Consider the following 72,089-nt stretch of genomic DNA (forward strand, 5'->3'; position numbering starts at 1 on the left):
CGCCTTCGCAGCTTGCCTCCATTCAAACTCAAATCTCCGGAGCCGGGGATTAGCCCGCAATTTCGAGCCGAGTATACTAGCGCCTTAGCTACTCGGCTACCCCGAAGGGTGATAGAGTAAGGTTATACAGGCATATGAATGTGATGAATCCAGGTAGGTGTGCATCGATTCTCAAGCACTGCAAGTTGAAAGTGTATTTGACCCAGCTTGTCGAGCTAGTAGCTGGATATATAGGGGTCGTAATGATAGCGACGGTTTGACATCATTATGGCAGTTTGAGGACTTTGTCAACTTTCTCGCCTACATGTAACATCGGGTCGTCCACTATCCCCTCACTATATCAATGATGAAGGGCTGTTTTCATGGCGAAACGGCATTACTAGCCGATAGGAGGAACAGGTTGTGTCCTAGGTATGTGGCATTGCATGTGCAGCTCTCCTCAGCTGACCCATTTGACGCGAACCTGTTTTACTGGCTATATTTCTCTGATTACATGTGGACCTTTCGTAAAATCAATGTAACCGCACTTTAAATGCGTTGCCGAGGCTGGGTGTTTGCAACAATTCAATGAAAGTATATAACGGGAATCAGTGTAACGGAAAAGAAGACAGTTTTCATGTGGTTTTCTTCAACAAAACGGGTTCCGCCAGACTTGCATGACTGAATAGCTGAAAGCAGGCTAGTGCCAGATTCATTGTACATCTTTGACGTGAATGTCGGTCACATCATAGGTGCCACTGCCATGTGCTTTTCTTCAAACAACCTAACTCACTAAAACTTTAATAAGTGGGCATACCAAACTAGTTGTGTACCAATCTGCAAGGAACTTCCGTGACGAGCATTTGCGTCACTGGAGATGGGCCAAGAGGTATGCGGCCCTCTTCAATAAAGCTTGCTGGCCCCAACATGTACGGTTATGAGCGAGCCGCACGTCAATGTAGTGAAATTGGAAGATCAGTCAAGTAGTCAGTTATACAAAAAAGAAAGGCATTCGTGCAACCTTGACAATTTGACTATTCTGTCTGCTCTCACTGGTACGTAAGATAATTGTTAGCCACATGGGCCGATCGCTGTGGCAAAAAATCGGCGTCTTTTTAACAAGTTCGGGAAAGGAATTTTCTAGGAACAGACGCGGTAATGTAACGATAGTTTTATAGCCAATTGGGGGAGTGGGTTACGTCCCAAGGACGCCGTAGTGGAGGTCTACGGAGAATTTTGCCCAACTGGGGATCTTTAACGTGCGCTACGATGCAAACGGGCGCCTTCGCAGGTTGCCTCCATTCAAACTCAAATCTCCGGAGCCGGGGATTAGCCCGCAATTTCGAGCCGTGTATACTAGCGCCTTAGCTACTCGGCTACCCCGAAGGGTGATAAGAGTAAGGTTATACAGGCATATGAATGTGATGAGTCCAGGTAGGTGTGCTGCGATTCTCCAGCACTGCAGGTTGAAAGTGTATTTGACCCAGGTTGTCGAGCTAGTAGCTGGATATCTGGGGGTCGTAATGATAGCGACGGTTTGACATCATTATGGCAGTTTGAGGACTTTGTCAACTTTCTCGCCTACATGTACCATCGCGTCGTCCACTATCCCCTCACTATATCAATGATGAGGGGCTGTTTTTATGGCGAAACGGCATTACTAGCCGATAGGCTGAACAGGTTGTGTCCTAGGTATGTGGCATTACATGTACAGCTCTCCTCAGCTGACCCATTTGACGCGAACCTGTTTTACTGGCTATATTTCGCTGATTACATGTGGACCTTTCGTATAATCAATGTAACCGCACTTTAAATGCGTTGCCGAGGCTGGGTGTTTGCCACAATTCAATGAAAGTATATAACGGGAATCAGTGTAACTGAAACGGAGACAGTTTTCATGTGGTTTTCTTCAACAAAACGGGTTCCGCCAGACTTGCATGACTGAATAGCTGAAAGCAGGCTAGTGCGAGGTTCAATGTACATCTTTGACGTGAATGTCGGTCACATCATAGGTGCCACTGCCATGTGCTTTTCTTCAAACAACCTAACTCACTAAAACTTGCATAGGTGGGCATACCAAACTAGTTGTGTACCAATCTGCAAGGAACTTCCGTGACGAGCATTTGCGTCACTGGAGATGGGCCAAGAGGTATGTGGCCCTCTTCAATAAAGCTTGCTGGCCCCAACATGTACCGCTACGTACGAGCCGCACTTCAATGTAGTGAAATTGGAAGATCAGTCAAGTAGTCAGTTATACAAAAAAGAAAGGCATTCCTTCAAACTGGATAATTTGACTATTCTGTCTGCTCTCACTGATACGTAAGATAATTGTTAGCCACATGGGCCGATCGCTGTGGCAAAAAATAGGCGTCTTTTTAACAAGTTTGGGAAAAGAATTTTCTAGGAACAGACGCGGTAAAGTAACGATAGTTTTATAGCCAATTGGGGGGAGTGGGTTACGTCCCAAGGACGCCGTAGTGGAAGTCTACGGAGAATTTTGCCCAACTGGGGATCTTTAACGTGCGCTAGGATGCACACGGGCGCCTTCGCAGGTTGCCTCCATTCAAACTCAAATCTCCGGAGCCGCGGATTAGCCCGCAATTTCGAGCCGTGTATACTAGCGCCTTAGCTACTCGGCTACCCCGAAGGGTGATAAGAGTAAGGTTATACAGGCATATGAATGTGATGAGTCCAGGTAGGTGTGCTGCGATTCTCCAGCACTGCAGGTTGAAAGTGTATTTGACCCAGGTTGTCGAGCTAGTAGCTGGATATCTGGGGGTCGTAATGATAGCGACGGTTTGACATCATTATGGCAGTTTGAGGACTTTGTCAACTTTCTCGCCTACATGTACCATCGGGTCGTCCACTCTCCCCTCACTATATCAATGATGAGGGACTGTCTTTATGGCGACACGGCATTACTAGCCGATAGGCTGAACAGGTTGTGTCCTAGGTATGTGGCATTACATGTGCAGCTCTCCTCAGCTGACCCATATGACGCGAACCTGTTTTACTAGCTATATTTCGCTGATTACATGTGGACCTTTCGTAAAATCAATGCAACCGCACTTTAAATGCGTTGCCGAGGCTGGGTGTGCGCCACATTTCAATGAAAGTATATAACGGGAATCAGTGTAACTGAAAAGGAGACAGTTTTCATGTGGTTTTCTTCAACAAAACGGGTTCCGCCAGACTTGCATGACTGAATAGCTGAAAGCAGGCTAGTGCGAGATTCAATGTACATCTTTGACGTGAATGTCGGTCACATCATACGTACCACTGCCATGTGCTTTTCTTCAAACAACCTAACTCAATAAAACTTGCATAAGTGGGCATACCAAACTAGTTGTGTACCAATCTGCAAGGAACTTCCGTGACGAGCATTTGCGTCACTGGAGATGGGCCAAGAGGTATGTGGCCCTCTTCAATAAAGCTTGCTGGCCCCAACATGTACCGCTACGTACGAGCCGCACTTCAATGTAGTGAAATTGGAAGATCAGTCAAGTAGTCAGTTATACAAAAAAGAAAGGCATTCGTTCAAACTGGATAATTTGACTATTCTGTCTGCTCTCACTGGTACGTAAGATAATTGTTAGCCACATGGGCCGATCGCTGTGGCCAAAAATAGGCGTCTTTTTAACAAGTTCGGGAAAAGAATTTTCTAGGAACAGACGCGGTAATGTAACCATATTTTTACAGCCAATTGGGGGGAGTGGGTTACGTCCCAAGGACGCCGTAGTGAAGGTCTACGGAGAATTTTGCCCAACTGGGGATCTTTAACGTGCGCTACGATGCACACGGGCGCCTTCGCAGCTTGCCTCCATTCAAACTCGAATCTCCGGAGCCGGGGATTAGCCCTCAATTTCGAGCCGAGTATACTAGCGCCTTAGCTACTCCGCTACCCCGAAGGGTGATAAGAGTAAGGTTATACAGGCATATGAATGTGATGAGTCCAGGTAGGTGTGCATCGATTCTCCAGCACTGCAAGTTGAAAGTGTATTTGACCCAGGTTGTCGAGCTAGTAGCTGGATATATGGGGGTCGTAATGATAGCGACGGTTTGACATCATTATGGCAGTTTGAGGACTTTGTCAACTTTCTCGCCTACATGTAACATCGGGTCGTCCACTATCCCCTCACCATATCAATGATGAAGGGCTGTTTTTATGGCGAAACGGCATTACTAGCCGATAGGAGGAACAGGTTGTGACCTAGTTATGTGACATTGCATGTGCAGCTCTCCTCAGCTGACCCATTTGACGCGAACCTGTTTTACTGGCTATATTTCTCTGATTACATGTGGACCTTTCGTAAAATCAATGTAACCGCACTTTAAATGCGTTGCCGAGGCTGGGTGTTTGCCACAATTCAATGAAAGTATATAACGGGAATCAGTGTAACGGAAAAGAAGACAGTTTTCATGTGGTTTTCTTCAACAAAATGGGTTCCGCCAACTTGCATGACTCAATAGATGAAAGCAGGCTAGTGCCAGATTCAATGTACATCTTTGACGTGAATGTCGGTCACATCATAGGTGCCACTGCCATGTGCTTTTCTTCAAACAACCTAACTCACTAAAACTTTCATAAGTGGGCATACCAAACTAGTTGTGTACCAATCTGCAAGGAACTTCCGTGACGAGCATTTGCGTCACTGGAGATGGGCCAAGAGGTATGTGGCCCTCTTCAATAAAGCTTGCTGGCCCCAACATGTACGGTTATGAGCGAGCCGCACTTCAATGTAGTGAAATTCGAAGATCAGTCAAGTAGTCAGTTTTACAAAAAAGAAAGGCCTTCGTGCAACCTTGACAATTTGACTATTCTGTCTGCTCTCACTTGTACGTAAGATAATTGTTAGCCACAGGGGCCGATCGCTGTGGCCAAAAATAGGCGTCTTTTTAACAAGTTCGGGAAAAGAATTTTCTAGGAACAGACGCGGTAATGTAACGATATTTTTACAGCCAATTGGGGGGAGTGGGTTACGTCCCAAGGACGCCGTAGTGGAGGTCTACGGAGAATTTTGCCCAACTGGGGATCTTTAACGTGCGCTACGATGCACACGGGCGCCTTCGCAGCTTGCCTCCATTCAAACTCAAATCTCCGCAGCCGGGGATTATCCCGCAATTTCGAGCCGAGTATACTAGCGCCTTAGCTACTCGGCTACCCCGAAGGGTGATAAGAGTAAGGTTATACAGGCATATGAATGTGATGAGTCCAGGTAGGTGTGCATCGATTCTCCAGCACTGCAAGTTGAAAGTGTATTTGACCCAGGTTGTCGAGCTAGTAGCAGGATATATGGGGGTCGTAATGATAGCGACGGTTTGACATCATTATGGCAGTTTGAGGACTTTGTCAACTTTCTCGCCTACATGTAACATCGGGTCGTCCACTTTCCCCTCACTATATCAATGATGAAGGGCTGTTTTCATGGCGAAACGGCATTACTAGCCGATAGGAGGAACAGGTTGTGTCCTAGGTATGTGGCACTGCATGTGGAGCTCTCCTCAGCTGACCCATTTGACGCGAACCTGTTTTACTGGCTATATTTCTCTGATTACATGTGGCCCTTTGGTAAAATCAATGTAACCGCACTTTAAATGCGTTGCCGAGGCTGGGTGTTTGCCACAATTCAATGAAAGTATATAACGGGAATCAGTGTAACGGAAAAGAAGACAGTATTCATGTGGTTTTCTTCAACAAAACGGGTTCCGCCAGACTTGCATGACTGAATAGCTGAAAGCAGGCTAGTGCCAGATTCATTGTACATCTTTGACGTGAATGTCGGTCACATCATAGGTGCCACTGCCATGTGCTTTTCTTCAAACAACCTAAGTCACTAAAACTTGCACAAGTGGGCATACGAAACTAGTTGTGTACCAATCTGCAAGGAACTTCCGTGAGTGACGAGCATTTGCGTCACTGGAGATGGGCCAAGAGGTATGTGGCCCTCTTCAATAAAGCTTGCTGGCCCCAACATGTACCGCTACGTACGAGCCGCACTTCAATGTAGTGAAATTGGAAGATCAGTCAAGTAGTCAGTTATACAAAAAAGAAAGGCATTCCTTCAAACTGGATAATTTGACTATTCTGTCTGCTCTCACTGATACGTAAGATAATTGTTAGCCACATGGGCCGATCGCTGTGGCAAAAAATAGGCGTCTTTTTAACAAGTTTGGGAAAAGAATTTTCTAGGAACAGACGCGGTAAAGTAACGATAGTTTTATAGCCAATTGGGGGGAGTGGGTTACGTCCCAAGGACGCCGTAGTGGAGGTCTACGGAGAATTTTGCCCAACTGGGGATCTTTAACGTGCGCTACGATGCAAACGGGCGCCTTCGCAGGTTGCCTCCATTCAAACTCAAATCTCCGGAGCCGGGGATTAGCCCGCAATTTCGAGCCGTGTATACTAGCGCCTTAGCTACTCGGCTACCCCGAAGGGTGATAAGAGTAAGGTTATACAGGCATATGAATGTGATGAGTCCAGGTAGGTGTGCTGCGATTCTCCAGCACTGCAGGTTGAAAGTGTATTTGACCCAGGTTGTCGAGCTAGTAGCTGGATATCTGGGGGTCGTAATGATAGCGACGGTTTGACATCATTATGGCAGTTTGAGGACTTTGTCAACTTTCTCGCCTACATGTACCATCGCGTCGTCCACTATCCCCTCACTATATCAATGATGAGGGGCTGTTTTTATGGCGAAACGGCATTACTAGCCGATAGGCTGAACAGGTTGTGTCCTAGGTATGTGGCATTACATGTACAGCTCTCCTCAGCTGACCCATTTGACGCGAACCTGTTTTACTGGCTATATTTCGCTGATTACATGTGGACCTTTCGTAAAATCAATGTAACCGCACTTTAAATGCGTTGCCGAGGCTGGGTGTTTGCCACAATTCAATGAAAGTATATAACGGGAATCAGTGTAACTGAAACGGAGACAGTTTTCATGTGGTTTTCTTCAACAAAACGGGTTCCGCCAGACTTGCATGACTGAATAGCTGAAAGCAGGCTAGTGCGAGGTTCAATGTACATCTTTGACGTGAATGTCGGTCACATCATAGGTGCCACTGCCATGTGCTTTTCTTCAAACAACCTAACTCACTAAAACTTGCATAGGTGGGCATACCAAACTAGTTGTGTACCAATCTGCAAGGAACTTCCGTGACGAGCATTTGCGTCACTGGAGATGGGCCAAGAGGTATGTGGCCCTCTTCAATAAAGCTTGCTGGCCCCAACATGTACCGCTACGTACGAGCCGCACTTCAATGTAGTGAAATTGGAAGATCAGTCAAGTAGTCAGTTATACAAAAAAGAAAGGCATTCCTTCAAACTGGATAATTTGACTATTCTGTCTGCTCTCACTGATACGTAAGATAATTGTTAGCCACATGGGCCGATCGCTGTGGCAAAAAATAGGCGTCTTTTTAACAAGTTTGGGAAAAGAATTTTCTAGGAACAGACGCGGTAAAGTAACGATAGTTTTATAGCCAATTGGGGGGAGTGGGTTACGTCCCAAGGACGCCGTAGTGGAAGTCTACGGAGAATTTTGCCCAACTGGGGATCTTTAACGTGCGCTAGGATGCACACGGGCGCCTTCGCAGGTTGCCTCCATTCAAACTCAAATCTCCGGAGCCGCGGATTAGCCCGCAATTTCGAGCCGTGTATACTAGCGCCTTAGCTACTCGGCTACCCCGAAGGGTGATAAGAGTAAGGTTATACAGGCATATGAATGTGATGAGTCCAGGTAGGTGTGCTGCGATTCTCCAGCACTGCAGGTTGAAAGTGTATTTGACCCAGGTTGTCGAGCTAGTAGCTGGATATCTGGGGGTCGTAATGATAGCGACGGTTTGACATCATTATGGCAGTTTGAGGACTTTGTCAACTTTCTCGCCTACATGTACCATCGGGTCGTCCACTCTCCCCTCACTATATCAATGATGAGGGACTGTCTTTATGGCGACACGGCATTACTAGCCGATAGGCTGAACAGGTTGTGTCCTAGGTATGTGGCATTACATGTGCAGCTCTCCTCAGCTGACCCATATGACGCGAACCTGTTTTACTAGCTATATTTCGCTGATTACATGTGGACCTTTCGTAAAATCAATGCAACCGCACTTTAAATGCGTTGCCGAGGCTGGGTGTGCGCCACATTTCAATGAAAGTATATAACGGGAATCAGTGTAACTGAAAAGGAGACAGTGTTCATGTGGTTTTCTTCAACAAAACGGGTTCCGCCAGACTTGCATGACTGAATAGCTGAAAGCAGGCTAGTGCGAGATTCAATGTACATCTTTGACGTGAATGTCGGTCACATCATACGTACCACTGCCATGTGCTTTTCTTCAAACAACCTAACTCACTAAAACTTGCATAAGTGGGCATACCAAACTAGTTGTGTACCAATCTGCAAGGAACTTCCGTGACGAGCATTTGCGTCACTGGAGATGGGCCAAGAGGTATGTGGCCCTCTTCAATAAAGCTTGCTGGCCCCAACATGTACCGCTACGTACGAGCCGCACTTCAATGTAGTGAAATTGGAAGATCAGTCAAGTAGTCAGTTATACAAAAAAGAAAGGCATTCGTTCAAACTGGATAATTTGACTATTCTGTCTGCTCTCACTGGTACGTAAGATAATTGTTAGCCACATGGGCCGATCGCTGTGGCCAAAAATAGGCGTCTTTTTAACAAGTTCGGGAAAAGAATTTTCTAGGAACAGACGCGGTAATGTAACCATATTTTTACAGCCAATTGGGGGGAGTGGGTTACGTCCCAAGGACGCCGTAGTGGAGGTCTACGGAGAATTTTGCCCAACTGGGGATCTTTAACGTGCGCTACGATGCACACGGGCGCCTTCGCAGCTTGCCTCCATTCAAACTCGAATCTCCGGAGCCGGGGATTAGCCCTCAATTTCGAGCCGAGTATACTAGCGCCTTAGCTACTCCGCTACCCCGAAGGGTGATAAGAGTAAGGTTATACAGGCATATGAATGTGATGAGTCCAGGTAGGTGTGCATCGATTCTCCAGCACTGCAAGTTGAAAGTGTATTTGACCCAGGTTGTCGAGCTAGTAGCTGGATATATGGGGGTCGTAATGATAGCGACGGTTTGACATCATTATGGCAGTTTGAGGACTTTGTCAACTTTCTCGCCTACATGTAACATCGGGTCGTCCACTATCCCCTCACCATATCAATGATGAAGGGCTGTTTTTATGGCGAAACGGCATTACTAGCCGATAGGAGGAACAGGTTGTGTCCTAGTTATGTGACATTGCATGTGCAGCTCTCCTCAGCTGACCCATTTGACGCGAACCTGTTTTACTGGCTATATTTCTCTGATTACATGTGGACCTTTCGTAAAATCAATGTAACCGCACTTTAAATGCGTTGCCGAGGCTGGGTGTTTGCCACAATTCAATGAAAGTATATAACGGGAATCAGTGTAACGGAAAAGAAGACAGTTTTCATGTGGTTTTCTTCAACAAAATGGGTTCCGCCAACTTGCATGACTCAATAGATGAAAGCAGGCTAGTGCCAGATTCAATGTACATCTTTGACGTGAATGTCGGTCACATCATAGGTGCCACTGCCATGTGCTTTTCTTCAAACAACCTAACTCACTAAAACTTTCATAAGTGGGCATACCAAACTAGTTGTGTACCAATCTGCAAGGAACTTCCGTGACGAGCATTTGCGTCACTGGAGATGGGCCAAGAGGTATGTGGCCCTCTTCAATAAAGCTTGCTGGCCCCAACATGTACGGTTATGAGCGAGCCGCACTTCAATGTAGTGAAATTCGAAGATCAGTCAAGTAGTCAGTTTTACAAAAAAGAAAGGCCTTCGTGCAACCTTGACAATTTGACTATTCTGTCTGCTCTCACTTGTACGTAAGATAATTGTTAGCCACAGGGGAAGATCGCTGTGGCCAAAAATAGGCGTCTTTTTAACAAGTTCGGGAAAAGAATTTTCTAGGAACAGACGCGGTAATGTAACGATATTTTTACAGCCAATTGGGGGGAGTGGGTTACGTCCCAAGGACGCCGTAGTGGAGGTCTACGGAGAATTTTGCCCAACTGGGGATCTTTAACGTGCGCTACGATGCACACGGGCGCCTTCGCAGCTTGCCTCCATTCAAACTCAAATCTCCGCAGCCGGGGATTAGCCCGCAATTTCGAGCCGAGTATACTAGCGCCTTAGCTACTCGGCTACCCCGAAGGGTGATAAGAGTAAGGTTATACAGGCATATGAATGTGATGAGTCCAGGTAGGTGTGCATCGATTCTCAAGCACTGCAGGTTGAAAGTGTATTTGACCCAGGTTGTCGAGCTAGCAGCTGGATATATGGGGGTCGTAATGATAGCGACAGTTTGACATCATTATGGCAGTTTGAGGACTTTGTCAACTTTCTAGCCTACATGTACCATCGGGTCGTCCACCATCCCCTCACTATATCAATGATGAGGGGCTGTTTTTATGGCGAAACGGCATTACTAGCCGATAGGCTGAACAGGTTGTGTCCTAGGTATGTGGTATTGCATGTGCAGCTCTCCTCAGCTGACCCATTTGACGCGAACCTGTTTTACTGGCTATATTACGCTGATTACATCTGGACCTTTCGTAAAATCAATGTAACCGCACTTTACATGCGTTGCCGAGGCTGGGTGTGCGCCACAATTCAATGAAAGTATATAACGAGAATCAGTGTAACGGAAAAGAAGACAGTTTTCATGTGGTTTTCTTCAACAAAACGGGTTCCGCCAGACTTGCATGACTGAATAGCTGAAAGCAGGCTAGTGCGAGATTCAATGTACATCTTTGACGTGAATGTGGGTCACATCGTAGGTGCCACTGCCATGTGCTTTTCTTCAAACAACCTAAGTCACTAAAACTTGCACAAGTGGGCATACCAAACTAGTTGTGTACCAATCTGCAAGGAACTTCCGTGACGAGCATTTGCGTCACTGGAGATGGGCCAAGAGGTATGTGCCCCTCTTCAATAAAGCTTGCTGGCCCCAACATGTACCGCTATGTACGAGCCGCACTTCAATGTAGTGAAATTGGAAGATCAGTCAAGTAGTCAGTTATACAAAAAAGAAAGGCATTCGTGGAACCTTGATAATTTGACTATTCTGTCTGCTCTCACTGGTTCGTAAGATAATTGTTAGCCACATGGGCCGATCGCTGTGGCAAAAAATAGGCGTTTTTTTAACAAGTTCGGGAAAATAATTTTCTAGGAACAGACGCGGTAAAGTAACGATAGTTTTATAGCCAATTGGGGGGAGTGGGTTACGTCCCAAGGACGCCGTAGTGGAGGTCTACGGAGAATTTTGCCCAACTGGGGATCTTTAACGTGCGCTACGATGCACACGGGCGCCTTCGCAGCTTGCCTCCATTCAAACTGAAATCTCCGGAGCCGGGGATTAGCCCGCAATTTCGAGCCGAGTATACAAGCGCCTTAGCTACTCGGCTACCCCGAAGGGTGATAAGAGTAAGGTTATACAGGCATATGAATGTGATGAGTCCAGGTAGGTGTGCATCGATTCTCCAGCACTGCAAGTTGAAAGTGTATTTGACCCAGGTTGTCGAGCTAGTAGCTGGATATATGGGGGTCGTATTGATAGCGACGGTTTGACATCATTATGGCAGTTTGAGGACTTTGTCATCTTTCTCGCCTACATGTAACATCGGGTCGTCCACTATCCCCTCACTATATCAATGATGAAGGGCTGTTTTCATGGCGAAACGGCATTACTAGCCGATAGGAGGAACAGGTTGTGTCCTAGGTATGTGACATTGCATGTGCAGCTCTCCTCAGCTGACGGATTTGACGCGAACCTGTTTTACTGGCTATATTTCTCTGATTACATGTGGCCCTTTGGTAAAATCAATGTAACCGCACTTTAAATGCGTTGCCGAGGCTGGGTGTTTGCCACAATTCAATGAAAGTATATAACGGGAATCAGTGTAACGGAAAAGAAGACAGTTTTCATGTGGTTTTCTTCAACAAAACGGGTTCCGCCAGACTTGCATGACTGAATAGCTGAAAGCAGGCTAGTGCCAGATTCATTGTACATCTTTGACGTGAATGTCGGTCACATCATAGGTGCCACTGCCATGTGCTTTTCTTCAAACAACCTAAGTCACTAAAACTTGCACAAGTGGGCATACGAAACTAGTTGTGTACCAATCTGCAAGGAACTTCCGTGAGTGACGAGCATTTGCGTCACTGGAGATGGGCCAAGAGGTATGTGCCCCTCTTCAATAAAGCTTGCTGGCCCCAACATGTACCGCTATGTACGAGCCGCACTTCAATGTAGTGAAATTGGGAGATCAGTCAAGTAGTCAGTTATACAAAAAAGAAAGGCATTCGTGCAACCTTGACAATTTGACTATTTTGTCTGCTCTCACTGGTACGTAAGATAATTGTTAGCCACATGGGCCGATCGCTGTGGCAAAAAATAGGCGTCTTTTTAACAAGTTCGGAAAAAGAATTTTCTAGGAACAGACGCGGTAATGTAAGGATAGTTTTATAGCCAATTGGGGGGAGTGGGTTACGTCCCAAGGACGCCGTAGTGGAGGTCTACGGAGAATTTTGCCCAACTGGGGATCTTTAACGTGCGCTACGATGCACACGGGCGCCTTCGCAGCTTGCCTCCATTCAAACTGAAATCTCCGGAGCCGGGGATTAGCCCGCAATTTCGAGCCGAGTATACTAGCGCCTTAGGTACTCGGCTACCCCGAAGGGTGATAAGAGTAAGGTTATACAGGCATATGAATGTGATGAGTCCAGGTAGGTGTGCATCGATTCTCAAGCACTGCAGGTTTAAAGTGTATTTGACCCAGGTTGTCGAGCTAGTAGCTGGATATCTGGGGGTCGTAATGATAGCGACGGTTTGACATCATTATGGCAGTTTGAGGACTTTGTCAACTTTCTCGCCTACATGTACCATCGCGTCGTCCACTATCCCCTCACTATATCAATGATGAGGGGCTGTTTTTATGGCGAAACGGCATTACTAGCCGATAGGCTGAACAGGTTGTGTCCTAGGTATGTGGCATTACATGTACAGCTCTCCTCAGCTGACCCATTTGACGCGAACCTGTTTTACTGGCTATATTTCGCTGATTACATATGGACCTTTCGTAAAATCAATGTAACCGCACTTTAAATGCGTTGCCGAGGCTGGGTGTTTGCCACAATTCAATGAAAGTATATAATGGGAATCAGTGTAACTGAAACGGAGACAGTTTTCATGTGGTTTTCTTCAACAAAACGGGTTCCGCCAGACTTGCATGACTGAATAGCAGAAAGCAGGCTAGTGCGAGGTTCAATGTACATCTTTGACGTGAATGTCGGTCACATCATAGGTGCCACTGCCATGAGCTTTTCTTCAAACAACCTAACTCACTAAAACTTGCATAGGTGGGCATACCAAACTAGTTGTGTACCAATCTGCAAGGAACTTCCGTGACGAGCATTTGCGTCACTGGAGATGGGCCAAGAGGTATGTGGCCCTCTTCAATAAAGCTTGCTGGCCCCAACATGTACCGCTATGAACGAGCCGCACTTCAATGTAGTGAAATTGGAAGATCAGTCAAGTAGTCAGTTATACAAAAAAGAAAGGCATTCGTGCAACCTTGATAATTTGACTATTCTGTCTGCTCTCACTGATACGTAAGATAATTGTTAGCCACATGGGCCGATCGCTGTGGCAAAAAATAGGCGTCTTTTTAACAAGTTTGGGAAAAGAATTTTCTAGGAACAGACGCGGTAAAGTAACGATAGTTTTATAGCCAATTGGGGGGAGTGGGTTACGTCCCAAGGACGCCGTAGTGGAGGTCTACGGAGAATTTTGCCCAACTGGGGATCTTTAACGTGCGCTAGGATGCACACGGGCGCCTTCGCAGCTTGCCTCCATTCAAACTGAAATCTCCGGAGCCGGGGATTAGCCCGCAATTTCGAGCGAGTATACTAGCGCCTTAGCTACTCGGCTACCCCGAAGGGTGATAGAGTAAGGTTATACAGGCATATGAATGTGATGAGTCCAGGTAGGTGTTCTGCGATTCTCCAGCACTGCAGGTTGAAAGTGTATTTGACCCAGGTTGTCGAGCTAGTAGCTGGATATATGGGGGTCGTAATGATAGCGACGGTTTGACATCATTATGGCAGTTTGAGGACTTTGTCAACTTTCTCGCCTACATGTACCATCGGGTCGTCCACTCTCCCCTCACTATATCAATGATGAGGGACTGTCTTTATGGCGACACGGCATTACTAGCCGATAGGCTGAACAGGTTGTGTCCTAGGTATGTGGCATTACATGTGCAGCTCTCCTCAGCTGACCCATATGACGCGAACCTGTTTTACTAGCTATATTTCGCTGATTACATGTGGACCTTTCGTAAAATCAATGCAACCGCACTTTAAATGCGTTGCCGAGGCTGGGTGTGCGCCACATTTCAATGAAAGTATATAACGGGAATCAGTGTAACTGAAAAGGAGACAGTTTTCATGTGGTTTTCTTCAACAAAACGGGTTCCGCCAGACTTGCATGACTGAATAGCTGAAAGCAGGCTAGTGCGAGATTCAATGTACATCTTTGACGTGAATGTCGGTCGCATCATACGTACCACTGCCATGTGCTTTTCTTCAAACAACCTAACTCACTAAAACTTGCATAAGTGGGCATACCAAACTAGTTGTGTACCAATCTGCAAGGAACATCCGTGACGAGCATTTGCGTCACTGGAGATGGGCCAAGAGGTATGTGGCCCTCTTCAATAAAGCTTGCTGGCCCCAACATGTACCGCTACGTACGAGCCGCACTTCAATGTAGTGAAATTGGAAGATCAGTCAAGTAGTCAGTTATACAAAAAAGAAAGGCATTCGTTCAAACTGGATAATTTGACTATTCTGTCTGCTCTCACTGGTACGTAAGATAATTGTTAGCCACATGGGCCGATCGCTGTGGCCAAAAATAGGCGTCTTTTTAACAAGTTCGGGAAAAGAATTTTCTAGGAACAGACGCGGTAATGTAACCATATTTTTACAGCCAATTGGGGGGAGTGGGTTACGTCCCAAGGACGCCGTAGTGGAGATCTACGGAGAATTTTGCCCAACTGGGGATCTTTAACGTGCGCTACGATGCACACGAGCGCCTTCGCAGCTTGCCTCCATTCAAACTCAAATCTCCGGAGCCGGGGATTAGCCCTCAATTTCGAGCCGAGTATACTAGCGCCTTAGCTACTCCGCTACCCCGAAGGGTGATAAGAGTAAGGTTATACAGGCATATGAATGTGATGAGTCCAGGTAGGTGTGCATCGATTCTCCAGCACTGCAAGTTGAAAGTGTATTTGACCCAGGTTGTCGAGCTAGTAGCTGGATATATGGGGGTCGTAATGATAGCGACGGTTTGACATCATTATGGCAGTTTGAGGACTTTGTCAACTTTCTCGCCTACATGTAACATCGGGTCGTCCACTATCCCCTCACTATATCAATGATGAAGGGCTGTTTTCATGGCGAAACGGCATTACTAGCCGATAGGAGGAACAGGTTGTGTCCTAGGTATGTGACATTGCATGTGCAGCTCTCCTCAGCTGACCCATTTGACGCGAACCTGTTTTACTGGCTATATTTCTCTGATTACATGTGGACCTTTCGTAAAATCAATGTAACCGCACTTTAAATGCGTTGCCGAGGCTGGGTGTTTGCCACAATTCAATGAAAGTATATAACGGGAATCAGTGTAACGGAAAAGAAGACAGTTTTCATGTGGTTTTCTTCAACAAAATGGGTTCCGCCAGACTTGCATGACTGAATAGCTGAAAGCAGGCTAGTGCCAGATTCAATGTACATCTTTGACGTGAATGTCGGTCACATCATAGGTGCCACTGCCATGTGCTTTTCTTCAAACAACCTAACTCACTAAAACTTTCATAAGTGGGCATACCAAACTAGTTGTGTACCAATCTGCAAGGAACTTCCGTGACGAGCATTTGCGTCACTGGAGATGGGCCAAGAGGTATGTGGCCCTCTTCAATAAAGCTTGCTGGCCCCAACATGTACGGTTATGAGCGAGCCGCACTTCAATGTAGTGAAATTGGAAGATCAGTCAAGTAGTCAGTTTTACAAAAAAGAAAGGCCTTCGTGCAACCTTGACAATTTGACTATTCTGTCTGCTCTCACTGGTACGTAAGATAATTGTTAGCCACATGGGCCGATCGCTGTGGCCAAAAATAGGCGTCTTTTTAACAAGTTCGGGAAAAGAATTTTCTAGGAACAGACGCGGTAATGTAACGATATTTTTACAGCCAATTGGGGGGAGTGGGTTACGTCCCAAGGACGCCGTAGTGGAGGTCTACGGAGAATTTCGCCCAACTGGGGATCTTTAACGTGCGCTACGATGCACACGGGCGCCTTCGCAGCTTGCCTCCATTCAAACTCAAATCTCCGGATCCGGGGATTAGCCCGCAATTTCGAGCCGAGTATACTAGCGCCTTAGCTACTCGGCTACCCCGAAGGGTGATAAGAGTAAGGTTATACAGGCATATGAATGTGATGAGTCCAGGTAGGTGTGCATCGATTCTCCAGCACTGCAAGTTGAAAGTGTATTTGACCCAGGTTGTCGAGCTAGTAGCTGGATATATGGGGGTCGTAATGATAGCGACGGTTTGACATCATTATGGCAGTTTGAGGACTTTGTCAACTTTCTCGCCTACATGTAACATCGGGTCGTCCACTTTCCCCTCACTATATCAATGATGAAGGGCTGTTTTCATGGCGAAACGGCATTACTAGCCGATAGGAGGAACAGGTTGTGTCCTAGGTATGTGGCACTGCATGTGCAGCTCTCCTCAGCTGACCCATTTGACGCGAACCTGTTTTACTGGCTATATTTCTCTGATTACATGTGGCCCTTTGGTAAAATCAATGTAACCGCACTTTAAATGCGTTGCCGAGGCTGGGTGTTTGCCACAATTCAATGAAAGTATATAACGGGAATCAGTGTAACGGAAAACAAGACAGTATTCATGTGGTTTTCTTCAACAAAACGGGTTCCGCCAGACTTGCATGACTGAATAGCTGAAAGCAGGCTAGTGCCAGATTCATTGTACATCTTTGACGTGAATGTCGGTCACATCATAGGTGCCACTGCCATGTGCTTTTCTTCAAACAACTTAAGTCACTAAAACTTGCACAAGTGGGCATACGAAACTAGTTGTGTACCAATCTGCAAGGAACTTCCGTGAGTGACGAGCATTTGCGTCACTGGAGATGGGCCAAGAGGTATGTGCCCCTCTTCAATAAAGCTTGCTGGCCCCAACATGTACCGCTATGTACGAGCAGCACTTCAATGTAGTGAAATTGGGAGATCAGTCAAGTAGTCAGTTATACAAAAAAGAAAGGCATTCGTGCAACCTTGACAATTTGACTATTTTGTCTGCTCTCACTGGTTCGTAAGATAATTGTTAGCCAAATGGGCCGATCGCTGTGGCAAAAAATAGGCGTTTTTTAACAAGTTCGGGAAAATAATTTTCTAGGAACAGACGCGGTAAAGTAACGATAGTTTTATAGCCAATTGGGGGGAGTGGGTTACGTCCCAAGGACGCCGTAGTGGAGGTCTACGGAGAATTTTGCCCAACTGGGGATCTTTAACGTGCGCTACGATGCACACGGGCGCCTTCGCAGCTTGCCTCCATTCAAACTCAAATCTCCGGAGCCGGGGATTAGCCCGCAATTTCGAGCCGAGTATACTAGCGCCTTAGCTACTCGGCTACCCCGAAGGGTGATAAGAGTAAGGTTATACAGGCATATGACTGTGATGAGTCCAGGTAGGTGTGCATCGATTCTCCAGCACTGCAAGTTGAAAGTGTATTTGACCCAGGTTGTCGAGCTAGTAGCTGGATATATGGGGACGTAATGATAGCGACGGTTTGACATCATTATGGCAGTTTGAGGACTTTGTCAACTTTCTCGCCTACATGTAACATCGGGTCGTCCACTTTCCCCTCACTATATCAATGATGAAGGGCTGTTTTCATGGCGAAACGGCATTACTAGCCGATAGGAGGAACAGGTTGTGTCCTAGGTATGTGGCACTGCATGTGCAGCTCTCCTCAGCTGACCCATTTGACGCGAACCTGTTTTACTGGCTATATTTCTCTGATTACATGTGGCCCTTTGGTAAAATCAATGTAACCGCACTTTAAATGCGTTGCCGAGGCTGGGTGTTTGCCACAATTCAATGAAAGTATATAACGGGAATCAGTGTAACGGAAAACAAGACAGTATTCATGTGGTTTTCTTCAACAAAACGGGTTCCGCCAGACTTGCATGACTGAATAGCTGAAAGCAGGCTAGTGCCAGATTCATTGTACATCTTTGACGTGAATGTCGGTCACATCATAGGTGCCACTGCCATGTGCTTTTCTTCAAACAACTTAAGTCACTAAAACTTGCACAAGTGGGCATACGAAACTAGTTGTGTACCAATCTGCAAGGAACTTCCGTGAGTGACGAGCATTTGCGTCACTGGAGATGGGCCAAGAGGTATGTGCCCCTCTTCAATAAAGCTTGCTGGCCCCAACATGTACCGCTATGTACGAGCAGCACTTCAATGTAGTGAAATTGGGAGATCAGTCAAGTAGTCAGTTATACAAAAAAGAAAGGCATTCGTGCAACCTTGACAATTTGACTATTTTGTCTGCTCTCACTGGTTCGTAAGATAATTGTTAGCCAAATGGGCCGATCGCTGTGGCAAAAAATAGGCGTTTTTTAACAAGTTCGGGAAAATAATTTTCTAGGAACAGACGCGGTAAAGTAACGATAGTTTTATAGCCAATTGGGGGGAGTGGGTTACGTCCCAAGGACGCCGTAGTGGAGGTCTACGGAGAATTTTGCCCAACTGGGGATCTTTAACGTGCGCTACGATGCACACGGGCGCCTTCGCAGCTTGCCTCCATTCAAACTGAAATCTCTGGAGCCGGGGATTAGCCCGCAATTTCGAGCCGAGTATACTAGCGCCTTAGCTACTCGGCTACCCCGAAGGATGATAAGAGTAAGGTTATACAGGCATATGAATGTGATGAGTCCAGGTAGGTGTGCATCGATTCTCCAGCACTGCAAGTTGAAAGTGTATTTGACCCAGGTTGTCGAGCTAGTAGCTGGATATATGGGGGTCGTATTGATAGCGACGGTTTGACATCATTATGGCAGTTTGAGGACTTTGTCAACTTTCTCGCCTACATGTAACATCGGGTCGTCCACTATCCCCTCACTATATCAATGATGAAGGGCTGTTTTCATGGCGAAACGGCATTACTAGCCGATAGGAGGAACAGGTTGTGTCCTAGGTATGTGGCATTGCATGTGCAGCTCTCCTCAGCTGACCCATTTGACGCGAACCTGTTTTACTGGCTATATTTCTCTGATTACATGTGGCCCTTTGGTAAAATCAATGTAACCGCACTTTAAATGCGTTGCCGAGGCTGGGTGTTTGCCACAATTCAATGAAAGTATATAACGGGAATCAGTGTAACGGAAAAGAAGACAGTTTTCATGTGGTTTTCTTCAACAAAACGGGTTCCGCCAGACTTGCATGACTGAATAGCTGAAAGCAGGCTAGTGCCAGATTCATTGTACATCTTTGACGTGAATGTCGGTCACATCATAGGTGCCACTGCCATGTGCTTTTCTTCAAACAACCTAAGTCACTAAAACTTGCACAAGTGGGCATACGAAACTAGTTGTGTACCAATCTGCAAGGAACTTCCGTGACGAGCATTTGCGTCACTGGAGATGGGCCAAGAGGTATGTGCCCCTCTTCAATAAAGCTTGCTGGCCCCAACATGTACCGCTATGTACGAGCCGCACTTCGATGTAGTGAAATTGGAAGATCAGTCAAGTAGTCAGTTATACAAAAAAGAAAGGCATTCGTGGAACCTTGGTAATTTGACTATTCTGTCTGCTCTCACTGGTTCGTAAGATAATTGTTAGCCACATGGGCCGATCGCGGTGGCAAAAAATAGGCGTTTTTTTAACAAGTTCGGGAAAATAATTTTCTAGGAACAGACGCGGTAAAGTAACGATAGTTTTATAGCCAATTGGGGGGAGTGGGTTACGTCCCAAGGACGCCGTAGTGGAGGTCTACGGAGAATTTTGCCCAACTGGGGATCTTTAACGTGCGCTACGATGCACACGGGCGCCTTCGCAGCTTGCCTCCATTCAAACTGAAATCTCCGGAGCCGGGGATTAGCCCGCAATTTCGAGCCGAGTATACTAGCGCCTTAGCTATTCGGCTACCCCGAAGGGTGATAAGAGTAAGGTTATACAGGCATATGAATGTGATGAGTCCAGGTAGGTGTGCTGCGATTCTCCAGCACTGCAGGTTGAAAGTGTATTTGACCCAGGTTGTCGAACTAGTAGCTGGATATATGGGGGTCGTAATGATAGCGACGGTTTGACATCATAATGGCAGTTTGAGGACTTTGTCAACTTTCTCGCCTACATGTACCATCGGGTCGTCCACTATCCCCTCACTATATCAATGATGAGGGGCTGTTTTTGTGGCGAAACGGCATTACTAGCCGATAGGCTCAACAGGTTGTGCCCTAGGTATGTGGCATTACATGTGCAGCTCTCCTCAGCTGACCCATTTGACGCGAACCTGTTTTACTGGCTATATTTCGCTGATTACATGTGGACCTTTCGTAAAATCAATGTAACCGCACTTTAAATGCGTTGCCCAGGCTGGGTGTACGCCACAATTCAATGAAAGTATATAACGGGAATCAGTGTAACGGAAAAGAAGACAGTTTTTATGTGGTTTTCTTCAACAAAACGGGTTCCGCCAGACTTTCATGACTGAATAGCTGAAAGCAGGCTAGTGCCAGATTCATTGTACATCTTTGACGTGAATGTCGGTCACATCATAGGTGCCACTGCCATGTGCTTTTCTTCAAACAACCTAACTCACTAAAACTTTCATAAGTGGGCATACCAAACTAGTTGTGTACCAATCTGCAAGGAACTTCCGTGACGAGCATTTGCGTCACTGGAGATGGGCCAAGAGGTATGTGGCCCTCTTCAATAAAGCTTGCTGGCCCCAACATGTACCGCTACGTACGAGCCGCACTTCAATGTAGTGAAATTGGAAGATCAGTCAAGTAGTCAGTTATACAAAAAAGAAAGGCATTCGTTCAAACATGATAATTTGACTATTCTGTCTGCTCTCACAGGTACGTAAGATAATTGTTAGCCACATGGGCCGATCGGTGTGGCAAAAAATAGGCGTCTTTTTAACAAGTTCGGGAAAAGAATTTTCTAGGAACAGACGCGGTAAACTAAATATAGTTTTATAGCCAATTGGGGGAGTGGGTTACGTCCCAAGGACGCCGTAGTGGAGGTCTACGGAGAATTTTGCCCAACTGGGGATCTTTAACGTGCGCTACGATGCACACGGGCGCCTTCGCAGCTTGCCTCCATTCAAACTCAAATCTCCGGAGCCGGGGATTAGCCCGCAATTTCGAGCCGAGTATACTAGCGCCTTAGCTACTCGGCTACCCCGAAGGGTGATAGAGTAAGGTTATACAGGCATATGAATGTGATGAGTCCAGGTAGGTGTGCATCGATTCTCAAGCACTGCAAGTTGAAAGTGTATTTGACCCAGGTTGTCGAGCTAGTAGCTGGATATATAGGGGTCGTAATGATAGCGACGGTTTGACATCATTATGGCAGTTTGAGGACTTTGTCAACTTTCTCGCCTACATGTAACATCGGGTCGTCCACTATCCCCTCACTATATCAATGATGAAGGGGTGTTTCCATGGCGAAACGGCATTACTAGCCGATAGGAGGAACAGGTTGTGTCCTAGGTATATGGCATTGCATGTGCAGCTCTCCTCAGCTGACCCATTTGACGCGAACCTGTTTTACTGGCTATATTTCTCTGATTACATGTGGACCTTTCGTAAAATCAATGTAACCGCACTTTAAATGCGTTGCCGAGGCTGGGTGTTTGCCACAATTCAATGAAAGTATATAACGGGAATCAGTGTAACGGAAAAGAAGACAGTTTTCATGTGGTTTTCTTCAACAAAATGGGTTCCGCCAACTTGCATGACTCAATAGATGAAAGCAGGCTAGTGCCAGATTCAATGTACATCTTTGACGTGAATGTCGGTCACATCATAGGTGCCACTGCCATGTGCTTTTCTTCAAACAACCTAACTCACTAAAACTTTCATAAGTGGGCATACCAAACTAGTTGTGTACCAATCTGCAAGGAACTTCCGTGACGAGCATTTGCGTCACTGGAGATGGGCCAAGAGGTATGTGGCCCTCTTCCATAAAGCTTGCTGGCCCCAACATGTACCGCTACGTACGAGCCGCACTTCAATGTAGTGAAATTGGAAGATCAGTCAAGTAGTCAGTTATACAAAAAAGAAAGGCATTCGTTCAAACTTGATAATTTGACTATTCTGTCTGCTCTCACTGGTACGTAAGATAATTGTTAGCCACATGGGCCGATCGGTGTGGCAAAAAATAGGCGTCTTTTTAACAAGTTCGGGAAAAGAATTTTCTAGGAACAGACGCGGTAAACTAAAGATAGTTTTATAGCCAATTGGGGGAGTGGGTACGTCCCAAGGACGCCGTAGTGGAGGTCTACGGAGCATTTTGCCCAACTGGGGATCTTTAACGTGCGCTACGATGCAAACAGGCGCCTTCGCAGGTTGCCTCCATTCAAACTCAAATCTCCGGAGCCGGGGATTAGCCCGCAATTTCGAGCCGAGTATACTAGCGCCTTAGCTACTCGGCTACCCCGAAGGGTGATAAGAGTAAGGTTATACAGGCATATGAATGTGATGAGTCCAGGTAGGTGTGCTGCGATTCTCCAGCACTGCAGGTTGAAAGTGTATTTGACCCAGGTTGTCGAGCTAGTAGCTGGATATATGGGGGTCGTAATGATAGCGACGGTTTGACACCATTATGGCAGTTTGAGGTCTTTGTCAACTTTCTCGCCTACATGTACCATCGGGTCGTCCACCATCCCCTCACTATATCAATGATGAGGGGCTGTTTTTATGGCGAAACGGCATTACTAGCCGATAGGCTGAACAGGTTGTGTCCTAGGTATGTGGTATTGCATGTGCAGCTCTCCTCAGCTGACCCATTTGACGCGAACCTGTTTTACTGGCTATATTACGCTGATTACATGTGGACCTTTCGTAAAATCAATGTAACCGCACTTTACATGCGTTGCCGAGGCTGGGTGTGCGCCACAATTCAATGAAAGTATATAACGGGAATCAGTGTAACGGAAAAGAAGACAGTTTTCATGTGGTTTTCTTCAACAAAACGGGTTTCGCCAGACTTGCATGACTGAATAGCTGAAAGCAGGCTAGTGCGAGATTCAATGTACATCTTTGACGTGAATGTCGGTCACATCATAGGTGCCACTGCCATGCGCTTTTCTTCAAACAACCTAACTCACTAAAGCTTTCATAAGTGGGCACACCAAACTAGTTGTGTACAAATCTGCAAGGAACTTCCGTGACGAGCATTTGCGTCACTGGAGATGGGCCAAGAGGTATGTGGCCCTCTTCAATAAAGCTTGCTGGCCCCAACATGTACCGCTACGTACGAGCCGCACTTCAATGTAGTGAAATTGGAAGATCAGTCAAGTAGTCAGTTATACAAAAAGGAAAGGCATTCGTGCAACCTTGACAATTTGATTATTCTGTCTGCTCTCACTGGTACGTAAGATAATTGTTAGCCACATGGGCCGATCGCTGTGGCAAAAAATAGGCGTCTTTTTAACAAGTTCGCGAAAAGAATTTTCTAGGAACAGACGCGGTAATGTAACGATAGTTTTACAGCCAATTGGGGGGAGTGGGTTACGTCCCAAGGACGCCGTAGTGGAGGTCTACGGAGAATTTTGCCCAACTGGGGATCTTTAACGTGCGCTACGATGCACACGGGCGCCTTCGCAGCTTGCCTCCATTCAAACTGAAATCTCCGGAGCCGGGGATTAGCCCTCAATTTCGAGCCGTGTATACTAGCGCCTTAGCTACTCGGCTACCCCGAAGGGTGATAAGAGTAAGGTTATACAGGCATATGAATGTGATGAGTCCAGGTAGGTGTGCTGCGATTCTCCAGCACTGCAGGTTGAAAGTGTATTTGACCCAGGTTGTCGAGCTAGTAGCTGGATATCTGGGGGTCGTAATGATAGCGACGGTTTGACATCATTATGGCAGTTTGAGGACTTTGTCAACTTTCTCGCCTACATGTACCATCGCGTCGTCCACTATCCCCTCACTATATCAATGATGAGGGGCTGTTTTTATGGCGAAACGGCATTACTAGCCGATAGGCTGAACAGGTTGTGTCCTAGGTATGTGGCATTACATGTACAGCTCTCCTCAGCTGACCCATTTGACGCGAACCTGTTTTACTGGCTAAATTTCGCTGGTTACATGTGGACCTTTCGTAAAATCAATGTAACCGCACTTTAAATGCGTTGCCGAGGCTGGGTGTTTGCCACAATTCAATGAAAGTATATAACGGGAGTCAGTGTAACTGAAACGGAGACAGTTTTCATGTGGTTTTCTTCAACAAAACGGGTTCCGCCAGACTTGCATGACTGAATAGCTGAACGCAGGCTAGTGCGAGGTTCAATGTACATCTTTGACGTGAATGTCGGTCACATCATAGGTGCCACTGCCATGTGCTTTTCTTCAAACAACCTAACTCACTAAAACTTGCATAGGTGGGCATACCAAACTAGTTGTGTACCAATCTGCAAGGAACTTCCGTGACGAGCATTTGCGTCACTGGAGATGGGCCAAGAGGTATGTGGCCCTCTTCAATAAAGCTTGCTGGCCCCAACATGTACCGCTATGAACGAGCCGCACTTCAATGTAGTGAAATTGGAAGATCAGTCAAGTAGTCAGTTATACAAAAAAGAAAGGCATTCGTGCAACCTTGATAATTTGACTATTCTGTCTGCTCTCACTGATACGTAAGATAATTGTTAGCCACATGGCCCGATCGCTGTGGCAAAAAATAGGCGTCTTTTTAACAAGTTTGGGAAAAGAATTTTCTAGGAACAGACGCGGTAAAGTAACGATAGTTTTATAGCCAATTGGGGGGAGTGGGTTACGTCCCAAGGACGCCGTAGTGGAGGTCTACGGAGAATTTTGCCCAACTGGGGATCTTTAACGTGCGCTAGGATGCACACGGGCGCCTTCGCAGCTTGCCTCCATTCAAACTGAAATCTCCGGAGCCGGGGATTAGCCCGCAATTTCGAGCCGAGTATACTAGCGCCTTAGCTACTCGGCTACCCCGAAGGGTGATAGAGTAAGGTTATACAGGCATATGAATGTGATGAGTCCAGGTAGGTGTTCTGCGATTCTCCAGTACTGCAGGTTGAAAGTGTATTTGACCCAGGTTGTCGAGCTAGTAGCTGGATATATGGGGGTCGTAATGATAGCGACGGTTTGACATCATTATGGCAGTTTGAGGACTTTGTCAACTTTCTCGCCTACATGTACCATCGGGTCGTCCACTCTCCCCTCACCATATCAATGATGAGGGACTGTCTTTATGGCGACACGGCATTGCTAGCCGATAGGCTGAACAGGTTGTGTCCTAGGTATGTGGCATTACATGTGCAGCTCTCCTCAGCTGACCCAAATGACGCGAACCTGTTTTACTAGCTATATTTCGCTGATTACATGTGGACCTTTCGAAAAATCAATGTAACCGCACTTTAAATGCGTTGCCGAGGCTGGGTGTGCGCCACATTTCAATGAAAGTATATAACGGGAATCAGTGTAACTGAAAAGGAGACAGTTTTCATGTGGTTTTCTTCAACAAAACGGGTTCCGCCAGACTTGCATGACTGAATAGCTGAAAGCAGGCTAGTGCGAGATTCAATGTACATCTTTGACGTGAATGTCGGTCACATCATACGTGCCACTGCCATGTGCTTTTCTTCAAACAACCTAACTCACTAAAACTTGCATAAGTGGGCATACCAAACTAGTTGTGTACCAATCTGCAAGGAACTTCCGTTACGAGCATTTGCGTCACTGGAGATGGGCCAAGAGGTATGTGGCCCTCTTCAATAAAGCTTGCTGGCCCCAACATGTACCGCTACGTACGAGCCGCACTTCAATGTAGTGAAATTGGAAGATCAGTCAAGTAGTCAGTTATACAAAAAGAAAGGCATTCGTTCAAACTTGATAATTTGACTATTCTGTCTGCTCTCACTGCTACGTAAGATAATTGTTAGCCACATGGGCCGATCGGTGTGGCAAAAAATAGGCGTCTTTTTAACAAGTTCGGGAAAAGAATTTTCTAGGAACAGACGCGGTAATGTAACGATATTTTTACAGCCAATTGGGGGGAGTGGGTTACGTCCCAAGGACGCCGTAGTGGAGGTCTACGGAGAATTTTGCCCAACTGGGGATCTTTAACGTGCGCTACGATGCACACGGGCGCCTTCGCAGCTTGCCTCCATTCAAACTCAAATCTCCGGAGCCGGGGATTAGCCCGCAATTTCGAGCCGAGTATACTAGCGCCTTAGCTACTCGGCTACCCCGAAGGGTGATAAGAGTAAGGTTATACAGGCATATGAATGTGATGAGTCCAGGTAGGTGTGCATCGATTCTCCAGCACTGCAAGTTGAAAGTGTATTTGACCCAGGTTGTCGAGCTAGTAGCTGGATATATGGGGGTCGTAATGATGGCGACGGTTTGACATCATTATGGCAGTTTGAGGACTTTGTCAACTTTCTCGCCTACATGTAACAGCGGGTCGTCCACTATCCCCTCACTATATCAATGATGAAGGGCTGTTTTCATGGCGAAACGGCATTACTAGCCGATAGGAGGAAGAGGTTGTGTCCAAGGTATGTGGCATTGCATGTGCAGCTCTCCTCAGCTGACCCATTTGACGCGAACCTGTTTTACTGGCTATATTTCTCTGATTACATGTGGCCCTTTCGTAAAATCAATGTAACCGCACTTTACATGCGTTGCCGAGGCTCGGTGTGCGCCACAATTCAATGAAAGTATATAACGGGAATCAGTGTAACGGAAAAGGAGACAGTTTTCATGTGGTTTTCTTCAACAAAACGGGTTCCGCCAGACTTGCATGACTGAATAGCTGAAAGCAGGCTAGTGCGAGATTCAATGTACATCTTTGACGTGAATGTCGGTCACATCATACGTGCCACTGCCATGTGCTTTTCTTCAAACAACCTAACTCACTAAAACTTGCATAAGTGGGCATACCAAACTAGTTGTGTACCAATCTGCAAGGAACTTCCGTGACGAGCATTTGCGTCACTGGAGATGGGCCAAGAGGTATGTGGCCCTCTTCAATAAAGCTTGCTGGCCCCAACATGTACCGCTACGTACGAGCCGCACTTCAATGTAGTGAAATTGGAAGATCAGTCAAGTAGTCAGTTATACAAAAAAGAAAGGCATTTGTTCAAACTTGATAATTTGACTATTCTGTCTGCTCTCACTGGTAAGTAAGATAATTGTTAGCCACATGGGCCGATCGCTGTGGCAAAAAATAGGCGTCTTTTTAACAAGTTCGGGAAAAGAATTTTCTAGGAACAGACGCGGTAATGTAACGATAGTTTTACAGCCAATTGGGGGGAGTGGGTTACGTCCCAAGGACGCCGTAGTGGAGGTCTACGGAGAATTTTGCCCAACTGGGGATCTTTAACGTGCGCTACGATGCACACGGGCGCCTTCGCAGCTTGCCTCCATTCAAACTGAAATCTCCGGAGCCGGGGATTAGCCCGCAATTACGAGCCGTGTATACTAGCGCCTTAGCTACTCGGCTACCCCGAAGGGTGATAAGAGTAAGGTTATACAGGCATATGAATGTGATGAGTCCAGGTAGGTGTGCTGCGATTCTCCAGCACTGCAGGTTGAAAGTGTATTTGACCCAGGTTGTCGAGCTAGCAGCTGGATATCTGGGGGTCGTAATGATAGCGACGGTTTGACATAATTATGGCAGTTTGAGGACTTTGTCAACTTTCTCGCCTACATGTACCATCGCGTCGTCCTCTATCCCCTCACTATATCAATGATGAGGGGCTGTTTTTATGGCGAAACGGCATTACTAGCCGATAGGCTGAACAGGTTGTGTCCTAGGTATGTGGCATTACATGTACAGCTCTCCTCAGCTGACCCATTTGACGCGAACCTGTTTTACTGGCTATATTTCGCTGATTACATGTGGACCTTTCGTAAAATCAATGTAACCGCACTTTAAATGCGTTGCCGAGGCTGGGTGTTTGCCACAATTCAATGAAAGTATATAACGGGAATCAGTGTAACTGAAACGGAGACAGTTTTCATGTGGTTTTCTTCAACAAAACGGGTTCCGCCAGACTTGCATGACTGAATAGCTGAAAGCAGGCTAGTGCGAGGTTCAATGTACATCTTTGACGTGAATGTCGGTCACATCATAGGTGCCACTGCCATGTGCTTTTCTTCAAACAACCTAACTCACTAAAATTTGCATAGGTGGGCATACCAAACTAGTTGTGTACCAATCTGCAAGGAACTTCCGTGACGAGCATTTGCGTCACTGGAGATGGGCCAAGAGGTATGTGGCCCTCTTCAATAAAGCTTGCTGGCCCCAACATGTACCGCTACGTACGAGCCGCACTTCAATGTAGTGAAATTGGAAGATCAGTCAAGTAGTCAGTTATACAAAAAAGAAAGGCATTCGTTCAAACTTGATAATTTGACTATTCTGTCTGCTCTCACTGGTACGTAAGATAATTGTTAGCCACATGGGCCGATTGGTGTGGCAAAAAATAGGCGTCTTTTTAACAAGTTCGGGAAAAGAATTTTCTAGGAACAGACGCGGTAATGTAACGATAGTTTTATAGCCAATTGGGGGAGTGGGTTACGTCCCAAGGACGCCGTAGTGGAGGTCTACGGAGAATTTTGCCCAACTGGGGATCTTTAACGTGCGCTACGATGCAAACGGGCGCCTTCGCAGGTTGCCTCCATTCAAACTCAAATCTCCGGAGCCGGGGATTATTCCGCAATTTCGAGCCGAGTATACTAGCGCCTTAGCTACTCGGCTACCCCGAAGGGTGATAAGAGTAAGGTTATACAGGCATATGAATGTGATGAGTCCAGGTAGGTGTTCTGCGATTCTCCAGCACTGCAGGTTGAAAGTGTATTTGACCCAGGTTGTCGAGCTAGTAGCTGGATATATGGGGGTCGTAATGATAGCGACGGTTTGACATCATTATGGCAGTTTGAGGACTTTGTCAACTTTCTCGCCTACATGTACCATCGGGTTGTCCACTATCCCCTCACTATATCAATGATGAGGGGCTGTTTTTATGGCGAAACGGCATTACTAGCCGATAGGCTGAACAGGTTGTGCCCTAGGTATGTGGCATTACATGTGCAGCTCTCCTCAGCTGACCCATTTGACGCGAACCTGTTTTACTGGCTATATTTCGCTGATTACATGTGGACTTTTCGTAAAATCAATGTAACCGCACTTTAAATGCGTTGCCCAGGCTGGGTGTGCGCCACAATTCAATGAAAGTATATAACGGGAATCAGTGTAACGGAAAAGAAGACAGTTTTCATGTGGTTTTCTTCAACAAAACGGGTTCCGCCAGACTTGCATGACTGAATAGCTGAAAGCAGGCTAGTGCCAGATTCATTGTACATCTTTGACGTGAATGTCGGTCACATCATAGGTGCCACTGCCATGTGCTTTTCTTCAAACAACCTAACTCACTAAAACTTTCATAAGTGGGCATACCAAACTAGTTGTGTACCAATCTGCAAGGAACTTCCGTGACGTGCATTTGCGTCACTGGAGATGGGCCAAGAGGTATGTGGCGCTCTTCAATAAAGCTTGCTAGCCCCAACATGTACGGTTATGAGCGAGCCGCACTTCAATGTAGTGAAATTGGAAGATCAGTCAAGTAGTCAGGTATACAAAAAAGAAAGGCATTCGTGCAACCTTGACAATTTGACTATTCTGTCTGCTCTCACTGGTACGTGAGATAATTGTTAGCCACATGGGCCGATCGCTGTGGCAAAAAATAGGCGTCTTTTTAACAAGTTCGGGAAAAGAATTTTCTAGGAACAGACGCGGTAAAGTAACGATAGTTTTATAGCCAATTGGGGGGAGTGGGTTACGTCCCAAGGACGCCGTAGTGGAGGTCTACGGAGAGTTTTGCCCAACTGGGGATCTTTAACGTGCGCTACGATGCACACGGGCGCCTTCGCAGCTTGCCTCCACTCAAACTGAAATCTCCGAAGCCGGGGATTAGCCCGCAATTTCGAGCCGAGTATACTAGCGCCTTAGCTACTCGGCTACCCCGAAGGGAGATAAGAGTAAGGTTATACAGGCATATGAATGTGATGAGTCCAGGTAGGTGTGCTGCGATTCTCCAGCACTGCAGGTTGAAAGTGTATTTGACCCAGGTTGTCGAGTTAGTAGCTGGATATATGGGGGTCGTAATGATAGCGACGGTTTGACATCATTATGGCAGTTTGAGGACTTTGTCAACTTTCTCGCCTACATGTACCATCGGGTCGTCCACTATCCCCTCACTATATCAATGATGAGGGGCTGTTTTTATGGCGAAACGGCATTACTAGCCGATAGGCTGAACAGGTTGTGCCCTAGGTATGTGGCATTACATGTGCAGCTCTCCTCAGCTGACCCATTTGACGCGAACCTGTTTTACTGGCTATATTTCGCTGATTACATGTGGACCTTTCGTAAAATCAATGTAACCGCACTTTAAATGCGTTGCCGAGGCTGGGTGTGCGCCACAATTCAATGAAAGTATATAACGGGAATCAGTGTAACGGAAAAGAAGACAGTTTTCATGTGGTTTTCTTCAACAAAACGGGTTCCACCAGACTTGCATGACTGAATAGCTGAAAGCAGGCTAGTGCCAGATTCATTGTACATCTTTGACGTGAATGTCGGTCATATCATAGGTGCCACTGCCATGTGCTTTTCTTCAAACAACCTAACTCACTAAAACTTTCATAAGTGGGCATACCAAACTAGTTGTGTACCAATCTGCAAGGAACTTCCGTGACGAGCATTTGCGTCACTGGAGATGGGCCAAGAGGTATGTGGCCCTCTTCAATAAAGCTTGCTTTCCCCAACATGTACGGTTATGAGCGAGCCGCACTTCAATGTAGTGAAATTGGAAGATCAGTCAAGTAGTCAGGTATACAAAAAAGAAAGGCATTCGTGCAACCTTGACAATTTGACTATTCTGTGTGCTCTCACTGGTACGTAAGATAATTGTTAGCCACATGGGCCGATCGCTGTGGCAAAAAATAGGCGTCTTTTTAACAAGTTCGGGAAAAGAATTTTCTAGGAACAGACGCGGTAATGTACCAATAGTTTTATAGCCAATTGGGGGGAGTGGGTTACGTCCCAAGGACGCCGTAGTGGAGGTCTACGGAGAATTTTGCCCAACTGGGGATCTTTAACGTGCGCTACGATGCACACGGGCGCCTTAGCAGCTTGCCTCCATTCAAACTGAAATCTCCGGAGCCGGGGATTAGCCCGCAATTTCGAGCCGAGTATACTAGCGCCTTAGCTACTCGGCTACCCCGAAGGGTGATAAGAGTAAGGTTATACAGGCATATGAATGTGATGAGTCCAGGTAGGTGTGCTGCGATTCTCCAGCACTGCAGGTGGAAAGTGTATTTGACCCAGGTTGTCGAGCTATTAGCTGGATATATGGGGGTCGTAATTAAAGCGACGGTTTGACATCAATATGGCAGTTTGAGGACTTTGTCAACTTTCTCGCCTACATGTACCATCGGGTCGTCCACTATCCCCTCACTATATCAATGATGAGGGGCTGTTTTTATGGCGAAACGGCATTACTAGCCGATAGGCTGGTTGTGTCCTAGGTATGTGGCATTGCATGTGCAGCTCTCCTCAGCTGACCCATTTGACCCGAACCTGTTTTACTGGTTATATTTCGCTGATTACACGTAGACCTGTCACAAAAAAAATGTAACCGCACTTTAAATGCGTTGCCGAGGCTGCGTGTGTGCCACAATTCAATGAAAGTATATAACGGGAATCAGTGTAATTGAAAAGGAGACAGTTTTCATGTGGTTTTCTTGAACAAAACGGGCTCCGTCAGACTTGCATTACTGAATAGATGAAAGCAGGCTAGTGCCAGATTCAATGTACATCTTTGACGTGAATGTCGGTCACATCATAGGTGGCACTGCCATGTGCTTTTCTTCAAACAACCTAAGTCACTAAAACTTGCACAAGTGGGCATACGAAACTAGTTGTGTACCAATCTGCAAGGAACTTCCGTGAAGAGCATTTGCGTCACTGGAGATGGGCCAAGAGGTATGTGGCCCTCTTCAATAAAGCTTGCTGGCCCCAACATGTACGGTTATGAGCGAGCCGCACTTCAATGTAGTGAAATTGGAAGATCAGTCAAGTAGTCAGGTATACAAAAAAGAAAGGCATTCGTGCAACCTTGACAATTTGACTATTCTGTCTGCTCTCACTGGTACGTAAGATAATTGTTAGCCACATGGGCCGATCGCTGTGGCAAAAAATAGGCGTCTTTTTAACAAGTTCGGGAAAAGAATTTTCTAGGAACAGACGCGGTAATGTACCAATAGTTTTATAGCCAATTGGGGGGAGTGGGTTACGTCCCAAGGACGCCGTAGTGGAGGTCTACGGAGAATTTTGCCCAACTGGGGATCTTTAACGTGCGCTACGATGCACACGGGCGCCTTCGCAGCTTGCCTCCATTCAAACTGAAATCTCCGGAGCCGGGGATTAGCCCGCAATTTCGAGCCGAGTATACTAGCGCCTTAGCTACTCGGCTACCCCGAAGGGTGATAAGAGTAAGGTTATACAGGCATATGAATGTGATGAGTCCAGGTAGGTGTGCTGCGATTCTCCAGCACTGCAGGTGGAAAGTGTATTTGACCCAGGTTGTCGAGCTAGTAGCTGGATATCTGGGGGTCGTAATGATAGCGACGGTTTCCCATCATTATGGCAGTTTGAGGACTTTGTCAACTTTCTCGCCTACATGTACCATCGCGTCGTCCACTATCCCCTCACTATATCAATGATGAGGGGCTGTTTTTATGGCGAAACGGCATTACTAGCCGATAGGCTGAACAGGTTGTGCCCTAGGTATGTGGCATTACATGTGCAGCTCTCCTCAGCTGACCCATTTGACGCGAACCTGTTTTACTGGCTATATTTCGCTGATTACATGTGCACCTTTCGTAAAATCAATGTAACCGCACTTTAAATGCGTTGCCGAGGCTGGGTGTGCGCCACAATTCAATGAAAGTATATAACGGGAATCAGTGTAACGGAAAAGAAGACAGTTTTCATGTGGTTTTCATCAACAAAACGGGTTCCGCCAGACTTGCATGACTGAATAGCTGAAAGCAGGCCAGTGCCAGATTCATTGTACATCTATGACGTGAATGTCGGTCACATCATAGGTGCCACTGCCATGTGCTTTTCTTCAAACAGCCTAAGTCACTAAAACTTGCACAAGTGGGCATACGAAACTAGTTGTGTACCAATCTGCAAGGAACTTCCGTGAGTGACGAGCATTTGCGTCACTGGAGATGGGCCAAGAGGTATGTGCCCCTCTTCAATAAAGCTTGCTGACCCCAACATGTACCGCTATGTACGAGCCGCACTTCAATGTAGTGAAATTGGAAGATCAGTCAAGTAGTCAGTTATACAAAAAAGAAAGGCATTCGTGGAACCTTGATAATTTGACTATTCTGTCTGCTCTCACTGGTTCGTAAGATAATTGTTAGCCACATGGGCCGATCGCTGTCGCAAAAAATAGGCGTCTTTTTAACAAGTTCGGGAAAAGAATTTTCTAGGAACAGACGCGGTAATGTACCAATAGTTTTATAGCCAATTGGGGGGAGTGGGTTACGTCCCAAGGACGCCGTAGTGGAGGTCTACGGAGAATTTTGCCCAACTGGGGATCTTTAACGTGCGCTACGATGCACACGGGCGCCTTAGCAGCTTGCCTCCATTCAAACTGAAATCTCCGGAGCCGGGGATTAGCCCGCAATTTCGAGCCGAGTATACTAGCGCCTTAGCTACTCGGCTACCCCGAAGGGTGATAAGAGTAAGGTTATACAGGCATATGAATGTGATGAGTCCAGGTAGGTGTGCTGCGATTCTCCAGCACTGCAGGTGGAAAGTGTATTTGACCCAGGTTGTCGAGCTAGTAGCTGGATATATGGGGGTCGTAATTAAAGCGACGGTTTGACATCAATATGGCAGTTTGAGGACTTTGTCAACTTTCTCGCCTACATGTACCATCGGGTCGTCCACTATCCCCTCACTATATCAATGATGAGGGGCTGTTTTTATGGCGAAACGGCATTACTAGCCGATAGGCTGGTTGTGTCCTAGGTATGTGGCATTGCATGTGCAGCTCTCCTCAGCTGACCCATTTGACCCGAACCTGTTTTACTGGTTATATTTCGCTGATTACACGTAGACCTGTCACAAAAAAAATGTAACCGCACTTTAAATGCGTTGCCGAGGCTGCGTGTGTGCCACAATTCAATGAAAGTATATAACGGGAATCAGTGTAACTGAAAAGGAGACAGTTTTCATGTGGTTTTCTTGAACAAAACGGGCTCCGTCAGACTTGCATTACTGAATAGATGAAAGCAGGCTAGTGCCAGATTCAATGTACATCTTTGACGTGAATGTCGGTCACATCATAGGTGGCACTGCCATGTGCTTTTCTTCAAACAACCTAAGTCACTAAAACTTGCACAAGTGGGCATACGAAACTAGTTGTGTACCAATCTGCAAGGAACTTCCGTGAAGAGCATTTGCGTCACTGGAGATGGGCCAAGAGGTATGTGGCCCTCTTCAATAAAGCTTGCTGGCCCCAACATGTACGGTTATGAGCGAGCCGCACTTCAATGTAGTGAAATTGGAAGATCAGTCAAGTAGTCAGGTATACAAAAAAGAAAGGCATTCGTGCAACCTTGACAATTTGACTATTCTGTCTGCTCTCACTGGTACGTAAGATAATTGTTAGCCACATGGGCCGATCGCTGTGGCAAAAAATAGGCGTCTTTTTAACAAGTTCGGGAAAAGAATTTTCTAGGAACAGACGCGGTAATGTACCAATAGTTTTATAGCCAATTGGGGGGAGTGGGTTACGTCCCAAGGACGCCGTAGTGGAGGTCTACGGAGAATTTTGCCCAACTGGGGATCTTTAACGTGCGCTACGATGCACACGGGCGCCTTCGCAGCTTGCCTCCATTCAAACTGAAATCTCCGGAGCCGGGGATTAGCCCGCAATTTCGAGCCGAGTATACTAGCGCCTTAGCTACTCGGCTACCCCGAAGGGTGATAAGAGTAAGGTTATACAGGCATATGAATGTGATGAGTCCAGGTAGGTGTGCTGCGATTCTCCAGCACTGCAGGTTGAAAGTGTATTTGACCCAGGTTGTCGAGCTGGTAGCTGGATATATGGGGGTCGTAATGATAGCGACGGTTTGACATCATTATGGCAGTTTGAGGACTCTGTCAACTTTCTCGCCTACATGTACCATCGGGTCGTCCACTATACCCTCACTATATCAATGATGAGGGGCTGTTTTCATGGCGAAACGGCATTACTAGCCGATAGGCTGAACAGGTTGTGTCCTAGGTATGTGGCATTACATGTGCAGCTCTCCTCAGCTGACCCATTTGACGCGAACCTGTTTTACTGGCTATATTTCGCTGATTACATGTGGACCTTTCATAAAATCAATGTAACCGCACTTTAAATGCGTTGCCGAGGCTGGGTGTGCGCCACAATTCAATGAAAGTATATAACGGGAATCAGTGTAACGGAAAAGAAGACAGTTTTCATGTGGTTTTCTTCAACAAAACGGGTTCCGCCAGACTTGCATGACTGAAGAGCTGAAAGCAGGCAAGTGCCAGATTCAATGTACACCTTTGACGTGAATGTCGGTCACATCATAGGTTCCACTGCCATGTGGTTTTCTTCAAACAACCTAACTCACTAAAACTTTCATAAGTGGGCATACCAAACTAGTTGTGTACCAATCTGCAAGGAGCTTCCGTGACGAGCATTTGCGTCACTGGAGATGGGCCAAGAGGTATGTGGCCCTCTTCAATAAAGCTTGCTGGCCCCAACATGTACGGTTATGAGCGAGCCGCACTTCAATGTAGTGAAATTGGAAGATCAGTCAAGTAGTCAGTTATACAAAAAAGAAAGGCATTCGTGCAACCTTGACAATTTGACTATTCTGTCTGCTCTCACTGGTACGTAAGATAATTGTTAGCCACATGGGCCGATCGCTGTGGCAAAAAATAGGCGTCTTTTTAACAAGTTCGGGAAAAGAATTTTCTAGGAACAGACGCGGTAATGTAACGATAGTTTTATAGCCAATTGGGGCGAGTGGGTTACGTCCCAAGGATGCCGTAGTGGAGGTCTACGGAGAATTTTGCCCAACTGGGGATCTTTAACGTGCGCTACGATGCACACGGGCGCCTTCGCAGCTTGCCTCCATTCAAACTGAAATCTCCGGAGCCGGGGATTAGCCCGCAATTTCGAGCCGAGTATACTAGCGCCTTAGCTACTCGGCTACCCCGAAGGGTGATAAGAGTAAGGTTATACAGGCATATGAATGTGATGAGTCCAGGTAGGTGTGCTGCGATTCTCCAGCACTGCAGGTTGAAAGTGTATTTGACCCAGGTTCTCGAGCTAGTAGCTGGATATATGGGGGTCGTAGTGATAGCGACGGTTTGACATCATTATGGCAGTTTGAGGACTTTGTCATCTTTCTCGCCTACATGTACCATCGGGTCGTCCACTATCCCCTCACTATATCAATGATGAGGGGCTGTTTTTATGGCGAAACGGCATTACTAGCCGGTAGGCTGAACAGGTTGTGTCCTACGTATGTGGCTTTGCATGTGCAGCTCTCCTCAGCTGACCCATTTGACCCGAACCTGTTTTACTGGTTATATTTCGCTGATTACACGTGGACCTGTCACAAAAAAATGTAACCGCACTTTAAATGCGTTGCCGAGGCTGCGTGTGTGCCACAATTCAATGAAAGTATATAACGGGAATCAGTGTACCTGAAAAGGAGACAGTTTTCATGTGGTTTTCTTGAACAAAACGAGCTCCGTCACACTTGCATGACTGAATAGATGAAAGCAGGCTAGTGCCAGATTCATTGTACATCTTTGACGTGAATGTGGGTCACATCGTAGGTGCCACTGCCATGTGCTTTTCTTCAAACAACCTAAGTCACTAAAACTTGCACAAGTGTGCATACGAAACTAGTTGTGTACCAATCTGCAAGGAATCTGCAAGGACGAGCATTTGCGTCAGTGGAGATGGGCCAAGAGGTATGTGGCCCTCTTCAATAAAGCTTGCTGGCCCCAACATGTACCGCTATGTACGAGCCGCACTTCAATGTAGTGAAATTGGAAGATCAGTCAAGTAGTCAGTTATACAAAAAAGAAAGGCATTCGTGGAACCTTGATAATTTGACTATTCTGTCTGCTCTCACTGGTACGTAAGATAATTGTTAGCCACATGGGCCGATCGCTGTGGCAAAAAATAGGCGTCTTTTTAACAAGTTCGGGAAAAGAATTTTCTAGGAACAGACGCGGTAATGTAACGATAGTTTTATAGCCAATTGGGGCGAGTGGGTTACGTCCCAAGGATGCCGTAGTGGAGGTCTACGGAGAATTTTGCCCAACTGGGGATCTTTAACGTGCGCTACGATGCACACGGGCGCCTTCGCAGCTTGCCTCCATTCAAACTGAAATCTCCGGAGCCGGGGATTAGCCCGCAATTTCGAGCCGAGTATACTAGCGCCTTAGCTACTCGGCTACCCCGAAGGGTGATAAGAGTAAGGTTATACAGGCATATGAATGTGATGAGTCCAGGTAGGTGTGCTGCGATTCTCCAGCACTGCAGGTTGAAAGTGTATTTGACCCAGGTTCTCGAGCTAGTAGCTGGATATATGGGGGTCGTAGTGATAGCGACGGTTTGACATCATTATGGCAGTTTGAGGACTTTGTCATCTTTCTCGCCTACATGTACCATCGGGTCGTCCACTATCCCCTCACTATATCAATGATGAGGGGCTGTTTTTATGGCGAAACGGCATTACTAGCCGGTAGGCTGAACAGGTTGTGTCCTAGGTATGTGGCTTTGCATGTGCAGCTCTCCTCAGCTGACCCATTTGACCCGAACCTGTTTTACTGGTTATATTTCGCTGATTACACGTGGACCTGTCACAAGAAAATGTAACCGCACTTTAAATGCGTTGCCGAGGCTGCGTGTGTGCCACAATTCAATGAAAGTATATAACGGGAATCAGTGTACCTGAAAAGGAGACAGTTTTCATGTGGTTTTCTTGAACAAAACGAGCTCCGTCAGACTTGCATGACTGAATAGATGAAAGCAGGCTAGTGCCAGATTCAATGTACATCTTTGACGTGAATGTGGGTCACATCGTAGGTGCCACTGCCATGTGCTTTTCTTCAAACAACCTAAGTCACTAAAACTTGCACAAGTGTGCATACGAAACTAGTTGTGTACCAATCTGCAAGGAATCTGCAAGGACGAGCATTTGCGTCAGTGGAGATGGGCCAAGAGGTATGTGGCCCTCTTCAATAAAGCTTGCTGGCCCCAACATGTACCGCTATGTACGAGCCGCACTTCAATGTAGTGAAATTGGAAGATCAGTCAAGTAGTCAGTTATACAAAAAAGAAAGGCATTCGTGGAACCTTGATAATTTGACTAATCTGTCTGCTCTCACTGGTTCGTAAGATAATTGTTAGCCACATGGGCCGACCGCTGTGGCAAAAAATAGGCGTCTTTTTAACAAGTTCGGGAAAAGAATTTTCTAGGAACAGACGCGGTAATGTAACGATAGTTTTATAGCCAATTGGGGGAGTGGGTTACGTCCCAAGGACGCCGTAGTGGAGGTCTACGGAGAATGTTGCCCAACTGGGGATCTTTAACGTGCGCTACGATGCAAACGGGCGCCTTCGCAGGTTGCCTCCATTCAAACTCAAATCTCCGGAGCCGGGGATTATTCCGCAATTTCGAGCCGAGTATACTAGCGTCTTAGCTACTCGGCTACCCCGAAGGGTGATAAGAGTAAGGTTGTACAGGCATATGAATGTGATGAGTCCAGGTAGGTGTTCTGCGATTCTCCAGCACCTCAGGTTGAAAGTGTATTTGACCCAGGTTGTCGAGCTAGTAGCTGGATATATGGGGGTCGTAATGATAGCGACGGTTTGACATCATTATGGCAGTTTGAGGACTTTGTCAACTTTCTCGCCTACATGTACCATCGGGTCGTCCACTATCCCCTCACTATATCAATGAGGAGGGGCTGTTTTTATGGCGAAACGGCATTACTAGCCGATAGGCTGAACAGGTTGTGCCCTAGGTATGTGGCATTACATGTGCAGCTCTCCTCAGCTGACCCATTTGACGCGAACCTGTTTTACTGGCTATATTTCGCTGATTACATGTGGACCTTTCGTAAAATCAATGTAACCGCACTTTAAATGCGTTGCCCAGGCTGGGTGTGCGCCACAATTCAATGAAAGTATATAACGGGAATCAGTGTAACGGAAAAGAAGACAGTTTTCATGTGGTTTTCTTCAACAAAACGGGTTCCGCCAGACTTGCATGACTGAATAGCTGAAAGCAGGCTAGTGCCAGATTCATTGTACATCTTTGGCGTGAATGTCGGTCACATCATAGGTGCCACTGCCATGTGCTTTTCTTCAAACAACCTAACTCACTAAAACTTTCATAAGTGGGCATACCAAACTAGTTGTGTACCAATCTGCAAGGAACTTCCGTGACGAGCATTTGCGTCACTGGAGATGGGCCAAGAGGTATGTGGCGCTCTTCAATAAAGCTTGCTAGCCCCAACATGTACGGTTATGAGCGAGCCGCACTTCAATGTAGTGAAATTGGAAGATCAGTCAAGTAGTCAGGTATACAAAAAAGAAAGGCATTCGTGCAACCTTGACAATTTGACTATTCGGTCTGCTCTCACTGGTACGTGAGATAATTGTTAGCCACATGGGCCGATCGCTGTGGCAAAAATAGGCGTCTTTTTAACAAGTTCGGGAAAAGAATTTTCTAGGAACAGACGCGGTAAAGTAACGATAGTTTTATAGCCAATTGGGGGGAGTGGGTTACGTCCCAAGGACGCCGTAGTGGAGGTCTACGGAGAGTTTTGCCCAACTGGGGATCTTTAACGTGCGCTACGATGCACACGGGCGCCTTCGCAGCTTGCCTCCACTCAAACTGAAATCTCCGAAGCCGGGGATTAGCCCGCAATTTCGAGCCGAGTATACTAGCGCCTTAGCTACTCGGCTACCCCGAAGGGAGATAAGAGTAAGGTTATACAGGCATATGAATGTGATGAGTCCAGGTAGGTGTGCTGCGATTCTCCAGCACTGCAGGTTGAAAGTGTATTTGACCCAGGTTGTCGAGTTAGTAGCTGGATATATGGGGGTCGTAATGATAGCGACGGTTTGACATCATTATGGCAGTTTGAGGACTTTGTCAACTTTCTCGCCTACATGTACCATCGGGTCGTCCACTATCCCCTCACTATATCAATGATGAGGGGCTGTTTTTATGGCGAAACGGCATTACTAGCCGATAGGCTGAACAGGTTGTGCCCTAGGTATGTGGCATTACATGTGCAGCTCTCCTCAGCTGACCCATTTGACGCGAACCTGTTTTACTGGCTATATTTCGCTGATTACATGTGGACCTTTCGTAAAATCAATGTAACCGCACTTTAAATGCGTTGCCGAGGCTGGGTGTGCGCCACAATTCAATGAAAGTATATAACGGGAATCAGTGTAACGGAAAAGAAGACAGTTTTCATGTGGTTTTCTTCAACAAAACGGGTTCCACCAGACTTGCATGACTGAATAGCTGAAAGCAGGCTAGTGCCAGATTCATTGTACATCTTTGACGTGAATGTCGGTCATATCATAGGTGCCACTGCCATGTGCTTTTCTTAAAACAACCTAACTCACTAAAACTTTCATAAGTGGGCATACCAAACTAGTTGTGTACCAGTCTGCAAGGAACTTCCGTGACGAGCATTTGCGTCACTGGAGATGGGCCAAGAGGTATGTGGCCCTCTTCAATAAAGCTTGCTTTCCCCAGCATGTACGGTTATGAGCGAGCCGCACTTCAATGTAGTGAAATTGGAAGATCAGTCAAGTAGTCAGGTATACAAAAAAGAAAGGCATTCGTGCAACCTTGACAATTTGACTATTCTGTCTGCTCTCACTGGTACGTAAGATAATTGTTAGCCACATGGGCCGATCGCTGTGGCAAAAAATGGGCGTCTTTTTAACAAGTTCGGGAAAAGAATTTTCTAGGAACAGACGCGGTAATGTACCAATAGTTTTATAGCCAATTGGGGGGAGTGGGTTACGTCCCAAGGACGCCGTAGTGGAGGTCTACGGAGAATTTTGCCCAACTGGGGATCTCTAACGTGCGCTACGATGCACACGGGCGCCTTCGCAGCTTGCCTCCATTCAAACTGAAATCTCCGGAGCCGGGGATTAGCCCGCAATTTCGAGCCGAGTATACTAGCGCCTTAGCTACTCGGCTACCCCGAAGGGTGATAAGAGTAAGGTTATACAGGCATATGAATGTGATGAGTCCAGGTAGGTGTGCTGCGATTCTCCAGCACTGCAGGTGGAAAGTGTATTTGACCCAGGTTGTCGAGCTAGTAGCTGGATATATGGGGGTCGTAATTACAGCGACGGTTTGACATCAATATGGCAGTTTGAGGACTTTGTCAACTTTCTCGCCTACATGTACCATCGGGTCGTCCACTATCCCCTCACTATATCAATGATGAGGGGCTGTTTTTACGGCGAAACGGCATTACTAGCCGATAGGCTGAACAGGTTGTGTCCTACGTATGTGGCATTGCATGTGCAGCTCTCCTCAGCTGACCCATTTGACCCGAACCTGTTTTACTGGTTATATTTTGCTGATTACACGTAGACCTGTCACAAAAAAAATGTAACCGCACTTTAAATGCGTTGCCGAGGCTGCGTGTGTGCCACAATTCAATGAATGTATATAACGGGAATCAGTGTAACTGAAAAGGAGACAGTTTTCATGTGGTTTTCTTGAACAAAACGGGCTCCGTCAGACTTGCATTACTGAATAGATGAAAGCAGGCTAGTGCCAGATTCAATGTACATCTTTGACGTGAATGTCGGTCACATCATAGGTGGCACTGTCATGTGCTTTTCTTCAAACAACCTAAGTCACTAAAACTTGCACAAGTGGGCATACGAAACTAGTTGTGTACCAATCTGCAAGGAACTTCCGTGACGAGCATTTGCGTCACTGGAGATGGGCCAAGAGGTATGTGGCCCTCTTCAATAAAGCTTGCTGGCCCCAACATGTACGGTTATGAGCGAGCCGCACTTCAATGTAGTGAAATTGGAAGATCAGTCAAGTAGTCAGGTATACAAAAAAGAAAGGCATTCGTGCAACCTTGACAATTTGACTATTCTGTCTGCTCTCACTGGTACGTAAGATAATTGTTAGCCACATGGGCCGATCGCTGTGGCAAAAAATAGGCGTCTTTTTAACAAGTTCGGGAAAAGAATTTTCTAGGAACAGACGCGGTAATGTACCAATAGTTTTATAGCAAATTGGGGGGAGTGGGTTACGTCCCAAGGACGCCGTAGTGGAGGTCTACGGAGAATTTTGCCCAACTGGGGATCTTTAACGTGCGCTACGATGCACACGGGCGCCTTCGCAGCTTGCCTCCATTCAAACTGAAATCTCCGGAGCCGGGGATTAGCCCGCAATTTCGAGCCGAGTATACTAGCGCCTTAGCTACTCGGCTACCCCGAAGGGTGATAAGAGTAAGGTTATACAGGCATATGAATGTGATGAGTCCAGGTAGGTGTGCTGCGATTCTCCAGCACTGCAGGTGGAAAGTGTATTTGACCCAGGTTGTCGAGCTAGTAGCTGGATATATGGGGGTCGTAATTATAGCGACGGTTTGACATCAATATGACAGTTTGAGGACTTTGTCAACTTTCTCGCCTACATGTACCATCGGGTCGTCCACTATCCCCTCACTATATCAATGATGAGGGGCTGTTTTTATGGCGAAACGGCATTACTAGCCGATAGGCTGAACAGGTTGTGCCCTAGGTATGTGGCATTACATGTGCAGCTCTCCTCAGCTGACCCATTTGACGCGAACCTGTTTTACTTTCTATATTTCGCTGATTACATGTGCACCTTTCGTAAAATCAATGTAACCGCACTTTAAATGCGTTGCCGAGGCTGGGTGTGCGCCACAATTCAATGAAAGTATATAACGGGAATCAGTGTAACGGAAAAGAAGACAGTTTTCATGTGGTTTTCATCAACAAAACGGGTTCCGCCAGACTTGCATGACTGAATAGCTGAAAGCAGGCCAGTGCCAGATTCATTGTACATCTATGACGTGAATGTCGGTCACATCATAGGTGCCACTGCCATGTGCTTTTCTTCAAACAGCCTAAGTCACTAAAACTTGCACAAGTGGGCATACGAAACTAGTTGTGTACCAATCTGCAAGGAACTTCCGTGAGTGACGAGCATTTGCGTCACTGGAGATGGGCCAAGAGGTATGTGCCCCTCTTCAATAAAGCTTGCTGGCCCCAACATGTACCGCTATGTACGAGCCGCACTTCAATGTAGTGAAATTGGAAGATCAGTCAAGTAGTCAGTTATACAAAAAAGAAAGGCATTCGTGGAACCTTGATAATTTGACTATTCTGTCTGCTCTCACTGGTTCGTAAGATAATTCTTAGCCACATGGGCCGATCGCTGTCGCAAAAAATAGGCGTCTTTTTAACAAGTTCGGGAAAAGAATTTTCTAGGAACAGACGCGGTAATGTAACGATAGTTTTATAGCCAATTGGGGGGAGTGGGTTACGTCAAAAGGACGCCGTAGTGGAGGTCTACGGAGAATTTTGCCCAACTGGGGATCTTTAACGTGCGGTACGATGCACACGGGCGCCTTCGCAGCTTGTCTCCATTCAAACTGAAATCTCCGGAGCCGGGGATTAGCCCGCAATTTCGAGCCGAGTATACTAGCGCCTTAGCTACTCGGCTACCCCGAAGGGTGATAAGAGTAAGGTTATACAGGCATATGAATGTGATGAGTCCAGGTAGGTGTGCTGCGATTCTCCAGCACTGCAGGTTGAAAGTGTATTTGACCCAGGTTGTCGAGCTGGTAGCTGGATATATGGGGGTCGTAATGATAGCGACGGTTTGACATCAATATGGCAGTTTGAGGACTCTGTCAACTTTCTCGCCTACATGTACCATCGGGTCGTCCACTATACCCTCACTATATTAATGATGAGGGGCTGTTTTCATGGCGAAACGGCATTACTAGCCGATAGGCTGAACAGGTTGTGTCCTAGGTATGTGGCATTACATGTGCAGCTCTCCTCAGCTGACCCATTTGACGCGAACCTGTTTTACTGGCTATATTTCGCTGATTACATGTGGACCTTTCATAAAATCAATGTAACCGCACTTTAAATTGCGTTGCCGAGGCTGGGTGTGCGCCACAATTCAATGAAAGTATATAACGGGAATCAGTGTAACGAAAAAGAAGACAGTTTTCATGTGGTTTTCTTCAACAAAACGGGTTCCGCCAGACTTGCATGACTGAAGAGCTGAAAGCAGGCTAGTGCCAGATTCAATGTACACCTTTGACGTGAATGTCGGTCACATCATAGGTGCCACTGCCATGTGGTTTTCTTCAAACAACCTAACTCACTAAAACTTTCATAAGTGGGCATACCAAACTAGTTGTGTACCAATCTGCAAGGAGCTTCCGTGACGAGCATTTGCGTCACTGGAGATGGGCCAAGAGGTATGTGGCCCTCTTCAATAAAGCTTGCTGGCCCCAACATGTACGGTTATGAGCGAGCCGCACTTCAATGTAGTGAAATTGGAAGATCAGTCAAGTAGTCAGTTATACAAAAAAGAAAGGCATTCGTGCAACCTTGACAATTTGACTATTCCGTCTGCTCTCACTGGTACGTAAGATAATTGTTAGCCACATGGGCCGATCGCTGTGGCAAAAAATAGGCGTCTTTTTAACAAGTTCGGGAAAAGAATTTTCTAGGAACAGACGCGGTAATGTAACGATAGTTTTATAGCCAATTGGGGCGAGTGGGTTACGTCCCAAGGATGCCGTAGTGGAGGTCTACGGAGAATTTTGCCCAACTGGGGATCTTTAACGTGCGCTACGATGCACACGGGCGCCTTCGCAGCTTGCCTCCATTCAAACTGAAATCTCCGGAGCCGGGGATTAGCCCGCAATTTCGAGCCGAGTATACTAGCGCCTTAGCTACTCGGCTACCCCGAAGGGTGATAAGAGTAAGGTTATACAGGCATATGAATGTGATGAGTCCAGGTAGGTGTGCTGCGATTCTCCAGCACTGCAGGTTGAAAGTGTATTTGACCCAGGTTCTCGAGCTAGTAGCTGGATATATGGGGGTCGTAGTGATAGCGACGGTTTGACATCATTATGGCAGTTTGAGGACTTTGTCATCTTTCTCGCCTACATGTACCATCGGGTCGTCCACTATCCCCTCACTATATCAATGATGAGGGGCTGTTTTTATGGCGAAACGGCATTACTAGCCGGTAGGCTGAACAGGTTGTGTCCTAGGTATGTGGCTTTGCATGTGCAGCTCTCCTCAGCTGACCCATTTGACCCGAACCTGTTTTACTGGTTATATTTCGCTGATTACACGTGGACCTGTCACAAAAAATGTAACCGCACTTTAAATGCGTTGCCGAGGCTGCGTGTGTGCCACAATTCAATGAAAGTATATAACGGGAATCAGTGTACCTGAAAAGGAGACAGTTTTCATGTGGTTTTCTTGAACAAAACGAGCTCCGTCAGACTTGCATGACTGAATAGATGAAAGCAGGCTAGTGCCAGATTCAATGTACATCTTTGACGTGAATGTGGGTCACATCGTAGGTGCCACTGCCATGTGCTTTTCTTCAAACAACCTAAGTCACTAAAACTTGCACAAGTGTGCATACGAAACTAGTTGTGTACCAATCTGCAAGGAATCTGCAAGGACGAGCATTTGCGTCAGTGGAGATGGGCCAAGAGGTATGTGGCCCTCTTCAATAAAGCTTGCTGGCCCCAACATGTACCGCTATGTACGAGCCGCACTTCAATGTAGTGAAATTGGAAGATCAGTCAAGTAGTCAGTTATACAAAAAAGAAAGGCATTCGTGGAACCTTGATAATTTGACTATTCTGTCTGCTCTCACTGGTTCGTAAGATAATTGTTAGCCACAAGGGCCGACCGCTGTGGCAAAAAATAGGCGTCTTTTTAACAAGTTCGGGAAAAGAATTTTCTAGGAACAGACGCGGTAATGTAACGATAGTTTTAGAGCCAATTGGGGGGAGTGGGTTACGTCCCAAGGACGCAGTAGTGGAGGTCTACGGAGAATTTTGCCCAACTGGGGATCTTTAACGTGCGCTACGATGCACACGGGCGCCTTCGCAGCTTGCCTCCATTCAAACTGAAATCTCCGGAGCCGGGGATTAGCCCGCAATTTCGAGCCGAGTATACTAGCGCCTTAGCTACTCGGCTACCCCGAAGGGTGATAAGAGTAAGGTTATACAGGCATATGAATGTGATGAGTCCAGCTAGGTGTGCTGCGATTCTCCAGCACTGCAGGTTGAAAGTGTATTTGACCCAGGTTGTCGAGCTAGTAGCTGGATATATGGGGGTCGTAATGATAGCGACGGTTTGACATCATTATGGCAGTTTGAGGACTTTGTCAACTTTCTCGCCTACATGTACCATCGGGTCGTCCACTATACCCTCACTATATCAATGATGAGGGGCTGTTTTCATGGCGAAACGGCATTACTAGCCGATAGGCTGAACAGGTTGTGTCCTAGGTATGTGGCATTACATGTGCAGCTCTCCTCAGCTGACCCATTTGACGGGAACCTGTTTTACTGGCTATATTTCGCTGATTACATGTGGACCTTTCGTAAAATCAATGTAACCGCACTTTAAATGCGTTGCCGAGGCTGGGTGTGCGCCACAATTCAATGAAAGTATATAACGGGAATCAGTGTAACTGAAAAGGAGACAGTTTTCATGTGGTTTTCTTGAACAAAACGGGCTCCGTCAGACTTGCATGACTGAATAGATCAAAGCAGGCTAGTGCCAGATTCAATGTACATCTTTGACGTGAATGTCGGTCACATCATAGGTGCCACTGCCATGTGCTTTTCTTCAAACAACCTAAGTCACTAAAACTTGCACAAGTGGGCATACGAAACTAGTTGTGTACCAATCTGCAAGGAACTTCCGTGAGTGACGAGCATTTGCGTCACTGGAGATGGGCCAAGAGGTATGTGCCCCTCTTCAATAAAGCTTGCTGGCCCTAACATGTACCGCTATGTAGGAGCCGCACTTCAATGTAGTGAAATTGGAAGATCAGTCAAGTAGTCAGTTGTACAAAAAAGAAAGGCATTCGTGGAACCTTGATAATTTGACTATTCTGTCTGCTCTCACTGGTTCGTAAGATAATTGTTAGCCACATGGGCCGATCGCTGTGGCAAAAAATAGGCGTCTTTTTAACAAGTTCGGGAAAAGAATTTTCTAGGAACAGACGCGGTAATGTAACGATAGTTTTATACCAATTGGGGGGAGTGGGTTACGTCCCGAGGACGCCGTAGTGGAGGTCTACGGAGAATTTCGCCCAACTGGGGATCTTTAACGTGCGCTACGATGCACACGGGCGCCTTCGCAGCTTGCCTCCATTCAGACTGAAATCTCCGGAGCCGGGGATTAGCCCGCAATTTCGAGCCGAGTATACTAGCGCCTTAGCTACTCGGCTACCCCGAAGGGTGATAAGAGTAAGGTTATACAGGCATATGAATGTGGTGAGTCCAGGTAGGTGTGCTGCGATTCTCCAGCACTCCTGGTTGAAAGTGTATTTGACCCAGGTTGTCGAGCTAGTAGCTGGATATATGGGGGTCGTAATGATAGCGACGGTTTGACATCAATATGGCAGTTTGAGGACTTTGTCAACTTTCTCGCCTACATGTACCATCGGGTCGTCCACTATCGCCTCACTATATCAATGATGAGGGGCTGTTTTTATGGCGAAACGGCATTACTAGCCGATAGGCTGAACAGGTTGTGTCCTAGGTATGTGGCATTGCATGTGCAGCTCTCCTCAGCTGACCCATTTGACCCGAACCTGTTTTACTGGTTATATTTCGCTGATTACACGTAGACCTGTCACAAAAAAAATGTAACCGCACTTTAAATGCGTTGCCGAGGCTGCGTGCGCGCCACAATTCAATGAAAGTATATAACGGGAATCAGTGTAACGGAAAAGAACACAGTTTTCATGTGGTTTTCTTCAACAAAACGGGTTCCGCCAGACTTGCATGACTGAAGAGCTGAAAGCAGGCTAGTGCCAGATTCAATGTACTCCTTTGACGTGAATGTCGGTCACATCATAGGTGCCACTGCCATGTGCTTTTCTTCAAACAACCTAACTCACTAAAACTTTCATAAGTGGGCATACCAAACTAGTTGTGTACCAATCTGCAAGGAACTTCCGTGACGAGCATTTGCGTCACTGGAGATGGGCCAAGAGGTATGTGGCCCTCTTCAATAAAGCTTGCTGGCCCCAACATGTACGGTTATGAGCGAGCCGCACTTCAATGTAGTGAAATTGGAAGATCAGTCAAGTAGTCAGTTATACAAAAAAGAAAGGCATTCGTGCAACCTTGACAATTTGACTATTCTGTCTGCTCTCACTGGTACGTAAGATAATTGTTAGCCACATGGGCCGATCGCTGTGGCAAAAAATAGGCGTCTTTTTAACAAGTTCGGGAAAAGAATTTTCTAGGAACAGACACGGTAATGTAACGATAGTTTTATAGCCAATTGGGGGGAGTGGGTTACGTCCCAAGGACGCCGTAGTGGAGGTCTACGGAGAATTTTGCCCAACTGGGGATCTTTAACGTGCGCTACGATGCACACGGGCGCCTTCGCAGCTTGCCTCCATTCAAACTGAAATCTCCGGAGCCGGGGATTAGCCCGCAATTTCGAGCCGAGTATACTAGCGCCTTAGCTACTCGGCTACCCCGAAGGGTGCTAAGAGTAAGGTTATACAGGCATATGAATGTGATGAGTCCAGGTAGGTGTGCCGCGATTCTCCAGCACTGCAGGTTGAAAGTGTATTTGACCCAGGTTGTCGAGCTAGTAGCTGGATATATGGGGGTCGTAATGATAGCGACGGTTTGACATCCATATGGCAGTTTGAGGACTTTGTCAACTTTCTCGCCTACATGTACCATCGGGTCGTCCACTATCCCCTCACTATATCAATGATGAGGGGCTGTTTTTATGGCGAAACGGCATTACTAGCCGATAGGCTGAACAGGTTGTGTCCTAGGTATGTGGCATTACATGTGCAGCTCTCCTCAGCTGACCCATTTGACGCGAACCTGTTTTACTGGCTATATTTCGCTGATTACATGTGGACCTTTCGTAAAATCAATGTAACCGCACTTTAAATGCGTTGCCGAGGCTGGGTGTGCGCCACAATTCAATGAAAGTATATAACGGGAATCAGTGTAACGGAAAAGAAGACAGTTTTCATGTGGTTTTCTTCAACAAAACGGGTTCCGCCAGACTTGCATGACTGAATAGCTGAAAGCAGGCTAGTGCCAGATTCCATGTACATCTTTGACGTGAATGTCGGTTACATCATAGGTGCCACTGCCATGTGCTTTTCTTCAAACAACCTAACTCACTAAAACTTTCATAAGTGGGCATACCAAACTAGTTGTGTACCATTCTGCAAGGAACTTCCGTGACGAGCATTTGCGTCACTGGAGATGGGCCAAGAGGTATGTGGCCCTCTTCAATAAAGCTTGCTGGCCCCAACATGTACGGTTATGAGCGAGCCGCACTTCAATGTAGTGAAATTGGAAGATCAGTCAAGTAGTCAGTTATACAAAAAAGAAAGGCATTCGTGCAACCTTGACAATTTGACTATTCTGTCTGCTCTCACTGGTACGTAAGATAATTGTTAGCCACATGGGCCGATCGCTGTGGCAAAAAATAGGCGTCTTTTTAACAAGTTCGGGAAAAGAATTTTCTAGCAACAGACGCGGTAATGTAACGATAGTTTTATAGCCAATTGGGGGGAGTGGGTTACGTCCCAAGGACGCCGTAGTGGAGGTCTACGGAGAATTTTGCCCAACTGGTGATCTTTAACGTGCGCTACGATGCACACGGGCGCCTTCGCAGCTTGCCTCCATTCAAACTGAAATCTCCGAAGCCGGGGATTAGCCCGCAATTTCGAGCCGAGTATACTAGCGCCTTAGCTACTCGGCTACCCCGAAGGGTGATAAGAGTAAGGTTATACAGGCATATGAATGTGATGAGTCCAGGTAGGTGTGCTGCGATTCTCCAGCACTGCAGGTTGAAAGTGTATTTGACCCAGGTTGTCGAGCTAGTAGCTGGATATATGGGGGTCGTAATGATAGCGACGGTTTGACATCATTATGGCAGTTTGAGGACTTTGTCAACTTTCTCGCCTACATGTACCATCGGGTCGTCCACTATCCCCTCACTATATCAATGATGAGGGGCTGTTTTTATGGCGAAACGGCATTACTAGCCGATAGGCTGAACAGGTTGTGTCCTAGGTATGTGGCATTACATGTGCAGCTCTCCTCAGCTGACCCATTTGACGCGAACCTGTTTTACTGGCTATATTTCGCTGATTACATGTGGACCTTTCGTAAAATCAATGTAACCGCACTTTAAATGCGTTGCCGAGGCTGGGTGTGCGCCACAATTCAATGAAAGTATATAACGGGAATCAGTGTAACGGAAAAGAAGACAGTTTTCATGTGGTTTTCTTCAACAAAACGGGTTCCACCAGACTTGCATGACTGAATAGCTGAAAGCAGGCTAGTGCCAGATTCAATGTACATCTTTGACGTGAATGTCGGTCACATCATAGGTGCCACTGCCATGTGGTTTTCTTCAAACAACCTAACTCACTAAAACTTTCATAAGTGGGCATACCAAACTAGTTGTGTACCCATATGCAAGGAACTTCCGTGACGAGCATTTGCGTCACTGGAGATGGGCCAAGAGGTATGTGGCCCTCTTCAATAAAGCTTGCTGGCCCCAACATGTACGGTTATGAGCGAGCCGCACTTCAATGTAGTGAAATTGGAAGATCAGTCAAGTAGTCAGTTATACAAAAAAGAAAGGCATTCGTGCAACCTTGACAATTTGACTATTCTGTCTGCTCTCACTGGTACGTAAGATAATTGTTAGCCACATGGGCCGATCGCTGTGGCAAAAAATAGGCGTCTTTTTAACAAGTTCGGGAAAAGAATTTTCTAGGAACAGACGCGGTAATGTAACGATAGTTTTATAGCCAATTGGGGGGAGTGGGTTACGTCCCAAGGATGCCGTAGTGGAGGTCTACGGAGAATTTCGCCCAACTGGGGATCTTTAACGAGCGCTACGATGCACACGGGCGCCTTCGCAGCTTGCCTCCATTCAAACTGAAATCTCCGGAGCCGGGGATTAGCCCGCAATTTCGAGCCGAGTATACTAGCGCCTTAGCTACTCGGCTACCCCGAAGGGTGATAAGAGTAAGGTTATACAGGCATATGAATGTGATGAGTCCATGTAGGTGTGCTGCGATTCTCCAGCACTGCAGGTTGAAAGTGTATTTGACCCAGGTTGTCGAGCTAGTAGCTGGATATATGGGGGTCGTAATGATAGCGACGGTTTGACATCATTATGGCAGTTTGAAGACTTTGTCAACTTTCTCGCCTACATGTACCATCGGGTCGTCCACTATCCCCTCACTATATCAATGATGAGGGGCTGTTTTTATGGCGAAACGGCATTACTAGCCGATAGGCTGAACAGGTTGTGTCCTAGGTATGTGGCATTACATGTGCAGCTCTCCTCAGCTGACCCATTTGACGCGAACCTGTTTTACTGGCTATATTTCGCTGATTACATGTGGACCTTTCGTAAAATCAATGTCACCGCACTTTAAATGCGTTGCCGAGGCTGGGTGTGCGCCACAATTCAATGAAAGTATATAACGGGAATCAGTGTAACGGAAAAGAAGACAGTTTTCATGTGGTTTTCTTCAACAAAACGGGTTCCGCCAGACTTGCATGACTGAATAGCTGAAAGCAGGCTAGTGCCAGATTCAATGTACATCTTTGACGTGAATGTCGGTCACATCATATGTGCCACTGCCATGTGCTTTTCTTCAAACAACCTAACTCACTAAAACTTTCATAAGTGGGCATACCAAACTAGTTGTGTACCAATCTGCAAGGAACTTCCGTGACGAGCATTTGCGTCATTGGAGATGGGCCAAGAGGTATGTGGCCCTCTTCAATAAAGCTTGCTGGCCCCAACATGTACGGTTATGAGCGAGCCGCACTTCAATGCAGTGAAATTGGAAGATCAGTCAAGTAGTCAGTTATACAAAAAAGAAAGGCATTCGTGCAACCTTGACAATTTGACTATTCTGTCTGCTCTCACTGGTACGTAATATAATTGTTAGCCACATGGGCCGATCGCTGTGGCAAAAAATAGGCGTCTTTTTAACAAGTTCGGGAAAGGAATTTTCTAGGAACAGACGCGGTAATGTAACGATAGTTTTATAGCCAATTGGGGGGAGTGGGTTACGTCCCAAGGACGCCGTAGTGGAGGTCTACGGAGAATTTTGCCCAACTGGGGATCTTTAACGTGCGCTACGATGCACACGGGCGCCTTCGCAGCTTGCCTCCATTCAAACTGAAATCTCCGGAGCCGGGGATTAGCCCGCAATTTCGAGCCGAGTATACTAGCGCCTTAGCTACTCGGCTACCCCGAAGGGTGATAAGAGTAAGGTTATACAGGCATATGAATGTGATGAGTCCAGGTAGGTGTGCTGCGATTCTCCAGCACTGCAGGTTGAAAGTGTATTTGACCCAGGTTGTCGAGCTAGTAGCTGGATATATGGGGGTCGTAATGATAGCGACGGTTTGACATCAATATGGCAGTTTGAGGACTTTGTCAACTTTCTCGCCTACATGTACCATCGGGTCGTGCACTATCCCCTCACTATATCAATGATGAGGGGCTGTTTTTATGGCGAAACGGCATTACTAGCCGATAGGCTGAACAGGTTGTGTCCTAGGTATGTGGCATTACATGTGCAGCTCTCCTCAGCTGACCCATTTGACCCGAACCTGTTTTGCTGGTTATATGTCGCTGATTACACGTAGACCTGTCACAAAAAAAATGTAACCGCACTTTAAATGCGTTGCCGAGGCTGCGTGTGTGCCACAATTCAATGAAAGTATATAACGGGAATCAGTGTAACTGAAAAGGAGACAGTTTTCATGTGGTTTTCTTGAACAAAACGGGCTCCGTCAGACTTGCATGACTGAATAGATGAAAGCAGGCTAGTGCCAGATTCAATGTACATCTTTCACGTGAATGTCGGTCACATCATAGGTGCCACTGCCATGTGCTTTTCTTCAAACAACCTAACTCACTAAAACTTTCATAAGTGGGCATACCAAACTAGTTGTGTACCAATCTGCAAGGAACTTCCGTGACGAGCATTTGCGTCATTGGAGATGGGCCAAGAGGTATGTGGCCCTCTTCAATAAAGCTTGCTGGCCCCAACATGTACGGTTATGAGCGAGCCGCACTTCAATGTAGTGAAATTGGAAGATCAGTCAAGTAGTCAGTTATACAAAAAAGAAAGGCATTGGTGCAACCTTGACAATTTGACTATTCTGTCTGCTCTCACTGGTACGTAAGATAATTGTTAGCCACATGGGCCGATCGCTGTGGCAAAAAATAGGCGTCTTTTTAACAAGTTCGGGAAAGGAATTTTCTAGGAACAGACGCGGTAATGTAACGATAGTTTTATAGCCAATTGGGGGGAGTGGGTTACGTCCCAAGGACGCCGTAGTGGAGGTCTACGGAGAATTTTGCCCAACTGGGGATCTTTAACGTGCGCTACGATGCACACGGGCGCCTTCGCAGCTTGCCTCCATTCAAACTGAAATCTCCGGAGCCGGGGATTAGCCCGCAATTTCGAGCCGAGTATACTAGCGCCTTAGCTACTCGGCTACCCCGAAGGGTGATAAGAGTAAGGTTATACAGGCATATGAATGTGATGAGTCCAGGTAGGTGTGCTGCGATTCTCCAGCACTGCAGGTTGAAAGTGTATTTGACCCAGGTTGTCGAGCTAGTAGCTGGATATATGGGGGTCGTAATGATAGCGACGGTTTGACATCAATATGGCAGTTTGAGGACTTTGTCAACTTTCTCGCCTACATGTACCATCGGGTCGTCCACTATCCCCTCACTATATCAATGATGAGGGGCTGTTTTTATGGCGAAACGGCATTACTAGCCGATAGGCTGAACAGGTTGTGTCCTAGGTATGTGGCATTACATGTGCAGCTCTCCTCAGCTGACCCATTTGACCCGAACCTGTTTTGCTGGTTATATGTCGCTGATTACACGTAGACCTGTCACAAAAAAAATGTAACCGCACTTTAAATGCGTTGCCGAGGCTGCGTGTGTGCCACAATTCAATGAAAGTATATAACGGGAATCAGTGTAACTGAAAAGGAGACAGTTTTCATGTGGTTTTCTTGAACAAAACGGGCTCCGTCAGACTTGCATGACTGAATAGATGAAAGCAGGCTAGTGCCAGATTCAATGTACATCTTTCACGTGAATGTCGGTCACATCATAGGTGCCACTGCCATGTGCTTTTCTTCAAACAACCTAAGTCACTAAAACTTGCACAAGTGGGCATACGAAACTAGTTGTGTACCAATCTGCAAGGAACTTCCGTGAGTGACGAGCATTTGCGTCACTGGAGATGGGCCAAGAGGTATGTGCCCCTCTTCAATAAAGCTTGCTGGCCCCAACATGTACCGCTATGTACGAGCCGCACTTCAATGTAGTGAAATTGGAAGATCAGTCAAGTAGTCAGTTATACAAAAAAGAAAGGCATTCGTGGAACCTTGACAATTTGACTATTCTGTCTGCTCTCACTGGTACGTAAGATAATTGTTAGCCACATGGGCCGATCGCTGTGGCAAAAAATAGGCGTCTTTTTAACAATTTCGGGAAAAGAATTTTCTAGGAACAGACGCGGTAAAGTAACGATAGTTTTATAGCCAATTGGGGGGAGTGGGTTACGTCCCAAGGACGCCGTAGTGGAGGTCTACGGAGAATTTTGCCCAACTGGGGATCTTTAACGTGCGCTACGATGCACACGGGCGCCTTCGCAGCTTTCCTCCATTCAAACTGAAATCTCCGGAGCCGGGGATTAGCCCGCAATTTCGAGCCGAGTATACTAGCGCCTTAGCTACTCGGCTACCCCGAAGGGTGATAAGAGGAAGGTTATACAGGCATATGAATGTGATGAGTCCAGGTAGGTGTGCTGCGATTCTCCAGCACTGCAGGTTGAAAGTGTATTTGACCCAGGTTGTCGAGCTAGTAGCTGGATATATGGGGGTCGTAATGATAGCGACGGTTTGACATCAATATGGCAGTTTGAGGACTTTGTAAACTTTCTCGCCTATATGTACCATCGGGTCGTCCACTATCCCCTCACTATATCAATGATGAGGGGCTGTTTTTATGGCGAAACGGCATTACTAGCCGATAGGCTGAACAGGTTGTGTCCTAGGTATGTGGCATTACATGTGCAGCTCTCCTCAGCTGACCCATTTGACGCGAACCTGTTTTACTGGCTATATTTCGCTGATTACATGTGGACCTTTCGTAAAATCAATGTAACCGCACTTTAAATGCGTTGCCGAGGCTGGGTGTGCGCCACAATTCAATGAAAGTATATAACGGGAATCAGTGTAACGGAAAAGAAGACAGTTTTCATGTGGTTTTCTTCAACAAAACGGGTTCCGCCAGACTTGCATGACTGAAGAGCTGAAAGCAGGCTAGTGCCAGATTCAATGTACACCTTTGACGTGAATGTCGGTCACATCATAGGTGCCACTGCCATGTGCTTTTCTTCAAACAACCTAACTCACTAAAACTTGCATAAGTGGGCATACCAAACTAGTTGTGTACCAATCTGCAAGGAACTTCCGTGACGAGCATTTGCGTCACTGGAGATGGGCCAAGAGGTATGTGGCCCTCTTCAATAAAGCTTGCTGGCCCCAACATGTACCGCTACGTACGAGCCGCACTTCAATGTAGTGAAATTGGAAGATCAGTCAAGTAGTCAGTTATACAAAAAAGAAAGGCATTCGTTCAAACTTGATAATTTGACTATTCTGTCTGCTCTCACTGGTACGTAAGATAATTGTTAGCCACATGGGCCGATCGGTGTGGCAAAAAATAGGCGTCTTTTTAACAAGTTCGGGAAAAGAATTTTCTAGGAACAGACGCGGTAAACTAAAGATAGTTTTATAGCCAATTGGGGGAGTGGGTTACGTCCCAAACACGCCGTAGTGGAGGTCTACGGAGAATTTTGCCCAACTGGGGATCTTTAACGTGCGCTACGATGCAAACGGGCGCCTCCGCAGGTTGCCTCCATTCAAACTCAAATCTCCGGAGCCGGTGATTAGCCCGCAATTTCGAGCCGAGTATACTAGCGCCTTAGCCACTCGGCTACCCCGAAGGGTGATAAGAGTAAGGTTATACAGGCATATGAATGTGATGAGTCCAGGTAGGTGTGCTGCGATTCTCCAGCACTGCAGGTTGAAAGTGTATTTGACCCACGTTGTCGAGCTAGTAGCTGGATATATGGGGGTCGTAATGATAGCGACGGTTTGACATCATTATGGCAGTTTGAGGTCTTTGTCAACTTTCTCGCCTACATGTACCATCGGGTCGTCCACTATCCCCTCACTATATCAATGATGAGGGGCTGTTTTTATGGCGAAACGGCATTACTAGCCGATAGGCTGAACAGGTTGTGTCCTAGGTATGTGGCATTACATGTGCAGCTCTCCTCAGCTGACCCATTTGACGCGAACCTCTTTTACTGGCTATATTTCGCTGATTACATGTGGACCTTTCGTAAAATCAATGTAACCGCACTTTACATGCGTTGCCGAGGCTTTATGTGCGCCACAATTCAATGAAAGTATATAACGGGAATCAGTTTAACGGAAAAGAAGACAGTTTTCATGTGGTTTTCTTCAACAAAACGGGTTCCGCCAGACTTGCATGACTGAATAGCTGAAAGCAGGCTAGTGCGAGATTCAATGTACATCTTTGACGTGAATGTCGGTCACATCATAGGTGCCACTGCCATGCGCTTTTCTTCAAACAACCTAACTCACTAAAACTTTCATAAGTGGGCACACCAAACTAGTTGTGTACCAATCTGCAAGGAACTTCCGTGACGAGCATTTGCGTCACTGGAGATGGGCCAAGAGGTATGTGGCCCTCTTCAATAAAGCTTGCTGGCCCCAACATGTACCGCTACGTACGAGCCGCACTTCAATGTAGTGAAATTGGAAGATCAGTCAAGTAGTCAGTTATACAAAAAAGAAAGGCATTCGTGCAACCTTGACAATTTGACTATTCTGTCTGCTCTCACTGGTACGTAAGATAATTGTTAGCCACATGGGCCGATCGCTGTGGCAAAAAATAGGCGTCTTTTTAACAAGTTCGGGAAAAGAATTTTCTAGGAACAGACGCGGTAATGTAACGATAGTTTTACAGCCAATTGGGGGGAGTGGGTTACGTCCAAAGGACGCCGTAGTGGAGGTCTACGGAGAATTTTGCCCAACTGGGGATCTTTAACGTGCGCTACGACGCACACGGGCGCCTTCGCAGCTTGCCTCCATTCAAACTGAAATCTCCGGAGCCGGTGATTAGCCCGCAATTTCGAGCCGTGTATACTAGCGCCTTAGCTACTCGGCTACCCCGAAGGGTGATAAGAGTAAGGTTATACAGGCATATGAATGTGATGAGTCCAGGTAGGTGTGCTGCGATTCTCCAGCACTGCAGGTTGAAAGTGTATTTGACCCAGGTTGTCGAGCTAGTAGCTGGATATCTGGGGGTCGTAATGATAGCGACGGTTTCACATCATTATGGCAGTTTGAGGACTTTGTCAACTTTCTCGCCTACATGTACCATCGCGTCGTCCACTATCCCCTCAGTATATCAATGATGAGGGGCTGTTTTTATGGCGAAACGGCATTACTAGCCGATAGGCTGAGCAGGTTGTGTCCTAGGTATGTGGCATTACATGTACAGCTCTCCTCAGCTGACCCATTTGACGCGAACCTGTTTTACTGGCTATATTTCGCTGATTACATGTGGACCTTTCGTAAAATCAATGTAAGCGCACTTTAAATGCGTTGCCGAGGCTGGGTGTGCGCCACATTTCAATGAAAGTATATAACGGGAATCAGTGTAACTGAAAAGGAGACAGTTTTCATGTGGTTTTCTTCAACAAAACGGGTTCCGCCAGACTTGCATGACTGAATAGCTGAAAGCAGGCTAGTGCGAGATTCAATGTACATCTTTGACGTGAATGTCGGTCACATCATAGGTGCCACTGCCATGTGCTTTTCTTCAAACAACCTAACTCACTAAAACTTGCATAAGTGGGCATACCAAAGTAGTTGTGTACCAATGGGCAAGGAACTTCCGTAACGAGCATTTGCGTCACTGGAGATGGGCCAAGAGGTATGTGGCCCTCTTCAATAAAGCTTGCTGGCCCCAACATGTACCGCTACGTACGTGCAGCACTTCAATGTAGTGAAATTGGAAGATCAGTCAAGTAGTCAGTTATACAAAAAAGAAAGGCATTCGTTCAAACTTGATAATTTGACTATTCTGTCTGCTCTCACTGGTACGTAAGATAATTGTTAGCCACATGGGCCGATCGGTGTGGCAAAAAATAGGCGTCTTTTTAACAAGTTCGGGAAAAGAATTTTCTAGGAACAGACGCGGTAAACTAAAGATAGTTTTATAGCCAATTGGGGGAGCGGGTTACGTCCCAGGGACGCCGTAGTGGAGGTCTACGGAGAATTTTGCCCAACTGGGGATCTTTAACGTGCGCTACGATGCAAACGGGCGCCTTCGCAGGTTGCCTCCATTCAAACTCAAATCTCCGGAGCCGGGGATTAGCCCGCAATTTCGAGCCGAGTATACTAGCGCCTTAGCTACTCGGCTACCCCGAAGGGTGATAAGAGTAAGGTTATACAGGCATATGAATGTGATGAGTCCAGGTAGGTTTTCTGCGATTCTCCAGCACTGCAGGTTGAAAGTGTATTTGACCCAGGTTGTCGAGCTAGTAGCTGGATATATGGGGGTCGTAATGATAGCGACGATTTGACATCACTATGGCAGTTTGAGGTCTTTGTCAACTTTCTCGCCTACATGTACCATCGGGTCGTCCACTATCCCCTCACTATATCAATGATGAGGGGCTGTTTTTCTGGCGAAACGGCATTACTAGCCGATAGGCTGAACAGGTTGTGTCCTAGGTATGTGGCATTACATGTGCAGCTCTCCTCAGCTGACCCATACGACGCGAACCTGTTTTACTGGCTATATTTCGCTGATTACATGTGGACCTTTCGTAAAATCAATGTAATCGCACTTTACATGCGTTGCCGAGGCTGGGTGTGCGCCACAATTCAATGAAAGTATATAACGGGAATCAGTGTAACGGAAAAGAAGACAGTTTTCATGTGGTTTTCTTCAACAAAACGGGTTCCGCCAGACTTGCATGACTGAATAGCTGAAAGCAGGCTAGTGCGAGATTCAATGTACATCTTTGACGTGAATGTCGGTCGCATCATAGGTGCCACTGCCATGCGCTTTTCTTCAAACAACCTAACTCACTAAAACTTTCATAAGTGGGCATACCAAACTAGTTGTGTACCAATCTGCAAGGAACTTCCGTGACGAGCATTTGCGTCACTGGAGAGGGGCCAAGAGGTATGTGGCCCTCTTCAATAAAGCTTGCTGGCCCCAACATGTACCGCTACGTACGAGCCGCACTTCAATGTAGTGAAATTGGAAGATCAGTCAAGTAGTCAGTTATACAAAAAAGAAAGGCATTCGTTCAAACTTGATAATTTGACTATTCTGTCTGCTCTCACTGGTACGTAAGATAATTGTTAGCCACATGGGCCGATCGGTGTGGCAAAAAATAGGCGTCTTTTTAACAAGTTCGGGAAAAGAATTTTCTAGGAACAGACGCGGTAAACTAAAGATAGTTTTATAGCCAATTGGGGGAGTGGGTTACGTCCCAAACACGCCGTAGTGGAGGTCTACGGAGAATTTTGCCCAACTGGGGATCTTTAACGTGCGCTACGATGCAAACGGGCGCCTTCGCAGGTTGCCTCCATTCAAACTCAAATCTCTGGAGCCGGGGATTAGCCCGCAATTTCGAGCCGAGTATACTAGCGCCTTAGCTACTCGGCTACCCCGAAGGGTGATAAGAGTAAGGTTATACAGGCATATGAATGTGATGAGTCCAGGTAGGTGTGCTGCGATTCTCCAGCACTGCAGGTTGAAAGTGTATTTGACTCAGGTTGTCGAGCTAGTAGCTGGATATATGGGGGTCGTAATGATAGCGACGGTTTGACATCATTATGGCAGTTTGAGGTCTTTGTCAACTTTCTCGCCTACATGTACCATCGGGTCGTCCACTATCCCCTCACTATATCAATGATGAGGGGCTGTTTTTATGGCGAAACGGCATTACTAGCCGATAGGCTGAACAGGTTGTGTCCTAGGTATATGGCATTACATGTGCAGCTCTCCTCAGCTGACCCATTTGACGCGAACCTGTTTTACTGGCTATATTTCGCTGATTACATGTGGACCTTTCGTAAAATCAATGTAACCGCACTTTACATGCGTTGCCGAGGCTTTGTGTGCGCCACAATTCAATGAAAGTATATAACGGGAATCAGTTTAACGGAAAAGAAGACAGTTTTCATGTGGTTTTCTTCAACAAAACGGGTTCCGCCAGACTTGCATGACTGAATAGCTGAAAGCAGGCTAGTGCGAGATTCAATGTACATCTTTGACGTGAATGTCGGTCACATCATAGGTGCCACTGCCATGCACTTTTCTTCAAACAACCTAACTCACTAAAACTTTCATAAGTGGGCACACCAAACTAGTTGTGTACCAATCTGCAAGGAACTTCCGTGACGAGCATTTGCGTCACTGGAGATGGGCCAAGAGGTATGTGGCCCTCTTCAATAAAGCTTGCTGGCCCCAACATGTACCGCTACGTACGAGCCGCACTTCAATGTAGTGAAATTGGAAGATCAGTCAAGTAGTCAGTTATACAAAAAAGAAAGGCATTCGTGCAACCTTGACAATTTGACTATTCTGTCTGCTCTCACTGGTACGTAAGATAATTGTTAGCCACATGGGCCGATTGCTGTGGCAAAAAATAGGCGTCTTTTTAACAAGTTCGGGAAAAGAATTTTCTAGGAACAGACGCGGTAATGTAACGATAGTTTTACAGCCAATTGGGGGGAGTGGGTTACGTCCCAAGGACGCCGTAGTGGAGGTCTACGGAGAATTTTGCCCAACTGGGGATCTTTAACGTGCGCTACGACGCACACGGGCGCCTTCGCAGCTTGCCTCCATTCAAACTGAAATCTCCGGAGCCGGTGATTAGCCCGCAATTTCGAGCCGTGTATACTAGCGCCTTAGCTACTCGGCTACCCCGAAGGGTGATAAGAGTAAGGTTATACAGGCATATGAATGTGATGAGTCCAGGTAGGTGTGCTGCGATTCTCCAGCACTGCAGGTTGAAAGTGTATTTGACCCAGGTTGTCGAGCTAGTAGCTGGATATCTGGGGGTCGTAATGATAGCGACGGGTTCACATCATTATGGCAGTTTGAGGACTTTGTCAACTTTCTCGCCTACATGTACCATCGCGTCGTCCACTATCCCCTCACTATATCAATGATGAGGGGCTGTTTTTATGGCGAAACGGCATTACTAGCCGATAGGCTGAGCAGGTTGTGTCCTAGGTATGTGGCATTACATGTACAGCTCTCCTCAGCTGACCCATTTGACGCGAACCTGTTTTACTGGCTATATTTCGCTGATTACATGTGGACCTTTCGTAAAATCAATGTAATCGCACTTTACATGCGTTGCCGAGGCTGGGTGTGCGCCACAATTCAATGAAAGTATATAACGGGAATCAGTGTAACGGAAAAGAAGACAGTTTTCATGTGGTTTTCTTCAACAAAACGGGTTCCGCCAGACTTGCATGACTGAATAGCTGAAAGCAGGCTAGTGCGAGATTCAATGTACATCTTTGACGTGAATGTCGGTCGCATCATAGGTGCCACTGCCATGCGCTTTTCTTCAAACAACCTAACTCACTAAAACTTTCATAAGTGGGCATACCAAACTAGTTGTGTACCAATCTGCAAGGAACTTCCGTGACGAGCATTTGCGTCACTGGAGAGGGGCCAAGAGGTATGTGGCCCTCTTCAATAAAGCTTGCTGGCCCCAACATGTACCGCTACGTACGAGCCGCACTTCAATGTAGTGAAATTGGAAGATCAGTCAAGTAGTCAGTTATACAAAAAAGAAAGGCATTCGTTCAAACTTGATAATTTGACTATTCTGTCTGCTCTAACTGGTACGTAAGATAATTGTTAGCCACATGGGCCGATCGGTGTGGCAAAAAATAGGCGTCTTTTTAACAAGTTCGGGAAAAGAATTTTCTAGGAACAGACGCGGTAAACTAAAGATAGTTTTATAGCCAATTGGGGGAGTGGGTTACGTCCCAAACACGCCGTAGTGGAGGTCTACGGAGAATTTTGCCCAACTGGGGATCTTTAACGTGCGCTACGATGCAAACGGGCGCCTTCGCAGGTTGCCTCCATTCAAACTCAAATCTCTGGAGCCGGGGATTAGCCCGCAATTTCGAGCCGAGTATACTAGCGCCTTAGCTACTCGGCTACCCCGAAGGGTGATAAGAGTAAGGTTATACAGGCATATGAATGTGATGAGTCCAGGTAGGTGTGCTGCGATTCTCCAGCACTGCAGGTTGAAAGTGTATTTGACTCAGGTTGTCGAGCTAGTAGCTGGATATATGGGGGTCGTAATGATAGCGACGGTTTGACATCATTATGGCAGTTTGAGGTCTTTGTCAACTTTCTCGCCTACATGTACCATCGGGTCGTCCACTATCCCCTCACTATATCAATGATGAGGGGCTGTTTTTATGGCGAAACGGCATTACTAGCCGATAGGCTGAACAGGTTGTGTCCTAGGTATATGGCATTACATGTGCAGCTCTCCTCAGCTGACCCATTTGACGCGAACCTGTTTTACTGGCTATATTTCGCTGATTACATGTGGACCTTTCGTAAAATCAATGTAACCGCACTTTACATGCGTTGCCGAGGCTTTGTGTGCGCCACAATTCAATGAAAGTATATAACGGGAATCAGTTTAACGGAAAAGAAGACAGTTTTCATGTGGTTTTCTTCAACAAAACGGGTTCCGCCAGACTTGCATGACTGAATAGCTGAAAGCAGGCTAGTGCGAGATTCAATGTACATCTTTGACGTGAATGTCGGTCACATCATAGGTGCCACTGCCATGCACTTTTCTTCAAACAACCTAACTCACTAAAACTTTCATAAGTGGGCACACCAAACTAGTTGTGTACCAATCTGCAAGGAACTTCCGTGACGAGCATTTGCGTCACTGGAGATGGGCCAAGAGGTATGTGGCCCTCTTCAATAAAGCTTGCTGGCCCCAACATGTACCGCTACGTACGAGCCGCACTTCAATGTAGTGAAATTGGAAGATCAGTCAAGTAGTCAGTTATACAAAAAAGAAAGGCATCCGTGCAACCTTGACAATTTGACTATTCTGTCTGCTCTCACTGGTATGTAAGATAATTGTTAGCCACATGGGCCGATTGCTGTGGCAAAAAATAGGCGTCTTTTTAACAAGTTCGGGAAAAGAATTTTCTAGGAACAGACGCGGTAATGTAACGATAGTTTTACAGCCAATTGGGGGGAGTGGGTTACGTCCCAAGGACGCCGTAGTGGAGGTCTACGGAGAATTTTGCCCAACTGGGGATCTTTAACGTGCGCTACGACGCACACGGGCGCCTTCGCAGCTTGCCTCCATTCAAACTGAAATCTCCGGAGCCGGTGATTAGCCCGCAATTTCGAGCCGTGTATACTAGCGCCTTAGCTACTCGGCTACCCCAAAGGGTGATAAGAGTAAGGTTATACAGGCATATGAATGTGATGAGTCCAGGTAGGTGTGCTGCGATTCTCCAGCACTGCAGGTTGAAAGTGTATTTGACCCAGGTTGTCGAGCTAGTAGCTGGATATCTGGGGGTCGTAATGATAGCGACGGGTTCACATCATTATGGCAGTTTGAGGACTTTGTCAACTTTCTCGCCTACATGTACCATCGCGTCGTCCACTATCCCCTCACTATATCAATGATGAGGGGCTGTTTTTATGGCGAAACGGCATTACTAGCCGATAGGCTGAGCAGGTTGTGTCCTAGGTATGTGGCATTACATGTACAGCTCTCCTCAGCTGACCCATTTGACGCGAACCTGTTTTACTGGCTATATTTCGCTGATTACATGTGGACCTTTCGTAAAATCAATGTAACCGCACTTTAAATGCGTTGCCGAGGCTGGGTGTGCGCCACATTTCAATGAAAGTATATAACGGGAATCAGTGTAACTGAAAAGGAGACAGTTTTCATGTGGTTTTCTTCAACAAAACGGGTTCCGCCAGACTTGCATGACTGAATAGCTGAAAGCAGGCTAGTGCGAGATTCAATGTACATCTTTGACGTGAATGTCGGTCACATCATTGGTGCCACTGCCATGTGCTTTTCTTCAAACAACCTAACTCACTAAAACTTGCATAAGTGGGCATACCAAAGTAGTTGTGTACCAATGTGCAAGGAACTTCCGTAACGAGCATTTGCGTCACTGGAGATGGGCCAAGAGGTATGTGGCCCTCTTCAATAAAGCTTGCTGGCCCCAACATGTACCGCTACGTACGAGCAGCACTTCAATGTAGTGAAATTGGAAGATCAGTCAAGTAGTCAGTTATACAAAAAAGAAAGCAATTCGTTCAAACTTGATAATTTGACTATTCTGTCTGCTCTCACTGGTACGTAAGATAATTGTTAGCCACATGGGCCGATCGGTGTGGCAAAAAATAGGCGTCTTTTTAACAAGTTCGGGAAAGGAATTTTCTAGGAACAGACGCGGTAAACTAAAGATAGTTTTATAGCCAATTGGGGGAGCGGGTTACGTCCCAAGGACGCCGTAGTGGAGGTCTACGGAGAATTTTGCCCAACTGGGGATCTTTAACGTGCGCTACGATGCAAACGGGCGCCTTCGCAGGTTGCCTCCATTCAAACTCAAATCTCCGGAGCCGGGGATTAGCCCGCAATTTCGAGCCGAGTATACTAGCGCCTTAGCTACTCGGCTACCCCGAAGGGTGATAAGAGTAAGGTTATACAGGCATATGAATGTGATGAGTCCAGGTAGGTTTTCTGCGATTCTCCAGCACTGCAGGTTGAAAGTGTATTTGACCCAGGTTGTCGAGCTAGTAGCTGGATATATGGGGGTCGTAATGATAGCGACGATTTGACATCACTATGGCAGTTTGAGGTCTTTGTCAACTTTCTCGCCTACATGTACCATCGGGTCGTCCACTATCCCCTCACTATATCAATGATGAGGGGCTGTTTTTCTGGCGAAACGGCATTACTAGCCGATAGGCTGAACAGGTTGTGTCCTAGGTATGTGGCATTACATGTGCAGCTCTCCTCAGCTGACCCATATGACGCGAACCTGTTTTACTGGCTATATTTCGCTGATTACATGTGGGCCTTTCGTAAAATCAATGTAATCGCACTTTACATGCGTTGCCGAGGCTGGGTGTGCGCCACAATTCAATGAAAGTATATAACGGGAATCAGTGTAACGGAAAAGAAGACAGTTTTCATGTGGTTTTCTTCAACAAAACGGGTTCCGCCAGACTTGCATGACTGAATAGCTGAAAGCAGGCTAGTGCGAGATTCAATGTACATCTTTGACGTGAATGTCGGTCGCATCATAGGTGCCACTGCCATGCGCTTTTCTTCAAACAACCTAACTCACTAAAACTTTCATAAGTGGGCACACCGAACTAGTTGTGTACAAATCTGCAAGGAACTTCCGTGACGAGCATTTGCGTCACTGGAGATGGGCCAAGAGGTATGTGGCCCTCTTCAATAAAGCTTGCTGGCCCCAACATGTACCGCTATGAACGAGCCGCACTTCAATGTAGTGAAATTGGAAGATCAGTCAAGTAGTCAGTTATACAAAAAAGAAAGGCATTCGTGCAACCTTGATAATTTGACTATTCTGTCTGCTCTCACTGGTACGTAAGATAATTGTTAGCCACATGGGCCGATCGGTGTGGCAAAAAATAGGCGTCTTTTTAACAAGTTCGGGAAAAGAATTTTCTAGGAACAGACGCGGTAAAGTAACGATAGTTATATAGCCAATTGGGGGGAGTGGGTTACGTCCCAAGGACGCCGTAGTGGAGGTCTACGGAGAATTTTGCCCAACTAGGGATCTTTAACGTGCGCTAGGATGCACACGGGCGCCTTCGCAGCTTGCCTCCATTCAAACTGAAATCTCCGGAGCCGGGGATTAGCCCGCAGTTTCGAGCCGAGTATACTAGCGCCTTAGCTACTCGGCTACCCCGAAGGGTGATAGAGTAAGGTTATACAGGCATATGAATGTGATGAGTCCAGGTAGGTGTTCTGCGATTCTCCAGCACTGCAGGTTGAAAGTGTATTTGACCCAGGTTGTCGAGCTAGTAGCTGGATATATGGGGGTCGTAATGATAGCGACGGTTTGACATCATTATGGCAGTTTGAGGACTTTGTCAACTTTCTCGCCTACATGTACCATCGGGTCGTCCACTCTCCCCTCACTATATCAATGATGAGGGACTGTCTTTATGGCGACACGGCATTACTAGCCGATAGGCTGAACAGGTTGTGTCCTAGGTATGTGGCATTACATGTGCAGCTCTCCTCAGCTGACCCATATGACGCGAACCTGTTTTACTAGCTATATTTCGCTGATTACATGTGGACCTTTCGTAAAATCAATGTAACCGCACTTTAAATGCGTTGCCGAGGCTGGGTGTGCGCCACATTTCAATGAAAGTATATAACGGGAATCAGTGTAACTGAAAAGGAGACAGTTTTCATGTGGTTTTCTTCAACAAAACGGGTTCCGCCAGACTTGCATGACTGAATAGCTGAAAGCAGGCTAGTGCGAGATTCAATGTACATCTTTGACGTGAATGTCGGTCACATCATAGGTGCCACTGCCATGTGCTTTTCTTCAAACAACCTAACTCACTAAAACTTGCATAAGTGGGCATACCAAACTAGTTGTGTACCAATCTGCAAGGAACTTCCGTGACGAGCATTTGCGTCACTGGAGATGGGCCATGAGGTATGTGGCCCTCTTCAATAAAGCTTGCTGGCCCCAACATGTACCGCTACGTACGAGCCGCACTTCAATGTAGTGAAATTGGAAGATCAGTCAAGTAGTCAGTTATACAACAAAGAAAGGCATTCGTTCAAACTTGATAATTTGACTATTCTGTCTGCTCTCACTGGTACGTAAGATAATTGTTAGCCACATGGGCCGATCGGTGTGGCAAAAAATAGGCGTCTTTTTAACAAGTTCGGGAAAAGAATTTTCTAGGAACAGACGCGGTAAACTAAAGATAGTTTTATAGCCAATTGGGGGAGTGGGTTACGTCCCAAACACGCCGTAGTGGAGGTCTACGGAGAATTTTGCCCAACTGGGGATCTTTAACGTGCGCTACGATGCAAACGGGCGCCTTCGCAGGTTGCCTCCATTCAAACTCAAATCTCCGGAGCCGGGGATTAGCCCGCAATTTCGAGCCGAGTATACTAGCGCCTTAGCTACTCGGCTACCCCGAAGGGTGATAAGAGTAAGGTTATACAGGCATATGAATGTGATGAGTCCAGGTAGGTGTGCTGCGATTCTCCAGCACTGCAGGTTGAAAGTGTATTTGACCCAGGTTGTCGAGCTAGTAGCTGGATATCTGGGGGTCGTAATGATAGCGACGGTTTCACATCATTATGGCAGTTTGAGGACTTTGTCAACTTTCTCGCCTACATGTACCATCGCGTCGTCCACTATCCCCTCACTATATCAATGATGAGGGGCTGTTTTTATGGCGAAACGGCATTACTAGCCGATAGGCTGAACAGGTTGTGTCCTAGGTATGTGGCATTACATGTACAGCTCTCCTCTGCTGACCCATTTGACGCGAACCTGTTTTACTGGCTATATTTCGCTGATTACATGTGGACCTTTCGTAAGATCAATGTAACCGCACTTTAAATGCGTTGCCGAGGCTGGGTGTGCGCCACATTTCAATGAAAGTATATAACGGGAATCGGTGTAACTGAAAAGGAGACAGTTTTCATGTGGTTTTCTTCAACAAAACGGGTTCCGCCAGACTTGCATGACTGAATAGCTGAAAGCAGGCTAGTGCGAGATTCAATGTACATCTTTGACGTGAATGTCGGTCACATCATAGGTGCCACTGCCACGTGCTTTTCTTCAAACAACCTAACTCACTAAAACTTGCATAAGTGGGCATACCAAAGTAGTTGTGTACCAATCTGCAAGGAACTTCCGTGACGAGCATTTGCGTCACTGGAGATGGGCCAAGAGGTATGTGGCCCTCTTCAATAAAGCTTGCTGGCCCCAACATGTACCGCTACGTACGAGCAGCACTTCAATGTAGTGAAATTGGAAGATCAGTCAAGTAGTCAGTTATACAAAAAAGAAAGGCATTCGTTCAAACTTGATAATTTGACTATTCTGTCTGCTCTCACTGGTACGTAAGATAATTGTTAGCCACATGGGCCGATCGCTGTGGCAAAAAATAGGCGTCTTTTTAACAAGTTCGGGAAAAGAATTTTCTAGGAACAGACGCGGTAATGTAACGATAGTTTTTACAGCCAATTGGGGGGAGTGGGTTACGTCCCAAGGACGCCGTAGTGGAGGTCTACGGAGAATTTTGCCCAACTGGTGATCTTTAACGTGCGCTACGATGCACACGGGCGCCTTCGCAGCTTGCCTCCATTCAAACTGAAATCTCCGGAGCCGGTGATTAGCCCGCAATTTCGAGCCGTGTATACTAGCGCCTTAGCTACTCGGCTACCCCGAAGGGTGATAAGAGTAAGGTTATACAGGCATATGAATGTGATGAGTCCAGGTAGGTGTGCTGCGATTCTCCAGCACGGCAGGTTGAAAGTGTATTTGACCCAGGTTGTCGAGCTAGTAGCTGGATATCTGGGGGTCGTAATGATAGCGACGGTTTCACATCATTATGGCAGTTTGAGGACTTTGTCAACTTTCTCGCCTACATGTACCATCGCGTCGTCCACTATCCCCTCACTATATCAATGATGAGGGGCTGTTTTTATGGCGAAACGGCATTACTAGCCGATAGGCTGAACAGGTTGTGTCCTAGGTATGTGGCATTACATGTGCAGCTCTCCTCAGCTGACCCATATGACGCGAACCTGTTTTACTAGCTATATTTCGCTGATTACATGTGGACCTTTCGTAAAATCAATGTAACCGCACTTTAAATGCGTTGCCGAGGCTGGGTGTGCGCCACATTTCAATGAAAGTATATAACGGGAATCAGTGTAACTGAAAAGGAGACAGTTTTCATGTGGTTTTCTTCAACAAAACGGGTGCCGCCAGACTTGCATGACTGAATAGCTGAAAGCAGGCTAGTGCGAGATTCAATGTACATCTTTGACGTGAATGTCGGTCACATCATAAGTGCCACTGCCATGCGCTTTTCTTCAAACAACCTAACTCACTAAAACTTGCATAAGTGGGCATACCAAACTAGTTGTGTACCAATCTGCAAGGAACTTCCGTGACGAGCATTTGCGTCACTGGAGATGGGCCAAGAGGTATGTGGCCCTCTTCAATAAAGCTTGCTGGCCCCAACATGTACCGCTACGTACGAGCCGCACTTCAATGTAGCGAAATTGAAAGATCAGTCAAGTAGTCAGTTATACAAAAAAGAAAGGCATTCGTTCAAACTTGATAATTTGACTATTCTGTCTGCTCTCACTGGTACGTAAGATAATTGTTAGCCACATGGGCCGATCGGTGTGGCAAAAAATAGGCGTCTTTTTAACAAGTTCGGGAAAAGAATTTTCTAGGAACAGACGCGGTAAACTAAAGATACTTTTATAGCCAATTGGGGGAGTGGGTTACGTCCCAAGGACGCCGTAGTGGAGGTCTACGGAGAATTTTGCCCAACTGGGGATCTTTAACGTGCGCTACGATGCAAACGGGCGCCTTCGCAGGTTGCCTCCATTCAAACTCAAATCTCCGGAGCCGGGGATTAGCCCGCAATTTCGAGCCGAGTATACTAGCGCCTTAGCTACTCGGCTACCCCGAAGGGTGATAAGAGTAAGGTTATACAGGCATATGAATGTGATGAGTCCAGGTAGGTGTGCTGCGATTCTCCAGCACTGCAGGTTGAAAGTGTATTTGACCCAGGTTGTCGAGCTAGTAGCTGGATATATGGGGGTCGTAATGATAGCGACGATTTGACATCACTATGGCAGTTTGAGGTCTTTGTCAACTTTCTCGCCTACATGAACCATCGGGTCGTCCACTATCCCCTCACTATATCAATAATGAGGGGCTGTTTTTCTGGCGAAACGGCATTACTAGCCGATAGGCTGAACAGGTTGTGTCCTAGGTATGTGGCATTACATGTGCAGCTCTCCTCAGCTAACCCATTTGACGCGAACCTGTTTTACTGGCTATATTTCGCTGATAACATGTGGACCTTTCGTAAAATCAATGTAACCGCACTTTACATGCGTTGCCGAGGCTGGGTGTGCGCCACAATTCAATGAAAGTATATAACGGGAATCAGTGTAACGGAAAAGAAGACAGTTTTCATGTGGTTTTCTTCAACAAAACGGGTTCCGCCAGACTTGCATGACTGAATAGCTGAAAGCAGGCTAGTGCGAGATTCAATGTACATCTTTGACGTGAATGTCGGTCGCATCATAAGTGCCACTGCCATGCGCTTTTCTTCAAACAACCTAACTCACTAAAACTTTCATAAGTGGGCACACCAAACTAGTTGTGTACAAATCTGCAAGGAACTTCCGTGACGAGCATTTGCGTCACTGGAGATGGGCCAAGAGGTATGTGGCCCTCTTCAATAAAGCTTGCTGGCCCCAACATGTACCGCTATGAACGAGCCGCACTTCAATGTAGTGAAATTGGAAGATCAGTCAAGTAGTCAGTTATACAAAAAAGAAAGGCATTCGTGCAACCTTGATAATTTGACTATTCTGTCTGCTCTCACTGATACGTAAGATAATTGTTAGCCACATGGGCCGATCGCTGTGGCAAAAAATAGGCGTCTTTTTAACAAGTTCGGGAAAAGAATTTTCTAGGAACAGACTCGGTAAAGTAACGATAGTTTTATAGCCAATTGGGGGGAGTGGGTTACGTCCCAAGGACGCCGTAGTGGAGGTCTACGGAGAATTTTGCCCAACTGGGGATCTTTAACGTGCGCTAGGATGCACACGGGCGCCTTCGCAGCTTGCCTCCATTCAAACTGAAATCTCCGGAGCCGGGGATTAGCCCGCAATTTCGAGCCGAGTATACTAGCGCCTTAGCTACTCGGCTACCCCGAAGGGTGATAGAGTAAGGTTATACAGGCATATGAATGTGATGAGTCCAGGTAGGTGTTCTGCGATTCTCCAGCACTGCAGGTTGAAAGTGTATTTGACCCAGGTTGTCGAGCT

This window comes from Dermacentor variabilis, chromosome 2 (assembly GCF_050947875.1).
Source record: "Dermacentor variabilis isolate Ectoservices chromosome 2, ASM5094787v1, whole genome shotgun sequence".
Lineage (NCBI taxonomy): Eukaryota > Metazoa > Arthropoda > Arachnida > Ixodida > Ixodidae > Dermacentor > Dermacentor variabilis.